Source organism: Paramormyrops kingsleyae, chromosome 4 (assembly GCF_048594095.1).
Source record: "Paramormyrops kingsleyae isolate MSU_618 chromosome 4, PKINGS_0.4, whole genome shotgun sequence".
In the NCBI taxonomy this organism is placed as follows: Eukaryota; Metazoa; Chordata; class Actinopteri; order Osteoglossiformes; family Mormyridae; genus Paramormyrops; species Paramormyrops kingsleyae.
In genome coordinates, this window is record NC_132800.1 from 24,557,110 (window position 1) to 24,629,198 (window position 72,089).

At 43.5% G+C, this 72,089-nt stretch overlaps 2 long non-coding RNA genes across 2 annotated transcripts; both read right to left on the reverse strand.

Moving 5' to 3' along the window:
- Positions 1-12,670: 12,670 nt before the first annotated feature.
- LOC111854330 (uncharacterized) lies at positions 12,671-16,034 on the reverse strand. The gene is made up of 3 exons (XR_002840654.1): positions 15,960-16,034; positions 14,037-14,404; positions 12,671-12,796 (listed from the first exon to the last, which is right to left on the reverse strand). It is a non-coding gene; the product is annotated as an uncharacterized lncRNA (long non-coding RNA).
- A 6,705-nt stretch (positions 16,035-22,739) lies between these two features.
- On the reverse strand, positions 22,740-23,542 carry LOC140589031 (uncharacterized). Its single transcript, XR_011990218.1, has 2 exons — positions 23,297-23,542; positions 22,740-23,180 (listed from the first exon to the last, which is right to left on the reverse strand). It is a non-coding gene; the product is annotated as an uncharacterized lncRNA (long non-coding RNA).
- Between the last annotated feature and the right edge of the window lie 48,547 nt (positions 23,543-72,089).

A 72,089-nucleotide genomic window follows, 5' to 3' on the forward strand; every position in this document is an offset into this window, starting at 1 on the left:
ATTTATATATGTGCGATTGTATCATGCAGGAATACAGTTCAAATATATCGGAAAATTCAGGGGCACTCTCAGATCAATTATGTCACCTTGTTTTGTTGGGATAAGAAATCTATATACAGAAAATTGAAACTTTTCACTGTGTTAATGACGCAGTTCGGCAGTTTAATTGCTTCATCTATTTATTTCGATATCGACTTAAGAGAAAAAAAATGCCCGTTTAATTAAATTTGAGCTGGTATTTAAAAAAATATATATATATATTTTATATGTTAAATTAGCGTTTCAATTTTTTTATATTTGCGAATTTGCTGTACTGATGTATGTTACTAAATTATAGGATTTTAGATCGTCCTATATCAGGATAAAGAACACAGGGAATGTTGTTCCATAACTGACATTAAAATACGTTCTATATCAGATACATGAGATCATTTCAGTCGTTTAAACTCTTGTGCTTTCCATATGCAAAACCTTGCAGCATACTTAAAGCATTATTTTTTCCCCATTATTTTAAATACAGGTTTATGTATATTGATATCATATATAATCATAAATACATATACACACAATGAAAACTATAAGTATATAAACCTCTCTGAAGCGGTCTGTTTTGTTTCTACAACTTATGTAACGGCAAAATCAATGTTTGGCCTCACAGCGGCTCGTGACGTAGGTTACCTTCTCAGACGAGCATTTCAGCATAACCGGCACACTTTCATGACCAAATTAACTGGAAATAATTGCCATGGGCAATGTTTACATACATACATACGTATATATTCACACACACACACACACACACACACACACACACTACAATAACTTAAATGCTGTTAAAAGTGCAAAAGTTAAAGGGTTCTGTGGTATAAACTGGCTATATTTTGTCATAGTAACTGTGATGTAAATTGTTTCTACTTGAAAGAAGAGTATTGTTAACACATCAGTAGAATTATAACGACAGACTACTAACACCATACAGGCCAACGTGTGCGAAAAACCAGCTATCAAAAACGAAATTAGTAATTTGTTATATACTGTCGTTTAATTGTTCTTTTTACTCTTTGTCGTGTGTAAAAAGTGTAATGAACAAATATGCGAATTTACTTTCGACTGAGATACTTATCATTCTAGATGGGGTATGTACCCTTACAAACAGCTGACATCAGACTCATAAAGCCATTAGCTTCCTTCTCCAGCAATAAACAAACGTCGCATTGGTCCGAGATTGATCGGTTCACTCAAGAGCTGGCGAGGTCAGGAAGGAATAAAATTCAATCCTGAGCTCGGACTCATTTTTCATTAGTGGGAAAAGGCAAAGCGGGAGACGGCGCTGCGCAGAGAATATTCGTTTCAGAAACCAGTGCAGCGGCGCAAATTTACATTACATTTATAAATACGTTGCATCAGTTTCCTCTCCTTTAAAAAGTCCGTTACACAACACGTATTTTACTCTGCTAAGAAAAAGGCACTGCATAGTTAAATGCTGGACATTGCTTTTCTATCTCTCGTGAAGTGTCTCTCCAGCAATTCCCCCACATCTGCAATGTCTCTGCGTGTCACTGTATGTCCAGTATTTTACAGTGCTTACAAAAGTTTGCTTCGATTGTGTGGTATTTAAACTCTATCTATGGAATCCTAGAGAATGATAGTTAAAAATAGAGGATTTTACATAGGCCTATATATTCTGCCAGAGCATCTATTCTTTTACTCAGTGATATTCAGATGAACTGCATGAACTTCAGGTTTCACGGTTCACATAGTTTTGTACGTAAGACCGTTTAATTATTTTTTTTCCAGGTGCGTTGGATATGTTTGTTGTTTTGATATTAATCCTACTTTGCATTAAAGCGGGAATCATTCTGAAGTTCCTACAATTAAGTCCCTATTTGGACAAACTTGGTCGCGGCTGTGCATATTCGCATATCCCGTCATGTACTTGACAGTACATGCAAATATGTTACTATCTTGAAATATCTCTAAACTTATCGTAGGCCTAGTGTCAAACACGTGGGTTTAAACATTTTTATCCCAGTAGAATCAAAGCGCATTTCTAATACGTTTATACGCGTATTTAGTTTTAATCAATTATAGCGTGCTTTATCCTTGAAATTTTCAGTTATTACATTTACAACTTAAGAGTTGCACTAGTAACAGACCTACACATACAAATGCACACACGTTTGTGTTTGTATGTTTGTGTGTGTATGTGTGGGCGGAATGTACAATTACATTTCGCGATTTTTTTTTCTCTTTCCACTAAATATACAATATTGGTGAACTGACAATTGGAGCAGACGTTGAAGGGTTTTTATTAAATAAATCTGCGACAGCCTTCAAATGCGGTTTAGACTGGGTTTCAATTTTTTCTAATGGGCATGGAATATAAGAAGTAGCTCTGTACCAGGCATTCGCTTCTCTGTACCAGGCATTCGCTTCGCGTAACGTTAACGTCGCCTAGGTCTACAATAAAATTGGTTTACAGAAAAAGTAAAATAAAGTACATTTTTTAGATGTACTTCGAAAGCGCCACATACATGAAAGATTAATTTATTTGTTTAATATTATTTTCATTGGAATTCTAGAGATACGTTGGCCCAATTAAGACCGGAAGAAATAATTATATCTACGCAAACATATTTAGATGACCCACGCGAACGCAGTTAGTTACTTGATATAATAATAAATTTGCAGGTCACTATATTTACTTTGATCTGTTTGTAACTGTTCATGGATAGTCAAGCGTTTTGATTATCCGTCAATGCGGATCTGCAGGATTGATTCATTGCTTACGGTAAACGAGTGAACAAATAAATGAAACCTATAAATTATAGGTTAATGGTGAAATCCTATATAACAATGTTATAACAAAGAATTTCAAAATAGTATTATTTTAAAATGCATATTTTAGAAAATTCAGTTTCATTCTTTTACAGAAAAGCCTCTTAATCGCAATTAGAACTATTTCATATAAAATGTAGGAAGATAAAAACAGAACAAATGAAATACGTGATTAGTCACAAATCTTTGCATGTAAAGATAGTGTCTTCTGAAATGCTCAAGACTCTATACTGTATTTTAATGGAAACTGATATTTTACTAATTTCTATGTTTAACAGTGTAAATCGGCGAGGGAGTGTCGCGTTTTCATATACATTTAATGATACTTCACACTTAGTTTAAAGAGTTACTCCACAATGGCGAATGAAGCATTGACATAATGTGTACATTTATTGTCAATAATTACTTGGGTCCAAGTATCTATCGAACCATTTTTTTTTAGTTTAAGGATAAAAATAATTTCCTGTTATTTAAGCATTGGATTCGATCAAAAAGTTTGATTCAATGAAAAAAAAGTTACAATTTTCTTGCAAGAATTTTCGTCCGTGCGGCCGTTTCTGTTTCTCTCCTTTGGTCGGCTTGTCCACATTGACGCCGGCTGTACCCTAACCCTGCACCTGCATGCCGTGGGTACACGCACTGTGTCCAGATTGACGCCGGCTGTACCCTAACCCTGCACCTGCATGCCGTGGGTACACGCACTGTGTCCAGATTGACGCCGGCTGTACCCTAACCCTGCACCTGCATGCCGTGGGTACACGCACTGTGTCCAGATTGACGCCGGCTGTACCCTAACCCTGCACCTGCATGCCGTGGGTACACGCACTGTGTCCAGATTGACGCCGGCTGTACCCTAACCCTGCACCTGCATGCCGTGGGTACACGCACTGTGTCCAGATTGACGCCGGCTGTACCCTAACCCTGCACCTGCATGCCGTGGGTACACGCACTCTGGAAACTGCTATGCTTGCGCTCACAATCTTTTCCAGGGCCGACCTCAAAGCGCCATCTGTTTCCAATTATAGACTCAACACAGGCGCGGACTGTGCCTTGACGGTCAAGCTACGGGTTTAATGCATTAGGTGTTGTCTTAAAGGGAAAAAAGCTATCCCACCATGTTCCCTCGTTTTAAGCTTATTTCAAAACCATTTTCCATTTAAGTTGAATGCCAAACGGGTATTCCATAAAAGTTTTTCGGGTGTTTTCCACCGAAATGAAGGAACACCAGCTTTTCTGGTCGGATTCAAGGTAGCCTAATTTCAGACTGCGGCGTTGATTTATTTATATCCATTGCCTGTGTTACATTGTTACCTATTGCTGGAACTGAGTATATCTACTTAGTTACTTCCTTTCATACTTACTTTCCCAGTGGCTCATAGCGCATAATAAAAGAGCTCAATCCGCAAGTTAAGAACTCCACTAGCGTGCTGTGATAAACATTACAAGACTGAACGGTTTTATTAACACGGATTCCTACTTGTTACTCTTTATGGCGACTTAATGAAACCTATATCCAGGCGAATTTGCTTTCTTTTTTTTAAAGTTTTGAGTCCCTCGCCTAGAATAAAGAACCAGTGTGAGTAGTGGATGCCTATAGTAACAGGAAGACGGAGCCCCGCGACCTCTGGATAACCTGAGCATGTTGGCATGAAACAGCGAGACAATACGCCTCCTCTACAATAACCTTTTATAACGTCTGGCCACAGGTAGATTGTCTAAATATAGCAACATGCTTTTACATCATGGTATTGAGAAGCAATATGCTAATTTAATAGTATATATAAATATACATCACCACTTTCTTACAAGGTATTTTCATAATTAAAATTACATAAATATATTCTGATTGTATACGATTCTCCATTTAATATTTTAAAAATTTATATCAGCCTGTATTCGAAGGTAAAACCAGAATATATGCCATGGCAAACATTGTCACAACAGCAATTCACATTCGTCGACAGCAGAGACATGAAGGAGTAGACGACAATTTGACACGGGGGATATATCGGTTCATCCATGTAACTGGTTTTATATCCTCAAGTATCGCTCTACAAGCAAAATTACAGTAACAGGTGCTTCGATTGTGTCTCACTGGACTTTTCCCCGGACAGCTGGATACATATTACAGCATTATTTGCATTTTTGTTTTAATCATTCTTTAACCAACCCAGGTGTACGTCGTATCTCATTTTAAACCGTTAAACACCAACGCAACTGAACCAGTTTATATGAGGGGATTCCCATTCCTCTTCAGCCGGCGGAGCAACTGATTGCAATTAAGGTCGGATCAGCGTTTGGACTTTTCTGATTATAGGAGTTTATCAGTTATGCAAAATATGTAAGTAATATAAAAGCTTGCATTTTTTTAGACATGCATAATTAGCGGAACGTTTCACGTTCTATAAAACTGTTGAACTGTTGTGCCATATTGTACCAATTTGTACTTCTAAGTCTCACCGGGTAAAACCAAATTTACTTATCATGAGAAATGGACGAGCCAACATCTCCAGGAACCCGGTTTGTAATTGTCCGATCATTTAGGTTAAAATCATGAGGTCAGGTAGAATGTACGGCATTTTCAAATTTGAAACATACTTTCTAAAAATTTGAATGTGAATATACTTTTTAAAAATTTGAACTTGAACATACTTTGTAAAATTTTTCATAGCGTGACAAGTTGAAAAACGGTCTTAATGTATCCAGACAGTGCAGAATTTTAGATGTTATTATTAAATGATTTTCTCTGATGTCATAGAAAAGAAAAATATACCAAAGAATTCTAGAAAAATAAAATTAAAGAAAAATAACTTTGAAAAGGGAAGAACGTGGTTAAAGTTATTTTTTATGATTTAAAAAAAGCTATTATATAATGATTTGTATGTTGTATATATATAGCATTGCTTGGTATGTTCCGCCGTTAGTCTAACACGACAAATTTCGTGAGAGCACCTTTACAGTCGCAGTTATGTTCCTGCCATCTTATTACCTACTTGGTTGCATTCTGGCTCCGGAACCCATGATTTATCATATACTTTCAACCAATTATCTGACACATACTTATTGAAGTCACCTGCTCCTTTCACTTCGTTTGGAACCATATTGTTACAGAAAAGTGACAATTGAAAGGATACAGCAACCGTATCGAAGAAATATCAAAACTATAGCATCATTTCCATCCTGCGTGTCTTTATACTACGCAAGGGCGTAACTTTGGCTGGAACATTGGGGGGGTCGAGGTCTCCACCCATTACAGGGGAAACATGATTATTGGGGGGGTTATATTGGCTGGATCTGATTATTGGGGGGGTCATGACCCCCCTAACCCCCCCGGAAATTACGCCCATGATACTACGATTTCTACAAATTGAATTTACACGGGATGCCATATGTCGCTGGGAATATTCACTGAATGCTGTCTTGTGCATATATTTTAAAAGGACATAGAAAATTTAAAAAGAGATACATTTTAAAACAATAAACGAAGTATGCCAAGGTGAACAATCACAAGCGGACGAGAGACAGAATAAGGAATCGACTGATAGTATGCGCTTCCTTCACACGACGTCTAGAAAAGGTGAAGATCGGTTTTGTTTCCTTGGCGCCGCAGGATCACTGTTCACTTGTGGGATGTTTCCTGCTGTTACACGAAGGAAGAACTCAGAGGACCGTGGGGTATGACAGACCCCGAAGGTTTCAGGGAGATTTTTTCCTTCCCATGTTCAGTGAATACTAAATAGCTTAATTTCATTTAGATGAATGTTTTCGTGTTATAATGCGTATTATATGACTAACATAACATTCTGGAAGATATCCATCCATCCCAACGCGAAACTTGGCACCGAAAGTTCGGGGCAAAAGCGCTCGCGACTGCGCTGCCGTCATCCTTCCGTTTCAAAGTGTGTATTTTACTTCTATAACATAACGTTTCTCTAATTTGCCTCTAACAAAAACATTTTCACTAGTATTATCTATTATTATTATTATTATTATTATTATTATTATTATTATTAATAATAATAATCATAATAATAACAATAATGCCAGTTATTAATCATTATTATTCGTTTGTATTATAAATAGTATGTATTATATAAATATCGATAATTTGCGATAGGTTAGTATACTAAAACTATTACTAATCTAATTATAAAAACGAACCACGAAAATCCTTCAATATTTAACAGGTATTTTGACAGTCTAACAACTCTAAATTAATAAGTACAGTACAAAAAAAAATTGCCTCTATATAAAGATTGTTTTTTTGTGTGACTCGGTGGGTTACCGATTATTAAAGCATCCCAGAGCTTTAAATTCAGTCTCGTGCCAGTTCGGTCCTACCAATGAGACTCACACATGTTGCCTTTGGCTTACTCAATGGGGGGTCCTTACGAGGCAGAAATGTAAAGCGCATTGAGACAATGTAATGTTGTGATAATGCGCTATATAAATAAAATTGAATTGAATGTCCAAACGCCTCAAGACTGTCCTCAAACTGGGGAAGCCGCCGCAGCGCAGAGCGCAGAGAATCAACATCTTCAAATCTCACATGGGGTATTTGCACATTGAACGGCTTCTGATGTGGTTTACAAAGCCATTAAAAGTGTTTCTGGAATTTCAATTGGCCAGCAATTGAAGGCATAAGAGGTGGTGATAAATGCCCCAGAGAAGCTCGCCTGTTGAGCCAGCATGCAGAGCTGCCAAAATGGCCAGTCCCATGGATGCTGTATGAAGCTGCACCTGTGCAGAACAGAAACTGGCCACAGCAGTTATTCCCAGAAGTTTCTGCCCCTGTGCTGGGTCAGTCACTATGGAAGTGCTTGTGGACTGGAGCTCTTTGGACCAGATGGCCTGGTATCCTTGTGCACCCCACACATACCCCACATATACCCCGCACATACCTCACATATACCCCACACATACCCCACATATACCCCACATATACTCCACACATACCCCACATAGACCCCGCACATACCCCACATATACCCCACACATACCCCGCACATACCCCACATATACCCCACATATACCCCACACATACCCCACATATACTCCACACATACCCCACATATACCCCACACATACCCCACATATACCCCACACATACCCCATATATACCCCACATATACCCCACACATACCCCACATATACCCCACACATACCCCACACATACCCCACATAGACCCCACACATACCCCACATATACCCCACATAGACCCCACACATACCCCACACATACCCCACATATACCCCACACATACCCCACATATACCGCACATATACCCCACACATACCCCACATAGACCCCACACATACCCCACATATACCCCACACATACCCCACATATACCCCACACATACCCCACATATACCGCACATATACCCCACACCTACCCCACACATACCCCATATATACCCCACATATACCCCACACATACCCCACATAGACCCCACACATACCCCACATATACCCCACACATACCCCACATATACCCCACACATACCCCACATATACCGCACATATACCCCACACATACCCCACACATACCCCATGCATGCCTCTGTACTGGGTGCCCTGGGGCAATTTATGATACTGCACTGGCCTATATAGCCCTGGGCTGCAGAGATGGGAATTTTGGCCTGTATATGGATAAACCAGCCGTCACTGACTGAAAGTAATCTGATTTTGCAATTATTAAATTATAAAGTTTGCACACACACACACACACACACACGCAATTTCATGTCAGTTAAAAATGTAAGTTCAATGTTCATTTAAGTTCAGTGTCAAAAATTCAATGTATTTAATGTGTGAATAAATCTGGAGTTTGTTTTTAATATTTAACATTTCACAAAATGTAACACTTTGCGCTTACCTCTTAAAGTTATTGGTCAGTAAAAACAGTGTAACTAGAATATTCTAAGCTTCAATTCCTTTTACCCCTTTTCTGGGCTTCAATGCAACACCAACATCGGCTGACTTCCTGCATCATTCGGGGGAAAATGCTGTTTTTTGCAGTTTCTTTAGGAAAAATAGTAGCCAGGAGTATCTTTTAATCACTAGTTAACTGAAAGAAGCTGAATCTATCTCAGTCTCTCAACAGGATTAGATATATATCGACACTTTTGAATGAAAGATCACAAGTTTAACTTTCCATTTTCTCATATATGCAGTCATATCGTTTTTGATCTCAGTTGCAACAATGAAATATGTGGCTGCGTGAATAGGTAAAGAATACAAATAATGTTAACTATGTAAGCTATTTGAAAAAAAAATGTCTGCTGAAGTTTGGGAGTTTTTATTTTTTTCGGCTGCCCTGGAATCTTGGAAATGAAACAGTTGTAGGAAGAATCCTGCAGAATAAGATCGTGTTTGCAAACGCTCTGCTGCTCGGCATGTTGTTCATGGGACTTTTTAACGTTAGTCTATCACAAAATACTTATTGCTCATACTTGGCCTCCAGCAGAGCTATCGAGCAAGAACTTACAGAGCAGACGAAGATATTTTCAAAAATTTAACGTTACTTCCACTGTGTCATACGCCTATAAATTTCATTCTTGGTGATCAAAGCTAACTCAAGCAAAGGGTTTTTAAACAACTTTTCCTGTTACGCCACAAGATTCATCTGCAGAACTGAAAGTCTGCAACATCAAAAAGATGGAGAAAGTAATTTCTCCTTATCTTAATCGACGTGCAATTTGAGTAATGGCCTTACACTTTGGGATTACTGACCGCTAGTGTGCTTTTAGCTTGGGGCAGAAACGCAGCCCTTTGTGGGACCCTGCTGATACATCTTCTGGCTGCACAGTGAGATGTTAGGCGATTAATGATGACAAAACATCATATTCAATTTATCTTCATAACAGCGAAGTTCTCCTACTCCAAGGTGCAAGGGTTCGGAAGCAACTGATACTGATGAGAGAAATAAACAAACCTGTATTTTTGCCTCCAATCGCATTGAAAGTTGAGTGTAACTTGTGAAATGACATAACCTGCACTCTATCCTGTGCAATCGGCGTATTGTACAGCACAGATCAAAACAGCATTTTGTTTAGGGATGTGGCGGGATGTGGGGGTACACTGAGGCCTCAATGTATCTATAAAGCTTGCGGAAGGAGCCTTCTCTGACGGGGAAGTTCCCCACCTATCACAGAAGTCACTTTTTTCTCGCTGAAGGACAAAGGTTCAGGAAAAGTCTAAACTTGGCTCGAGCAGGGAGCAGCTGAGCCGTGTTAAGGCCTGTTCATAGTTCTCCACATGCATGCATATAGAGGCATCCACTGGAATGTTTATGCCGCGATTGATGTAAACATGGTTTTCTGAGGTCAAACACTTGCAGCATCAGGATCAGTCCACACCCACCCCCCATGTTCGACAGACCCGCAAAGACACAAACACTGACACATTTGAAGAACATCTATGCAAAGATGGACAGAGTTGTAGACATTTGTATGACACGGCATGTTCACATTATAAAAATTAAAATACTGAAATCCAAAGTAAAATCTAAAATCCATCAAGTAATTGATGAAATACTTGAGCCAGATTCCTTGGTTATACTTATGAAAGCTTTTATTCTTTTGTTGTAGATGGTTCAGATTGTATCACTGTTTCAAGCAGATAGACATTGCAGTTGTAATAAATGTTTAATGTATTTTTGTATCAGACATTTATTACTCATTATTTACCTACTTAGAGGACTGATTGGCTGAAGACTCCTCACACCTGGGTTTGAACACCTGACCTACAGGTTACCCCAAAAACCTGCATACACACCGGCCCTTTGCGGATAAGATTGCCCACCCCTGGTATAGGGTATGGATGGTAGGGACATTTCCGTAGAAAAATTGTGGGAGCACAGTGTGTATTTAGGGGGAGAGGGATCCGGGGCCAATTTGGTCCACGTCAGTGTTGAAACCAAACCTACTCGCTTGCCTGTGGTTCTACTTGAACGCTTCCTCCGGTGGATTTCCCCGGTCTGTACATTGCCCCTACAGTACCCAGTGCTAAACAGCGTCAAGTGACACACAGCCTTTCGATATCTCTGCGAATTTCAGGAGTATGAACAGTTCCGGGCCCAGATTATACGTGCATAGCATGGTCCACGTGCAGAGAAGTATGTCCAGGCCTTTGCTGCTAGCGCTGGGGGGGGGAGGGGGGGCAGCTCTTGTTCTGACCTGGCCCAGGTGAGGCGGTGCTTTCGCTCATCAACTGCAGCCAAAGTCTGTGCTCAGCTATCCAGCACTCTTAGTCAGTGGGGGAAATAAGTTCCACGGAAACTTGTGAAACCGTTTTTGTGGGCTCCAGCATAATCCGGGGCCCCTATGCTGAGGGGAATCGTGGCCCATTTAATCCAGCAGGCAGAACCTGTGCGATTTCATAAGGGCTCTCCAGAGTCAGAAGGCCAGCAAGGGCAGGAATGCAAAGTAATTCAATTCAATTCGATCTCTGTATCATTTTCATGAGGTCCACACTGACCCCTGGAGGAAGGGTGCGACCCAGCACACGGACCCCTGCGTGCACTTACACTTCATGACAAACGGCTTCATAAGGAGAACATTTCAATGAAAATGTCTGCTTTACATTGTTACCTGTTTTAGAAACTCTCATTTAAATACAAAAGAAATTGCAACACTATTATTTCATGAGAGGGCAGCAAAATGACCCAGCAGGTAGCACGTCGCCTGATACCTTCAGGGTGGGGGTGGGGGTGGGGGTGGGGGGGTCGACATGCATAAGGCACTCAAAGTAAGCACTGGCACCCCATCCCAGCTGCACCCTATGCTGCCTGAGATGGAAAACAGGTAGAAGATACATGGAAATCCTATAAAGATTAAACTGAACAGGAGTGATCAGTTCATAATTGCTTTAAATTTTATTTACAGTGGTACAGAGGCAGTCACTCATAAATGAAATTATATATACTCTGGTAAACATAGAAACAAAAGATTAAGACTTGGCAGCGTGTCCAAATGGAATGAAAGAGTCGAGGTCCCATATCGCAGCATAAGGCGACACTTGGAGGGTGTTTCAGGGGTTAATTGAGGGCCACATGGGAGGGAAGGCAACTGATTGGCAGCTGGAAAGAAGCTCTGGGTACCAGGCGAATGAGGGACTGCCAGCAGTTTCTGTGCCTCAGTCGGGAGGGAGCCGCAGAAGCGTGAGCAGACATGCAGCAGGTCCTGGGTCAGTGAGCTTTCTCAGTGCCCCGCCAGTGTTTGCTGGGCGGCCGAGCCCCTCCTGGAAGACGGCAGATGCGTAAACAGTTTCAAAAGAGAAGACGGCAGAAGGGAAGAGAGAAAAAGGAAAGATGGAAGGCCATTGAAAATGTGAGGTGAAAAGCCTATCAGAGGCATTTCCGCTTTCCAGCACTAATCTGCAGAAGTGGCTGCAACATTCTTATCTTATCGCTGGCAACAATCGCAATTTTCGTCATGCCCAAACAGGGAGAGAAAGTCATAATGAAAGTTTGATTTTGGTGCATTCCCCTCCGCAGGCCGTGGTTTTTGGGGGTGGAGGGGGGGGGGAGCGGGGGGCTCTCAATGACAGCTGGCGATAAGAGACAAGAGGAACGCAGCGAGCTGTCTGGTCTGTACAGGAAGTGGCAGGTCAGTGGTATTGTCTGTCGGCGGGGGCCCAGCGGAGTGCCGTCAGTGCAGAAACAATGGCAAAGCCGGGCTTTGGGGAAATCGAGTCAGTCAGCACCCTCTCTCAGAGCTCCACTGACATAGGAGATAATGCGAGGAGGGAAGCTAATGCTTCAGGTTGGGGGGGGGGGAGAGCCCCCCCCCCCCCCCCCCCCCACTCCTCCACAGTCTGCTCCTCAGCTCCCAGATTCATCACGCTGCCCCTTTCTGCGCATGATAATCATTCGGGGAAATTAATGGAGGAGCTGCAGACGGCCAATCTCTGGACACGGCGCCGTCACGCGCAGGAATGCTGAACCTCTCCTTCTCTGCAAGAAGAAAAGACGAAAGAAAAAATATTCCCCCTCTGAACTAGGCCAGTGTGTTCATGCTGCTGTTTGTAGTGAGGTACAAAACCCTCAGACCGCCACGCAAAAAAACTATATTTGAAGTTATTCACCTGTGCAGTAAGTGCAAATTTGCACTTACAAAGTTCCTTAGGATATGATGGTGTGTGTTACGATATTTCGACTTTACGATACGTAAATGTTTTTCACTTTCGGTACATTATGCAATGAATTACTTGACTTATTCAATACTTTATTATAACTTAGACTTTTTGTTAATGATTTTGCCCAACTGTAGGCTAATGTTTGTGGTAGGCTAGGCTAGGCTACGATGCTTATTAGGTTAGGTGTAATGTATTAAAATGCATTTTCACCTCACGATATTTTATTGGAACGTAACCACATTGTGCCCTAAAGGGAAGCTGTATATAGAAATTTACAGTCATATATGTATTTATTAAATTTCACCACCAGCAAACTTAATCATGTAAATTGATAAACTTCATTAATTATTGACGAGCCAATCATGGTGTGACAGTGGTTGAGTTAATGAATTCATGGATGGTCGCTTTAAATACGTGTGACTTGACAAGAGGTTTTGAATTGGCTAAGCTGACACATTTTGACAGATGTGAAACCCAAGTTTTACACCAGAATAAACATAATATAAACATAATTTTCTTTGGCGGCCCAAGACTGCACACTGTATATAATTCGTCCTTTACATGCATATTATATGGCTCTGTGTTTTATGAAATATATGAAAGTAACTGTGTGAGATATTACCGCGTACACGAGGCAGTACGTGAGCTGCTGAACTTTTGCTCAATGTGCTTCCTGTCCTACTTCTGCATGCACGATGAACTGTAAGCTTGGATCGCTTCAGCACGCACTTGCCAAGCAAATCAGTGTAATATAATTATAAATAAAACAGAGAGTGGGATAAATTGAGGCAGCACTATATCAAAACATCCAAGGAAGACCGAAAAGGAATTTCAGGCTGCTCGAGTTCAGGAGGAGTTGACTGAGAGAAGCAAGAGAAGCTGAAATATTAATTATTCAATCAACATGAAGAGAATGCAGGAAAATCCATTAGGGAGGTCATATCACAATTAACCCAGTCCCCTTACTATGAGTACTGCATTCTCAGTCCCCCCCCCCTCCCCACATCCCCCAGCAAACATAGCCATAGCCTTTGAATCCCCCTCCCTTGTCCCCTCACCTTTTCGACGTCGAAACTCACTCCCTCGTTAGAGGGCATCAGTGCATCAGAGCTCTGAAAAGCCCTCGGCCAGCTGGGAATAAGTGTTGGATGCTGGCACTGAAATAAAGGACGGCGTGCTTCACTTGATAGGTATTGCGCGCCTGCCTCTTTCTGCCAATCACACCCTGCGCGTAAGCCCCGCCCCCTGTGAGGCCCCGGCTGCAGCTTCCAGTAAGGTGAGTGTTCTGGCACGGGGCCCAGCATCGGTCAGCCGTATCCCTGCCATGTTCACAATCCGCTGCCAAATTAGTGGCTGCTTGCATGCGCATTCCTCCCACGGATCACGTTTCAAAGCAGGAGATCTGAGCCCAATCGGCCAATCGAAACTGAGGGCGAGACACACATTATAAAAACAAACAATGCATGCAAGCTCGTTGTTTCAATGCGACGGTACGCGCGGTGATGTGGACGCACTGGGAAATGCCTTACCCTGAAACAAGACAGCGTTATTGTGCTCATGCCGTCATGGGTGACAACAGCATTAGGTTCGACTGAATAGCATCCTGTGTATACCAGAGGCGTTTTAGCACTGCGATACTGCAGTTAGCACTGCGATAGATGAGGTTCTCCAGTTTCCTACCACAGCCCAAAAACCAGCTGTGTTTGCCAAGTTGTCCATAGGTGTGAATGGTGTGTGTGTGTGAGCCCTGTGATGGGTTGGTGCCCCATCCTGGGTTATTCCCTGCATAGGACAAGCAGGTATGGAAAATGCATGGATGTGAAAGCTGGTCTCAGTAATGATAATATCCTGGGTGATAAGTAAATGGTTTTACTAGGAAAAGCATCCCGGAATTTTAAACAATTATACTTATGCATGACTAAGGATAAAGAACATGTTTTATTTGCAAGTAAAATTTGCATATTACAAATATGAATGATACCTATAATCACCAAACATGAGCTGGCAGTGATGTCATCGCTCCTCCAAAACAATAAAACCTAAACTAACATACCGCTGAGCATAATTCACATTGTTCTCCTGTATTATTTAGACCTTTATGATTCATTACCACGGATCCTTATGAACTAGCTGAAATGACTGAATGACTGTTCATTAATGAAATAGCTTCCATGCAGTCACTAGATTTATTAATGTATTTCTCATAGCATGACACACAAACAGATATTTGATTGAAATGCACACAAATGTACAAAATCTACAAATGTAAAGGCACATTTTTTTAACTACTATCTTTTTGCTTTGGGGGGAAGGGCGGGTGGATGAAGCTGAGAGGATGCCAGAGTGACAGCATCAGTGATAATTTGAGCGTGATAGTTGGCAGGGCAGGAGGTATGCAGGAGTAAATGCTGAAGGGACGAGTGGGAGAGAGGGATAGGATTTCACTGGGTGACGGAGTGAAAGCGTAGCTGGTTAGTGGTGGGAGATGATGAGAGGATGAGGCAGGGTAACAGTGAGAGACGGTAAGAGGGTGAGGAGGTGACAGGATGATCAGATATGAGGGGGAGCGGATGAAGGCGACAGGGACATTTTACGAGCATCAAAAGCAGCTCTGGCGCTCGCCTGAGTGTGGCAGCTAGATCCTGAAGATCATGCACATCAGCTCACCCCACCCAGCCCCTGCTGCCTCTCCTTTCGACATATACCAATGTCCCTTTACTCCATTGCTCACTTACACTTTATTTTTTTATCTTTAATTCTTTAAATTCCGATTCGATTCAATTCAATTCAATTTTTCATACTAGCATTATGCATGAAATTCTATCATAATATACTATTAGCTGCTAAATTTTACAACCATAATTAATACATTGAACATAACATTAATAATAATAATAACAATAATAATGATAATAATAATTTGGTAATTTTTTTTTTAGTTTATCCATTTACTTATTTATTGAATGATTGTTTCTGATTACCTGGCCAGTCGATTGAGGTAATTGTCCTCTTTTGTAAGGATAAGTCTGAAAAGGCAAGAGCTCCTGTCTTTATTGAACAGAGCTAACAATCAGAGTGGGAGGGTGCATGGTACAGCCATGCCCCATAGGTTCAGCATGTAAAGAGGGCATGCAGCCCCCCCACCCCATCCTGCCTACCCTCTGTGTGGGCAGCGATATGAGTTAACCTTTCACATGACATCATAAAGGGTCCATTTATCACCAGCCACCAAACATCGAGAAAATCATAACATCCTTTCAGGAAAATCTTATGAAAAATAACCAGACGTGTGGAGATGGAAACTCCGGCATCTCGGCTGGCGTCCAGCGCCTGCACGCCCCCCCCCCACCCCACGCCGTGACCCTCTGTGATTACCACCGCAATCGGTGCCAGCTCTTAACTCTCTGTTCCCAGACACTGCGCCGTACACAAGTGGCACTCGTCTGAAGAATGACAGGAAGAGTAGGACTCGGAGGCAGTAAAGCCCTAATGCCGAATCCATGTCTGTATTCCCAGACACTTCCTGCAGGCTTAACTTTGCTTTGTTGGCAGGATCCATATTGATTCATTCAGAAGATATGCATGTTATTTCCCCGTAAAAGAACATATAAACAAATAAGAGTGTCAGAAATCGCAGTTTTGTTTCAGTTATTAAGCTAACAGCCATTCATCTTCTGAAACGCTTATCTTCTTCAGGACCACGGGGGGTCCAGAGCCTATGGGTGCAAGGCAGGGAACAACCCAGAATGGGGCAACTCACACACAATTCAGTAACTACAATCAGCCTCAGCATGTTTTCAGACTGTGGGAGGAAACCAGAGCACCCAGAGGAAATCCCACCACAACACAAGGAGAACATGCAAACGCCACACACACAGAACCCCAGCAGGGACCCAAACCCAAATAGGCGACAGCAGTGCTAAATATTACACCACCATGCCACGTTTTGTTCAACTAATTCTATTTATTAATTGAAGTTATTCATTTACTCTTTCCAGCACAGCTAATGTTGCATGTCAGTTTGCAGAAAATGGTGTCCTTTGCAATATGTCTGTTTTAGGAACGTCTAATGAAGTACTGCCTCCCCATTGGTTCTTCATTTGGACAGCCAAACCTACCTGATCTAACTGGGGCACGATGGAAAACCTGTGGTGGAACAATGGGGCTCCGGCCTGCATGTTTGCCCTCTTCTCATTGTACCTGGAGATGTTTGATCAGACCCTGGGAGTTCTAGGATTCAGGACTTTGGTTGGTCAGCATTTAAAATCGTTAGCAGGCTTTGCAAACACTGTAGCAGAATAAGGTGATTACTTCTTTTCTTACTTGCATCGGAGTTCCCACACATCCATAATCTGTCATTACATGAGCAATCTGTCACCGAAAAACAAAACCCTTCAACAAACAAAAATAATGACAAAAGCGGGATGCCAAACATACTTCGAAGTGGAGTAGGATTCAGTCAGGGGAACGGGTACTGAAATAAACCGTCTGAAAATCCCATTCGAAGAGCAACACCCTTCACGTGCAATACCAATTCTTATCATCCAAAGAAAACAAGTTCTCCTGAAAAGCCATAATTACAGCTGTCTTTCAGCGCTCACTACAGAGAACTGGCTGTGTTCTTACCGTCTTCATACCGACGAAACCTCAGCGCTCACACTGCTATTAGGCTCCTAGCTCACATAAAAGCCGGGACAACAGGTATAACAGGGGCAAGATGAAGCACCGGTACAACATTTAATGTGCTAAAGAACTCCCCGTATGGGAGAATATGAAAATATGTCTCCTTGCATGCTTGGACAACTGGATGGCTCTCATTCGTTCTATAAATTAATAGCTAGGTACACTCTATGCATAATTTATTAGCTTGGGAGAGTACAGGCCTGAGAGTCACAATCTGGGCACATGTTTTGGGGCTGATACCAAAAAATAGAATCCAGTCTTATGTGACAGGTGAGCTAAACGCATGGAGTGGTTACCTGACTTCACCCTGCCCGCACACCCACACACTGCCTCACTGCATGCAGGAGTACCTCAGCAGAGTACTTCAGCAGAGTACTTCAAAGAGTATGCTTTTTTTTCAGTGCCTGCTAGTGAAACAATTCCTGACAGTGTCACGAGTTAACTTACACTAAATATGTCTCTCTTTCTTAAAGCCGTCAAGCTACTCCTCTAATCCATTGTAATTACAGGGCTGACTAACTGTATGTAGGAAGATAGAGTGACATTACTGACCGAGTTCACGATAAAATCTTTTATGGCTCCAGCTGTGTATTACATCCCCGTGAGGCAAATAGTCATTATTTACCCATAGCAATGCTACCTTCAAAGATGTGTGAATCTGTGGCGGTAAATATGTTTTACATGCCAAACACTTAAAGATGGGTAGGTAATTATGTAGTTAAACTTTTCACGCAAAGAACCGTTTGTAACTGAACAAGCTCCACGACTTCAATTTGCATTCAAACCAGAACCACACATTACTGAAAAGGTGTTTAAGTGTTTCCCAAGAGAAAAAATGACATATTTTGGCATTAAAGCCATCATCTCCAATGTTATACTATTCCAAATATGGCAACATTTTCATAGATCATCGTCATCATCATCATCATTATTGTTGTTGTTGTTGAGCAGTTGCACACATAGGCTGGCTTCTGTATTGCGCCCCCTGGCAAACAGGCAGGTACTTCAGCCTGACCTCCCTCACGCGGTCAGCACAGAGCCACAGATACAGCATCCGCTCCGCAGTCGTGAAAATGATTTAGCTTCCTTCCACAGATAAATACAGACCTTTCACTGAGGAATGGAGCCTCCATAAGTGGAGAGGAAGACAAAGTCATTGTCAGGATATCTTCGCAAACACCTCGTTTGTCTTGATGGATGTGGGATGTCATAAATAATACTACTGACTGTGTGTTATCAGGAGGTACTGTATAGGCAGATATGAGGTATAGGCAGATATGTTCTCTTTCAGGGGCCTTAATGACACGTATTGCCTGAGTTCAGACATGACTTTGAGGTAGTCACTCAGTAGGTTGCATATATATGAAATATATGCTCTCTCTCTCTCTCTCTCTCTTTATATATATAAAATATATAAACTAGCTGTGCTCTATAGCCTCTGGGCACAAATTACATTCTAATTTGTTTGCGTTTATATTTGCCTAAAACAGGAACAACAGGGAATATCCAAAATCTCTAAAATCCCTTCTCCTGATGTGCAGAGCAGGGATCCTGAACCAAGGCTTGACTGTAGAGAGAGCCAAGGAACCAAGGTTACAGTCTCCATCTAAATAATGTCAGGCAATGAGAGCAATTAATGGAAAGTTACCATGAATTTTAGTGTAACAGTAGGAGTTTTATTATATGATTTATTATATGTTCCCCTACTGCCTGATCCCACCAATTATGCCAGTACTAAGAAGGCACATACTCTTCCCCCTGAATAAATATTGAAAAATTTCCCGAATATCCAAGGATGAAAACACGATTTATGGCTTTTTATGAAGAAGCAACTAAAAAGGACTATGTGTATAACAAGGGCACGTTCCATAGTACTTATGGGTGTCGTCCAAATTCCTCAGGCTGACCAGCACGCCGCGAAGCTCATTTCCAGCGTAAAAGCTGGAAAATCGCACGTGCCAATATTTTTATTGGAGCAAAACGATTCGGCTCAGGCAGGTGATTAAAAGGGGTCCTGAAAGCGGGGGAAATGGCGGTGACCTTCCTCTGGAGCTGGATATCCAGGCGTGCAGAAACGATTCGAGAAAAGGCATCGCTTACACCTGCTGCTCTGCTGCGAGGAAATGAAAATGGAGCTGTTAAATGTCACATAAATATGCACAAATGGCGATATCAGCCACTCAGGGCTGGGAGAGTCAGCGGTGGAAAATGAAAGATAATACCAAATGGAAAGTTGTCACCAGCAAACCTTAGACTCTTCAACTTATACCTGAACCCACTTCTTCCCAGCTCTGGTCCTGACAGGCTGCAGTGCTGGTTTTCCAGTTCAGCTCATGAGTAGAATGCTTCAATTACTTATTTTTTTTAAAAAAGCTACAGCCAACCAGGACTAGGCCTCAGAATGAGTGCTGCAACTTGTTGCTAGGCAATGCGAGTGCTGTAACTTGTCGCTAGGCAATGCGAGTGCTATGACTTGTTGCTAGGCAATGCGAGTGCTGTAAGTTGTTGCTAGGCAATGCGAGTGGTGTAAGTTGTTGCTAGGCATTGCGAGTGCTGTAAGTTGTTGCTAGGCAATGCGAGTGCTGTAAGTTGTTGCTAGGCAATGCGAGTGCTGTAACTTGTTGCTTGGCAATGCGAATGCTAAGACTTGTTGCTAGGCAATGCGAGTGCTGTAAGTTGTTGCTAGGCAATGCGAGTGCTGTAACTTGTTGCTAGGCAATGCGAGTGCTATAACTTGTTGCTAGGCAATGCGAGTCAGCAGTCAGTTAGCCACCAGGTGTGAAATGAGAACCCAAACATGAGCAATATAAAATGTACGCAAAATACGAGAAAAATATTTCTTCTTTCCTTATATTATCCATCCATCTGTCACCCATGATTTCTTTTCCAATGCAGGATAATGCTGAGCCTGGAGTTAATCCCAAATAGGGTACAAAAAGCCACAGGACACCCTAGATGAGAGGCCAGTCAATTATATTATATGTAAATAAATGTACCTTTAATAAAAAATCCCAATAACGTTTAATTCAGCTTGTAGCAACTAAAGAACTGTAGTCCTGCATTTCTTGCGCTCAGTTATCACTGCAATTCCTCTTGCGTTTATCTTTATCAGTTTTTGGTGGTTTTGCCTTTGCAGGCTAGACTTCTGTGCCTCTGATGGAAAGTCATCACTTGAGACCCATAGTCACCCTTAACCCCCCAAAAGATGCTCTAGGGGCACATTGGGGATCAGTGGCCGACTCTATGCTCTGACCCAATGCTATGTTCTCACTCGTACATGTATGTCTCAAAGCAGAGCATGATGGGATACACGAAAGCTAAAGAACTCCTACATGCATGTGCCATTTCATCTCATTTGCAGGTCTGTAAATGGACTTTTACACATGACACACCTGTAAACGTACCACATGACTAATGTATCAGGGATCCCAACTGAATCTTGCACACTTAACTCAGTTCACTATACTACCAGCACGTTGATTCTGTTTATTTAAGAGGAAGTTTGCACTTTAAATGCTCGCTGATTCAACCTGTAAAGGAACACAAGGAGGCTATTCAGAGCTATTTTTTAAGTGCTTTAAGTTAGTGAATTGAGATCTTGCTCTTGGGCGAGCAAGCCTGGCATTTAAGCATGCAGGTGCATCCCCTGTAGAACATTCCAGGACACACGTTCCTGTCTGTCTCTTGTGCATCAGGAAGCCAGCCACCCCTCTGGCGGTCTGCTCGCCCCACCCCTCACCCCCCACCCCGCATCTAGCAAGCCAGCACCTTTGTATTGTAAGACTCAGATATCTCCATGATGACGCTGTTTGATTGCACAGAAAGTCATCTTGTCACCCAGGCACTTACTGAAACCAGTGATTCACCACGAGCACAAAGACAGACCATCGGAGAGGAATGAGATGTGGAATGAGCATTCTTGAATGTTTTCTCCGAATGGGATCTTCAGCTCCAAAACCAAAATCCAATTCCAAGGGAGGTTAGGGAGCTTCTCCTGTTCACTGACTTTGCGCTGAGCCATACGGCTGCCTGAGCATGACAAGAAAGTTCGGCCCACCCAGCCGGAACCACATGCAGAGGAGGTCCAACTTCCCAGAATCCTTCTGCGCTGACCACAGTCAGCTGACGAAGCCGACGATAGAAACAAAAAGTCGTGCTAAATCGTCTGAAGAAAAGGATGAGCAAGCAACACAAGCAGATATATCATCACATTGACATACACAGCACCATAGTGACACAACACTTTTTGCAGCTGACAATGGTTATAAAACTCACTCGCAAAGCACAAAATGATTTCCCCAGTAACTTTTAAAAAAAGTGCCAGTCTCAGGTCAATGAAAGGACAAGGAATAGGCGTGAGTCATGTTGTACAGCTAGTTGGGCATTAAGTGCGGACAGTAAATCTGAAGACATAAAGGGAAAAGCCTTTGGCACAGCCTTCTGAATAACAGAGATCTTTTAGAAGACTCTCCTTTAAGGGTATAACCTGGACACAACGTTAGTGTGTTGCAACATACCAGAATCTTTCAGGCAAAGCTCTGTACTATTACTGCCACTCAGTAATAGTTAAGAATATGTTTATTATGTTTAATATTCTTGGGCTGCAAGTGTATGTTACTTTATATATACATAAAGCTCATTTTAATATCTGGTTATGTACTTATAAAATTGTGCTTATATCTTGGGCAAACACCGCAATGACAAATCAGCGTCTTTTTTATGACTGTCCACAATTATTGTTTATTATCTTTTTTTCTCTGAGTGGGGCTTCGGAGGCCAAGCTCTTAGGAAAGAATAGCAACAAAAAATGCTCATTGTAGTAGCGTAAGATTATTTGTTTGAACTGGACTGAAGCATCTGGAAGAAGAAGCAGAACAACAGAAATAAATAAGACTGTGAGGAACGCAGAGCTGTACATGAACCTGTTCCAAACCATGTCTTCTCAATACCCCTGGGGGCCAATGCAGGTCTAAACCCGTGCAATTTTGACTAATTGCCTATTGAGTGGTTACAAGCATAGCTGATCATACTGCCTTCATTACAACAAAATGAAGTCAAAATACGGGCATAAAAAGATGTTCTTATTTAGCTTTAGAAGTTTATTTAGCTTAATGCAACAACAAATAAAGCGATTTAAGCTACAAATTGCAAGGGAAAGCGATACTGTCTCAGCAAAACTGTACAGTATTGTGATTATAACTTTAAACTAAATGGTCAGTTTGAGGATAATAAACCAAAGCTCTAATTTCTGAGAATGCGGTGTAATCATGACGTTGAATAGGGTCTGGCTTCGCTTACTGCTTTTGTAAGGAAACACGCAGAGTAGCTGAGCCGAGTGCCTCTGTACATAGCTCTCCCTTGTTCTCTCCTCCTTTACATCGCGGTGGGCCGAGTGGTCGGCCTCCCATCCCACAGCTGCCCCCCGCTCCTGTGGAGCAACGGTGGCCGCACAGCTTGGGGGGGGGAGGGGGGGCGCTCGCTCCTGTCCATGCAGATGTTACACCCCCCCAAACATCTGCCTGTGATTAGAAACAGACAATCAGGCTTTATTGCTTCTCCGCGTATATATTCACAGACGCACAGATAACATCGGACGTCGCGCTGATAAATGGAGGAGTCGGCGGCTGGGACTCACATGGATAAAGTATTAGTAAATCATCTGAGGTTTTTTTTTCTTCCACAGAGCAGCGTGTTCGAAACTGGGAGTTGGGGCACCCGGCCTGCCCTGTATCTCACACACACATCCACAAAATAAGCCCCGTGTCAGTGGCTCCTGCAGGCAAGGAGATGAATCCTTTCTTGTTGAACAGCCAAAACTGACAGGCGTAATGATGGCAGGCGTGACACTTACTAAGAGCCTGGGGAGCTTAGGCACCCTGCCTTAACCCTCTGGTGGCATCCGTAATAAAATATCAATCGGCGGGAGATGACGAGTGAGCGGAAGACGCCTTCGGTGACACGGAGTCGTCGCTGAAGGTGTCACAGTCGTGACACACGGTCATGCAGGGAAGCTATTCTGAGTGCTTATTGGCTGGGTGTGTGTGCATTGGGGGGGGGGGGGGGGGAGGTCAGTGTGGACTATTAAAGTATCGACTGCGAAGAAGTGCAGTGCAGGTGACGATTATTTTCTCAGTGCTCCTCTGATTTCCCTACACAAACATTTTAGTTTATTACTGTTTTTACTTCCTGAGATGAACATCACTGTGCTGTTTTCTTCCTGTATTGGTTAGTGGAGTAGTAAATCAGCATTATTTTCAGCAGTGTTTTCCTCATCGTCATAGCAAATAACAGTACAGTCACTGTAACACGTTGATCGGTTTAACTGTTGACCCAAACAGCGATAGGCATTTTGCATAGTAAACTGCATACATTATATTTCACTTACTGTATCGTCACACCTGCAGATATAATCATGCTGGGCTGAATTACGAAGCACACTAGGATTATTCATAACAGTTTAGTCTGATTATTTTTCCAGGATGCTCATTTTGTGATCGAGGCCAGTGAAATCCTTTTGGCACCGAGAGCTCTCGGCTTCTGTGGTTACGTTAGGAGATGTAAAATCACTCCAGACGAAGTGACGAGGGCCACGGTGGAATGCAACAAATCCTTCGGAGCGCCTCTTAAATAACGAAAGGAATCCGCTTTAATATAAGGACCTTTGCAGCTGCACTGTCCAAAGCCGCCCCCCCCCGCCGGCCAGGCCGTGCCAACTGCCCAGTCACTGGGCCGTCATGTTAACGGCTGGTGCCCCTCTCTCTAAGCCCGGCATTAAGGGTTTACAAAGCACCCCCTTAGCCTCTTAGCCTTGCCATAACACGACCTTCCCTGGCGAGTCCTCGCCAGCACGGTGGGGGGGGCGCGACTCGCACATTCCCAGGGCGTGACGCCGGGCTGGCATCTCCTTCGTTGAAACTTCCCAGGTAGAAACTTCCCTCTCCACCCACCGGAGACAAACAAAGTTGTCGTTTGAGTTGCACGAAGGGGCGTGTCCCGGCACGGAAAGCAGGAGTTTGCGTGCACTGCAGTGTTCCATTACTCATCAATTTTGTTATTTTTCCCAAGGATAAGAACAAAAATCCTGCTTCTGTTCTTCCTCACACATGCCACATGATTGGCATCAGCTCCTTGGCAGCTCTAACACATGTGCAAGGTCACCGTCATCGTCACATAGATCCTCCTCACATGATTGATCATCCACATGATGGAAGTACCTGAACACAAGAAGCCCACGAATTTTCAAATAATTCAGCTGCCATCATCAGCGCTGTGTAAACATTTACTTCTTACTGAGACGAGCGGGTTTTTAAATCTTAGCAAGACTGAATTCCCTACTTCCAGCCGTGTGCAATGTGAACAAGTTTGCTGATAACGGAAGCCTTCGATATCATTGGATAAAACCAGGCTCCTTGTAGGATCAAAGTGAATTAATGAAGGTGGTGAATTAGAGATTTGTACTGGAAACTGGCAGTTGGCTTTGCCCATCACCCGGGATGGTCCTGGGTCATCCCTGCTGGGGTCTCAGTTTGACATGTGCTTGTAAAAATGAAGGATAGCAGTTAAGGCAGTGGACTTAAAAACTTAAAAAGCCCCAGGAAGGTATTTCCTGTTGCATCCTTGAGAATGTCCAACAATAATAGCCACTGGCACACAGGAACTGAGCTGAACCGGACTGCTACTGTGAAAAGACGCTAGTTGCAGTGCGGTTCCAGCTCGCTTGGTTTTCCACTGCAGAAACAGTGACGAAGAAACCAAAGAGATGTTTTTTGTTTTTTTTTAATAAGAAATGCTTATTTACTGTTAAACACGGTGTAAATCATGGTTTACGATGTGCTAATTTCATAATTTTCTAGCACATCTGTGAAAATTGCCATGTTATGCAAACATCAAACGCTAGTGGAATTAGCATTCCATTATGTAAATTTGCATTACAAATCCATTCCGTTTAGCTGTTCTATAGTGATTTTTAAGTAGAATATACCCTTTTACCTTCAGATAATCCAATCGGTGGTGATGCACCCAGCTGAGATTGGTCACACTTTTGGCCTGCTGGTAAGCAGGGGCGTATCAGTGCGATTACGGTTCAGGTACGATTTGGATACTTTACAATAGAAAGCGCCAGTTTGCAGTACGGCTCAGGTACGGCTCGGGTACGGCTCAGGTACGGCTCGGGTACGGCTCGGTTCCTGGAGGTGGTGAAAAAGCACCATGAGGGTCAAATCATCAGCTAAGCAATTAAATTCTCTAAAGTCAATGTAGCATACAACCCTGCCACTCCTATACGTCACTGCAAATAAAAATACGATATTTTTGTTGATTTTTTTCTGCTAGACTATTTAAGACTGATTCATATTATTACGTAAAACAGACTAATTAGAACATTAAATAGAATAGAACTATCATAGTTTTGACATTTTCAGTAAATCGTCTTGTCATAGCTAACAAGAAATAGCAGTAGTTTATAAAAGGACAGGAAAATTGTTGTTATTGCAGCAACTACAACGAAAACAACAACAGCAATAACAACAACAACAACAATAATAATAATAATAATAATGAAGTACACATGCATCTCAAAGTGGATTTGATGAGAAAGAAATAAAACTTTCCCTGTACAATATTTGTCATCCTTAGATAATGAATTTTTATAACTAAAGGAGGCCTAAATTAATCACTTACGTCCAAGTCATTACAACTCTTGAGGACAAAAGATGACACAGGTTACGACATAAAAGCTGCCGCAGTGACGTGAGGTGTTGCTGCCATTTGGGGTCCAGGTGGACCTTGAGGGACAGCTGACAAGGTCGCCTGAAAGGTCATCGCGGGCTGGCAGGAAGCTGAGGCGTCGAGGGCACTTGTGCTATCTGGACCTACAAACATAAATAAACGTATGCTAATGCTAGCAAAAGAAACCTAGACTGCAGGCGCTATTAATGGATATTTAGGGCCTGCAGAGCGTCGCAGGCCTCACCTACAGTAATTAGGAGACACAATGCAGGTCATTGTCTGAAGAAAGCAGTGAATGAGCGCCATCTTATTGAGACGCAAACTTTCTGCGAAGTATCAGATTTGGGCTTTTTCCTCATTAGAAGCACGTAAGCCAGAATAGCAGGAACCTCCTTGCCTTTTTGAGTAAGAGCAGGACTGAGAAGGTATCAGAAATGACTGCCTCACCCAAGTGTTTACGGGTGACTGTCTCGTCTCATGAGGATTATTTAAGGGAATTAGATTTTCGGTTAAGTTTTCGTGGGATGGAAACTTGTGGTCCAGGACTGCTACTGTTGGACAAAGAAACAAGAAACAAATGTGCTTATATTTCGTCATCTGTGAGAGGTGTGCCAATTCCGAGGCATCGTGCACTACAGTTTTCTCACTTATTCCAAATATGATACAGATTATCTGGGAAATGTATATTCCATATGGAGGCAAAGTGTCTTGTGTCCCCTGAGTCAAATAAAGATTCCAATAATTTCATACAGTATCCATTCTCCCATGGTAAATTGATATCAAAATTTTATTAAAATATGAAATTTTCCTCTCATACCTCTTAACTCTTAACACTGTTCTGGAACTAATATACTAATATATCCTGTTCATATGGGACAGAGATGAGATAGACCTCCAGGACATCTTTCCTGCAGGGAAGCTCATCTTTATGCAGTCGCCATGGTTACCCATGTGATCACCCAGCAGCTGACTGGTTGGAGCGGCAGGGGGGAGCCGTGGGTGTTTAATTAGAGCCCTTTCACAAACACAGCGGCCAAATGGGGCAATTAGCCAGGCTGGCAGGCCTGTAATCCACTCATTCACTTCACACAGCCCATGATTGATGTGCCTCTTGAACAGAAGACCGTGTCCCGCCCCCACACCAGCACTAATGACCAATCAGGGCTTCCCACTCTTATCTCTTTGCCGAATAGAAGCAGCACAAGCAGATATTGTTACTCCTGTTTTGGGTAAATCTCTTTACAATCTGTTTACATTCAGTTGATCATTTGAAACTGAAAAACGACAAATATGTTGCATATAATCAACAATGATCACATAATGTTTTTATTATGTATATTAGCTTAACATAAGCTGCACTATTTAATGGTTACAAATATAGTCCTTTATGTAAAATAAAGTATGTTTTTATGCATGCACATTTTTTGCATGATGCATGATTTTGTTTTCGGCTGTTACTCGATAATAAGTAAGTGGTTGTGATTGATACACAAATGTTTATATATTATTATATATCATTTTGATGTGACATAATGAGTTATATGTATGTTATGGCTTTATTCATGTTTTGGCATGAAAGGGCAGGAGTTTTCAATATGTATGTGACGGTCCTGTGCAGGAAAATTGTTTTCACATAAACTAATGTTTTCTCCACTCATTGAAGTAAAATACCTTCATGACAGGGAAGAAATTCCATCTGCACTTGTTACAGCCTCCTCCCCAGAGCATTCATCATTAATGAATCGTGACGCTTCTTTTATCCCAAGCAGTTGCTGCATTTGTTACTATCTGTTAATTCTGTAAATCCTTGTGAACTACTTAAGAAAGTACTTAGGAAACTACTTAAGAAACTACTGAAGGGACAAGTAATGAAAAAGACAAGTGAAATACTGATCTCGTGTTTGTCCATCATTACTGAATCGTGACGCATCTTTTATCTCAAGTAACTACTATATTTGTTCCTAATCTGTAATTCAGTAGTAACTGAGTTACCACTAAGTACTTGTGCTCCCTCAAGTAAAATGTTACAAAATAATTTTACTTCACAAACCATTCCAGCAAAACTTTTAATCCAGAAATATTGAAAAATGCATAAATATAGGCAAAACCATTCAAAAAAATAAATAGTAAACTGGACAGTCATCTTAGTGTGGCAAGAAATACGAAACAGAGACAGAAAAAGCCCACGTTTGCGTGGCTTTTATCTAACCCTAAACTCCTAGGAGTGGTTAGTGTCATTGTTGAGCTCATGCTTGAAAAAAACCTGAAAAGAACATTCAATCATAAAGGAAAGATCAAAAGCATTTGTTTAGTGTGTAATGATAGGATAATATGCTTAAATCCCTGCATTCCTCTTAGGCGTCTTGATTTGAGTAGGTGTGATGCAGAGGTCACAGTGACGCTGGGACTTCCGATTTCGTAAAATGGGCGTGTCTAGCGTGTTTTGTTGAGCACCCTGAGGCCGCAGTTGCTGCCTGTGATGTCACGAACACGGTGCTTTCTGATTGGCCATCGATGACAGTGGCTCAAATGTACAAGTTTCATTGGTGCGCCAGGTTTGTCCCAGCGAAAATTAAGAGGAGACTGACTGAAGATCCCACACGGTCATCCAAACAGCAGGTTATCGGTGAGTCAGGCAGGGTGACTCAGCTCCCCTCTCCATCCTCCTCTGAGTAACTTTGCGGCTCTTCCTGGCTCACACGCCTTCCTGGTTTTCAGCATGAGGAACAGAGCAGGAAGGGAGAGATGGAGAACTGAGACCAAGCATGGAAGATGCTGGCAGCTGAGAGCGTACAGTGCAAGCAGGGGTCACCACTGCTGGGATGGGACTAGAGTCAGACGCCTACCCGCCTGTGAAAGAGAGCCTGCAGACTTTGGGGTTGTGTCTGTTTGGTCACTGTGAACATAACATAACAGTCATGAAGAAACAAATTCAAGCGAGCATTTAAAATCATGCATAGAGGTCATATTGCGGGAGGATATGGTAGCATTAATGCAACAGTTGATTTTAGATTAATTTTATTTTGTGGGGGAAAAAAAATATCATTCATAAATATCCAAGTAAAAGATAATGACTTCATTGGTTTTTAAGCTGCTCCATTCAGCTACCTAGGATTCCAAGCATATATGTGGCTGCAAAGAGAAATGTCCTTACACCTTGCAAACCTTGTTAGTGACTTTGATCTGTGCTGTGAAATGAACCTTGTATAAACATCCACAAATCGATCATTCAATAATTCCAATAATGTCGATCGTGACATAAACATGTGTTTTAAATGCAATTTTATAAAATGAGAGCTGAAACTAAGACCCTGGATTTTTTAAAAACATAAAATCAATCCATTTATCTGCAGTATGACTCATGTTTCTACTCTAACTTGCTAACTTGCCATTTTTGCATGTTCAGATTGACTTGCTTACTGGATGGGTTTTCGGCCGACCTCACGGAGCCCGGCATTCCGGGAAAATTCTGGCCGGACTTCTTATTTTGAAAGTCCACCTTTCCGCACATGACACTAATGGCTTTTGGATATTAATCACATATGTAACTGATATTTTGAAAATGTGTTTGTGAGGCTGGGCTCAGTTGGCCTGCACAGCTGACATGCTTGAGAACAGCATTAGTGGTTGCACCCTTAGCTGCGAAGGGCAGCTTGTGCCAGAGATCTTGAGGAGAGATGGGGTCGCATCCCCTCTACACTCAGATACTGCCTCCTGATAGAAGTGACAGGATTTAGAAAAGATGATATGTTCAAGACAGCAGATTCCCTGGATTAATCGACGCATTAATCATGGAGAATCTGTGGGACATTCCTGCCTTAAACACAATGTAAACACATCAATCCCCCGGATGATTATGGATATGAAGAACAGAGGAACGGCCGTCATTTATTAGATGTATTTTTCAGAAGAATACTGGAAATCAAGATATTGGCTCACATTTTTTTTTACACCAGATCTACTTGATAAACAGTGTCCTTGACTGAGAGTTACATCAACGAGCTGATCAGTCAGCTCGGCGTTTTTAAGATACAAACGCAGAACTTCTGAATCCTTGAACAATAACGTCAATCAAGATTTAATGAAAAATCCATCCACTACGGATATCGTCAATGAAGATCTTTACTCATATCACATTTCAGATCATGTTACTGCCATGTTTAAGGAATGTTTACACATATCATAGTCATGGTTGTAAACATATTACAGTATATTTTCTGTATATATCTGTAGCATAATTAACCAGAGATTTATCATATAATCATATCACATTTGTGTCATATATAGAGGATACTTATGGTAACATCATAATCGCACTATACTCTTAGTATAGCTATAATAATTTCTTACTTACAGTACCTTTATTATGTATTCATGCCTTATATGAGTTATATTTGTTTCTATATATTGAAGGAGCTCTCCTTAGGGCCACTGCATGTCCCCAGTGGGAGTGAGGTTTTCCTGTTTCCTGCTGCACTAAACCATCTCAAAGACTCAAGGCGGCTTCACTCACGTCCGGCCTGCGAGATAGCGTACGCGGGGGGCGAGCAGTGGGCGGCCATAGTTATTATTACATGAACAGAAATTAAAACCTGGCGGGGTGGGGCTGGTGCTCGGACAGTAACCTCTAGCCTCGTGGGCTCCCGTCTCCGCCGGGCCCCTGGGAAAGGCCACTGTGGGAATCGGGGGGGGGGGGGGGTGGTTTGATGCCTGGGGCTGCGCTTAATCACTTATCCACACATACTCAGCCGGGTCGGAAGCAGCAGGGATCACGTAGCGACAGAAAAACAATGCAATGATGGAGTAATATTCTGCTGCGGAGCATCTTGGCGTTGGAGCTCCTCTGTGCCGTGGTCTGATAAGTTTATGTAGAACCATGTGGCTTCTGTCTCTGTGGTGACGGTAGATTTACAGTCTGGAAACTAGGAACATGCAACCTAACATCCATGATTGCTTCACTAATACATTGTACATACTATATACGGTATTCATGGCTCTCCTGGTTCTGTGATTGGTTTCTTTTCAATCATGATTTGGGTGAAAGTTTACTGCAGTTATGCTTGGTGGGTTGGAAGGGGAACTCCTGGTGTTTTGTTAATAAATTCATTCATCTATGCACAGAGGTGAAGTTCACGCTGCCTGACTCACGTTGGCTGGAAGGGTCTCCTTAGAAGACGATGTGTTATGCATGTATTTTTTTGTGAAGACTAGTGTTAGACAGAGCCAGCCTGCAACGTCGAAGGATGTGCAGCTTTTGTGTTTGGGAAGCACAAAATGACCCAAATCGTGGGGAAGGAGACCGTCGCCATCATGCCACCGGACGTGCAGCACATTGTTCTAAAAGGCAAATCGACACATCCTCCCACCTTCACTTTGACAGTAAAAGTGACAGATGAAATGTTCAACAAAAGAAACAAGAATTTCAGGTCAGAAGGAAACAGTCACACAATTCAACAGCCCAAGACAACTGTCTGTTCAAAGAACATTTTATACATTCCATATATATGTGTGTGTATATATATATATATATACACACACACATATTAAACAAATATATGGGACAGATTCCAAAATTCAGAACATTCTGGACAGATGTTTTTTTTTTAAACTTCAGAGCTTTGTGTTTTTTCAGTTGAATGAAATTGTTTTAAAATCATAGATTTAGACTTGTGTCTACTTCAAATATGCGAATATATTTCTTGAAATTTCTTATCATCGTGGTCTGATTGTGAACTTACACCATCTATCTATCTATCTATCTATCTATCTGTCTATCTATCTATCTATCTATCTGTCAAATCATCCATTAATTTTCACAGTGAGCAGCTAGAGGTTGGCTTGCTTCTTCATTCTGAGCAGATTAATTGTCTGTTACCTCTATAAAGCGGCACATCCACTCTCACATCCACTCTCACATCCATTCCTCCGAAACGCGCAGCGCGAAGACTCTGCGCCGTCTAGAAACCGGCCGCACTGAATGCTCGTAGATCTTTAAGCAAGTGTTGGCAAAGCGATTTAGAGCAAAGAGGGGAAAAAAGCAGACAACACAGTATGACAAATGGCTGCCTTGCGAGCCGTCCCAGTTTCTTACTGTAGCAAGCGGTGACCTTTTCACGTCCCCCTGGAATCTAACAGCTTTAGCGGGTCCTGGTGAGTATTATCTGCGATTGTGATTAATAAAGGCTCTGGTGGAGCCAGACTTCAGTAAGAAGCTAAACACGCAGGAGCAGCGTTCGCACGACGCTACCTAACGTCAACATTACTGTGTACGCTCAAGGTGCGAAAACGGCGCCTCCACATAACCGTTCAGCTCCTGTCCATCTCTTCGCGACCACGGCTTGGGGAGGGACGTGGAAACTTCCCCCTGACCTCAGGATGGATGGTGCTCTGGGGAGAGAAACGCATCTGCAGGCTTTGTCCCTCTCTGTAGTGACAAAGTGGTCATATGGAAATCAGCACTGGTACTGCAAGGGCTGCATTCAGAGAATCAGTTCTGTTTAAGATTGTATTCTTCAATCTTGCGCCTTTTTCCAGTTTTCACTGAAGTTGTCATGGTAAAGAAGGATAGCCTCTGACAACCACAAGGGACTCATTTTACATCCGTATATTTTTCACCGGCTAAGACAAACCTCAGCCAAATGGAGCTGATAGTACAGTCTTCCTGTAACTTATCAACCAATGACAAGAACCCTTTATATAAATATGCTATCCTCCTTTAAAACTGTATGGAAGATTAATTATGTGTTTTTGCTTTTTTTTTTTGTTTGGGGTACACCCACAAACTGAGGTCCTACCTGGGTTAGTGTTTGTTAACACAGCTTGATGGCCACGATTCAACCCATTGTCTATAGAGACAGCTTGCGGAGGCTACTGATGTCCCCCCAGGGTGCTTTTGGGAAGTTCATTAACCAAAGCCCAGGCAGGGGGGTCAGGGAGGGGCTTGAGAAGCCACTGGTAGATCAGAAGACCCATGATTTATAACAATAGAGATGTACAGTCTGTATAGCTACAGTCTACAGGTAAATCGAGGAAGTTGGCAAACATCGGCAAAGGTCGGAGGACAGTGAGAAAAAATATATATCTATAGGGACATAGACCTAAAATAATTTTATAGGGCATATAATTTTACTCCCGGCTCAAAAAAAAACGCTGACATCATCCATTCATCGTCACAGACAGCATTGTATTCTATACAGGAGTCCCAGGTGTGGCGTTAGAGGGGATGCTTCTGCAGCTGCTGGACTGCCATGCCATGAAGACATCATGAAGATGCCATGAAGACGTCATGAAGATGCCATGAAGACGTCATGAAGATGCCATGAAGACCTCATGAAGATGCCATGAAGACGTCATGAAGATGCCATGAAGATGCCATGAAGACGTCATGAAGATGCCATGAAGATGCTATGAAGACGTCATGAAGATGCCATGAAGATGCCACAAAGGTGCAGTTCAAAGGAAATAGCCAAGGGTAACTATATTCTTCATTAAATGTCAAAGGCCTCAGTCGTTCAATGGATTGCATGAATGGCATCTTCAGATGTATTAAACAAGCTCAGTATAAAATGTTCGTAGGAAGCACATCTCTAACCCCAAAAAGGTGTTTGTTGAAAAAGTGATGCCATTTCATTACATATATTTACATTGAACTTACAAGGTTCTATATCAGACAGGCTTTGTTGACTTTACAAGCATTGACATAATACAAAAGTAAGTAATACAATATAGAAGTATAGTAATGGGTAATAAATCAACAAAACGTGCTTTGCCAATAAACACAGGCAAAGCACGGAGTGTTAAAATAACTGGTCTTTTCATCTGGTATCAATTCAGAATGTTTTAATAAGTGCTTTTTTATCACAGGTTCGATTCACTCAGTAGTTCATGTAGGTGTTGAGATGTTACCAAAATGAGGCCAATATAGCAATATTCTCTCTGCTTTTTCTTCTCCCTCTGTTCTTTCCTGATGACCTCTCAGACAACTGAAATCTGGCAGGCAATTACTGCTTGTGACTAACCTGCTCCCGGACTTGACTTTTATCTTCAAAGATTCCATACTAAAGCAAATCCTTTGCTCATTTCTCGATATAAACTCATTTCCTCCTCGGTTCCAGAGCTTGTTGATTTGTAACCTGATCAGTGCCTGGTCAGAGGTAGGCCTGAGGGGTACTTAGAGGGAACGGCATTCAACTGTGGCTGAATTAACCCACGAGGGCGGTCGCCTGATTCACCGCCATATATCAGGAAGATTCCATTTTTCTTTTGTAATGAAAGACAAAACTAACACAAAGGTCAAACATTCTCATCCCATTAAAGATATAGAAATGATTGCTCTAGTTCCACTCACTCCTGTTTGGCAAACATCAAGATCATTTATTGATTTGATTTTGAAGGGCAATCCAGACGGGCAATCGCACTAAATCCAGGCTCAGGATTCTGTTGTTGTAGAAGGGCTCAGTGCTCATATTTCAGTTTGCTTTTTCCACAGAAGGATGGACCAGTGAGAGTCCTTGATGGCACCTCCCAAATTGCACCGGGGCTCTAAATCCACCTTATCATGGGATCACCCATGAGGGGAGGAGGAAGAATTCTGGCCCCTTGTCCCTGCAAAGGCCCTGGGAGTGACGGATGCATGGGGGCCTCCCTAGCTTGTGGCTTCCTGCCGAGCTTCCTGGAGGGGGGGGGGGGGGGGAGACAGATGGCTCCAGCCCTTGGTAGGCTTTCCATCAGCCCCTCAGAAAGTTCCAGAGCACTGTGAGGCTCTTGTATCCAGCCCCTGCTGTTCGTTGCAGTGGGAGGGAGGAATTAACATCCTGAGGATGAAAATGTAAAGCGACCTTCAAGGATACTTACTGTAGTGGCTTCGCACTTCCATTGGTGCTGCTATAAGATAATGTAACTCAAAGGAGAAGCTTCCATAGGTGACGTGGATCATGAACAGTGAAATAAGGTTTGAATAGACAGATAAACCCTAATTCTGAGCCTTAATTCTTGTGCAGTGGAGAGTGTTAGCTCTCTTGCATTGTTTCCCAACTGACATCCATCCTTGCATCCATTTTCTAAAACCACGTGTCCTATTGTGGGGGGCTGGAGCCTATCCCAGAGGCTATGGGCTCAAAGCAGGGAACAACCCAGGATGGGGCGCCAACCCATCACAGGGCACAAAGCAGGGAATAACCCAGGATGGGGCGCCAACCCATCACAGGGCACAAAGCAGGGAATAACCCAGGATGGAGCGCTAACCCATCACAGGGCACAAAGCAGGGAATAACCCAGGATGGAGCGCCAACCAATCACAGGGCACAAGGCAGGGAACAACCCAGGATGGGGCGCCAACCCATCACAGGGCACAAAGCAGGAAACAACCCAGGATGGGGCACCAACCCATCACAGGGCACAAAGCAGGGAACAACCCAGGATGGGGCGCCAACCCATCACAGGGCACAAAGCAGGGAACAACCCAGGATGGGGCACCAACCCATCACAGGGCACAAGGCAGGGAACAACCCAGGATGGGGCAACAACCCGTCACAGGGCACAAAGCAGGGAACAACCCAGGATGGGGCACCAACCCATGACAGGGCACAAAGCAGGGAACAACCCAGGATGGGGCGCCAACCAATCACAGGGCACAAGGCAGGGAACAACCCAGGATGGGGCGCCAACCCATCACAGGGCACAAGGCAGGGAACAACCCAGGATGGGGCGCCAACCCATCGCAGGGCACAAGGCAGGGAACAACCCAGGATGGGGCGCCAACCAATCACAGGGCACACTCACACACACCATTCACTCATACATGCACACCTATGGGCAATTTGGTTTCTCAACTTACATGTTGTACATAAAAGAACTGTAAGGTTTTGTTTTATTTTTGCGTTTCCACTGTCATCTTTCTGCAATTGTGACAAACCTTAAGGTTTCAGCTCTACTCCATTGCTGAAATATTTTCAACAGTGACTGCCTATAGTAATGCAGGATTGGCTATGTGGTTAAACGCTAGTTTATCAGGGATGCACCAATATTGGCATCGGGTATCAGGCCGATACTGCACTCATATACTCATACCCATATTCGTAAAAATTGCCCGATACCAAGGACTGATACAAAGTAATTGCAACATTATGTTAAAACTCAAAGCCGTGGCATTTTGTCAGGCTGTAAGGTCTGTTCTGCTAAAGTGTCAAGGGACAGCATGTCACTTAACCCAAGCAATTAGGTCAAACACTAACATGACACACCATAATGCAGAGTACACGGATTTTGCTTATACTAGCAGACAGAGACCGCAACAGCAAACTTCAGCGCAAATTATGGAGAAGTGAGAGAAAATGAAACTGAAGCTTTATTTATATCTAACATTAAATATGATTAGTTATTTAATCTTAGATATAACTAACGGTTCAGGTTCAATCACCGATATAGGTACACCTGGTTGCACGCTTTATTTGCTCCTAAAAATAAACTAATGCTACAACGTGGACCAGTCACAGTTCTATGGAATGCCATCGTGGTCAAAACCCTCTGAATTGACACATCAAATTTGTACATCTTAAGACGTCAAAAATTACCGTTTTAATACATATATTTTCTATGTCTTAAGACGTACAAATTTGGGTACTGCCCCTTCATCAGTTTATGAAGGGAAAATGTACGCACAATCATTACAACAAAGTAAACGATTCCACACACTATACAAAGCAAATACAGTGGAAAGCATTTATAATTATCACAGTTACACTGATCAACCCTTTATACAGATCAAAATGCTTGCGACTGATTTTTCCTGTACAAATTCTGTTTAAATAATTTGCTTATAGTACTCAAGTAGTGCGATATACCAGCCACTGAGATGTCGTGGCAAAACTACAACTAACTATTTTATACGCAGTACTGTATTATAGCGTATTTGAATTATACGCAGTTCAGTAATTTAATTTGTACAGTACTGTAATTTGAGAAGTCTTTGAAACAGCTGTACTGTATTTTGAAAGAGTCAATTTTATTGACTCTTTTATTGTCCATTTTATTACTTTATATTCATGTAATAAATATAGAAATGTCAGTTAGATGGTAATCTGCCTGAGACATAAAAAGGAAAATATTATATAATGTTATAATGATCATAACATTATATTGTGGGCTTTACCCAGATAGTGAGCTTTACCCAGATGTGATCGATTACTGTAAGCAGTTTCCACTGTAGTGTATTTAAAAATGCATGTATTTGACGATATGTGTCACATGCAATTAAATATAAAAAATTGGCCACGTTACATATATTTTTAGTGCATGTGTGAGTGAAGTTTCTGGAAGTCGTTCTGCGCTCAGCTCAGTCACCAGAGTTAAAAATTACCCGCACAAACTGACTGCTCCACATTTGTCCAAATATGTACGTCACATTTACGCATAAGACACATACCCAAATGTACAGCCAGCGTCATCCAGCCATCCAGCATAACCCAAACGTGGAACCTAGAGGACCATAACACAGGAATACGTACAGCCCAAAACGGCTGTTATGTCAGAATGGGGTGAGTATGTGATGCCAACCAATGGTATGGAACCTTTAATGGTCTCTTAACGTGTTCATTTTCGACATCTTGAGATGTAATAAAGGTGTTAACACTGTTATTTTTGACATCTTAAAAGGTAAAAATTTCACGTGTTATTTCAGAGGATTTTGCCTCTGGATGCGTTCCATACAGTTCTCGTAGTCTGCGTCGCCGCGACGTGTAGTCAGATTCCTGGGGAGGTACACGTCAGGCTACGCCGTACTTACACTGTTGAAAAAGTATAAATCGGCCTATACAGTCAAGGTTTGTTTCTCTGTAAAGACCTTTCCAGCTGAGAATTGAGAATCCTGATTTAAATAAACGAGTTGAAAACTCAGGTTTAAAGTAAGCTAAATAAATACATACAGGGGAACCTGCTCACAGTGATACAGTGACCACACGATTATAGTGTATGCCGCCTATATGGATAAAAAAGCTGTTTGTACCTTTGGGGCGTTCCTCAGAGTCAATTTCTGTGCCTTAAAAGGTACAATTACAAGGGTACAGCTCCAGTAAGAAGCAAAGGTACACATTTTTACCCTTTTTTTCTGAAAGTGTATAGTGAAAGGATTACTTCGTCTAAGAGTACTTCAACGTCAAATCATTGTGGCTTAGTTACACTGATAGGGTCATCTCTGATAAACTGAGAGGATTAACTGAATTAGACCAAGAGGGTTCAGTCGTCATGAGAGGAACACCATTTAGAAAGGACAGTTCGCACTGCTAGCAAGCTTTAGGTGGTATCGATTATCGTAGTCTATTAGCAAGAGGCTTGTAGACAAAACATGCTCCGTAAGAAGATATCCCTGCAGCGAAAACAAGCATTTGACAAGGAAAGGGCAGAACGGACTATTGGGGAAAGTGAAGGGACGCCGTAACGCAAAAGTGTGTTTGACAATAACTTTTAAAGTGTCATTCAGCTGACTGCTTGGGGGGGGGGGGGGGGGGGGCTTCACCATTTTCTTTTCGTACAAGTGATCGCTGTAACAGAAAACGTTTGCCTTCCCATGGTCCTCTGGCTCAGCAGCTGAGCTCCACGTGACAAACGCTGTGGCCGCAGCTCTGCGTCCCAGTGACACGCGAGCACACGACCAGCATAGTTTAGTCTCAAAGCAATGAGGCAATGCTCTGAAAATGAGGATGAATGGCTTGACTGTTACAGCAGAGTCCTTGTATTTAGGTTACAAAGAAAATATTTAAATTATGTGACATCATCACCGATCACCATATTTGCACATTAATATGATTTTGTCAGTACTGCATACACAAATCCCATCTTTTCTTGTAAATTACATTAAGTATTTTCTCAAGGTAGACCGCCTGTTGTTGCATATTACAGCGAAGAAAAAGGGTTGTGATTAATATATATCATCAGCTGTCTCCATTGTATAAATAGTCTGCTCTAGCCCTATTTATCAGTTGGCTCTGAAAGAGGAAATGAGCTGAAATATCCTCAGAAATCTGTTTTAATGGCTTGTTGTGGTTATACCAAACTCCCACATGGACTGTGGAGGAAACCAACTATATCAAATTATTTTATATACTGGTTTGCTGGGGAGTCGGGAGGTTTTGCGCTCCAATTTTGCCTTATTTGTAAGAGCCAAGCAAATGGCTAACCTCAATATTTGGGCATGTTTACCTCAGGTAAAATCTTGAGGTAATCTTTTAGAGCAAATGTACATTCGGATCTTTTTGCTTGCTTTGCTTTAGATGACTTGAAGTATACTCTATTGTTTTGTCCACAAGTGTGAATTTTATGAATGTCATACCAATTTCTGCGGATGGATATGCAGTGAGTACTTGTGCAGCCCCTTATAAATGTACACTTGCAGTAAAAATGTGCAGTATAAGGAAATGTTTAAAGCTATTTATCTGGATAGTAAGTGTATATTTGCTCAGTACAAAAATATATTTCGACCTTAGAACAAATTAAAAATGACACAATAGCTGACAGGGATTTCTTCTGTTCTCCAAAAGTCACAGATATCGCAGTTGGATGGCAGTTCCCACACCTCTCCTCAGGGGCACCCCGGCCATTCCGGGTATTCGTTACATTTCATCACTTAATTAATTATTTTGACGAAGTCAATGGTGTATAGATTAGCCATACGAGGTGCTAGTGGACAGGGCATAAAATTCATTAGGGTTTTGGGTGGTTGCTGCAAATACTGGGATGACTTTAGGCAGGAGAGGTGTTGGAAAGACAAAGCTTTGTGTTGGAACGGCAAAGCTAACACACTTTGAAAGACATAATATACAGTTTAACCAACAGGAACACCATTTAAATTTTATTTTCTTTAACTACCTAAGACTTCTGCTCAGTACTGTAGCCATGCGTTTTATAAATGTGTATCCTGGTCTATATTAACTCTAGATTATAGCTTCCCTCGACAGTGTAGATTACCTGGATAGGTAGGATGCTGAATTAAGTGATAGTATGAGTGCAATGTCAGGTCTGACCCCCCCCCACCACCACCGCAGGCACAGTGAGTGTCCGATTTGTTCCATTGACGTTCCAGTACCCACACTAGAGTTCCACGGCATTGCCTGGTTGACCACACAGATGCACAGAACACGCCTGTAGTCACACTGACAGATTCTGAGACGTGCAGGCGAGCGTAAGCATAATTAATGGCCATTAGCTGGCAAATGAAGAACATGTGAGGTCCCTGAATGAGAAGACAGATTGTGCCATTGTGGCGTGCTAATGACGGGGTAATTGCTCCGCGTTGGCGAGCCGCGGTCCCGAGATGCTCTGAGGAGTTGGCCCACCCTGCGAACACAATGGGGCCAGTGTGGGAGGTGTGTGAAATGCCCACCTCACCCCCCCAGCCTTGCCAGCGACGCTCCCTATCAACAGGCAAAGGATCACAAATGACCAAGGGGCAGCTAATTCAGCGCTGGGGGAGCAGTGCTTGGGGGCGGTACCTTGCTCAGGGTACCTAAGCTATCCATCTATCCATTCACACACACCATTCACACTTACAGACAATTCTGCAACTTCAATTAACCTCAGTATGTTTATGGATTGTGGGGGGGAACCGGAGAACCTGGAGGATCGCCGCCCCCCCCCCCCCCCCCGATGACACGGGCAGAGCCAGAGCAGAGACTCGAAACCTGGCCCCAGAAAGCAGGCCCATCTTTCAACAACTTATGCACACATCTGATTTTAATTCAGCATGCCATTGTTTTATTGTCATACTATATCACCGTAAGTCTCTGAGATTGCCACAGTCTAATTGATCAATTGCCTTACTTCCGGAATCAAATAAGCCTAAGCATTCTTTAATGCGTGTCAGCCAATATTGAAAGAAAAGATATGAAAATTGAACATGGGGTAAATATGCACAAAATAAAGTACGAAATGTATATAAATGTTTGCATATGTACATACCTATGCATTTAGGTTAGGAAAAAAACATTACTTTTAGAACCAATGGAGTATGTTATGGTAATTTTCCTATTTTTATGGTAATTTTTATGGCATTTTTTTTACATGATTCCACATGCCCTTTGTTAGTTATTAACCTTGTTGAGGACACTTTGTAGGCTTATCTGTAATTTTGGGGTTAAAATGAAGGTTAATCTACAAATGAGTCCACATATTGCCCTGGCAAAGCTGAAGTCCCATTTAGTGAATAACTGAATAATGAAGACTAGACCCTGACCTTTGACCTTCGCTCCCAAAATGGCCGACATTAACACCTGACTAAAGCACATGCTGGTGACGTTTTTTCCCCTCATAAGAAGCACCTCTGTGTTTCAAGGTATCAGACCTATAACTGTAGAGAGAACCTGCGAGTGCCGAAGTGGGGCTTCAATCTGCAATGCTCATTAACCACTCAGTCTCCCATGAACACCTCTGCTTGTTAGCTGGGCTAATTGTTAGCCAGTTTAACTATAAAAATGACAGCTTCCTTTGCCTGGGGCAACTACTGGGGAAATTCACAGGCCCGGCTCATTCTCACGGTACCTCAGCCTCCTTCTCCATCGGGACTTACTGTAGGAACCACATGTCCTGAGAGGAATAGGGCATTATTGCCTATTCTGATGACCAGTCACGCATAACTAAATATGCGTAGCATGGATCTGTGTGCAAACTTGGTTTTTATTAGGAGATTGGCGATCATGTGCTTTTGAAGCTGTAATATAAAGCAGAAGAACCCAACTCATTGTCACACGTGTCACCACCAGGCTTAATATTTAATGGGAAATTGGCAGAATTAATGTTCTGGGTCAGCAGGCAGAGATTCCTCCGGGAATATCACGGGAATCCATGGTGAAAACAAACGCGTGGTTTTATGCAAGAATCGTAAAGGACTGTACTCTACACATTCTGCATCTTTGTGTAATACTGATTTGAATTATTGCATTTTCAAAATATATCTGATGTGGCACTTGGACAAAAAGCTAATCACAAAGTCCCCACATTTCCATTTTTAACATACTGTATTATATTGGAGGAAGAATGATAGCAGAGAAATAAAGACAAGGTGTGAATTCAGAAGGAGACCAGAACACCGGCCATTTAAGGCCAGATTCATTGTAATATTTCCTTATACACGTTCACCTTGGTGCCAAAGCATTTCAAACAAAGAGCCTTTTATTGCATAGAGAAATAATTCTGTGCTGATTTTTTGTGTCAGTCGGCAGGTGTGGAGACGCCACACCTAAGCAGAGCGTGTGACATTATCTTGTGCGATGCAGCACTTCAGAGTCCACTACCTCATTCTGTTGACGTTACTGACCTGTGTAACTTCAGGTACAACACGTTCGTCATCTAAAGAGGAAATCTGTTGCATATGAGAACGTTTTTTAATTTCAGTTCCACATACTTGCAGGTGAACACCTGCCTAATAAAAACGCTTTTCTCTCAAGACCTTCGGAGAGCGTTTGGATTTGTACCTTCTGCTGAGTATAATGTGTGTTGAAGTTTAGTATTTTCAAGATGAGAGTGTTAACTCCAAAAACCCAAATAAAGTTTCAATTCCATTCTCGCATCCCTGTGCAAGATAGATTTGTTCACCTTTCTGATTGATGCAACTACTCATTAGTTACTCATGACAATAACAATGCTGTACTAATATTTAGCAGATGCTCTTATCCGAAGCAACGTCCAAATGACCAAGTTCCTTGAGCAACTGGGGCTTAAGGAGCTGGCTCAAGGGCCCAGTGATGAAACCACAACCACAAGATTTGAACCGACAAGCTTCTCATCATGGGTTCAGAGCCCAAACCCAATGAGCCACATACCACCCATGAACTACCTGCATTTAGGGTGAAATGAAGTGAATAGCTAGTCAGCGCGAGTACATCTGAAGCGAACCCTATCCATCCATCCATCCATCCAGCTGTAGCAGGATGAAGAGTGGATTGTGTATATTCATGTATGCAAGGTGTCATATAAAGGACAGTGGTGGCTTAATGGTTAATGCTTAATGACCAGCAAGGCACCACTGAGGTACCCTGAGCCAGGTACCGCCCCCAAGCACTGCTCCCCGGGCGCTTAATTAGCTGCCCCCTGCTATGTCACATTGTCACATATGGGTTAAATGCAGAGGACACATTTCGCTGTGGTGTGTCGATAATGATCACTAAATTAAAAAAAAAATTGGTAAATGAGAGAGATTCAATGCATCAGGCAGCCTGGTTTCTCTTCTACAGAATGCTGATTGGTGACCAATAGGAAACCTCCTTATAGAACTTTTGCACAAACTCAGATTCCCAGCCTCCAAGAGTGTCCTTGCCTGCACACGTGGGAAAGACCCCGTATCCTCCGCAGCTTCAGAGCATTTCCATTCACCCCTAAATATTTCAAAGAGCTTCCACAGAGACTCAATTGGTAACACATGTGGCAAAGTTGAGTAATAACAGCAATAGGAGGAATTATGACGAGGAATCTGGTTTGCGCTCAAAGCCGCGTGTTCGAACAGCTGTGCCCTGCTCACTTCCAGTAAATCCCCCCTCCAGGAGGCTTAGTGTCGGGACATGAGCCCTGAGAAAACAATCTGCAGAATCATCACAATGCGCACAGCACAAAGGAAACAGCCCATCGAATGTCATCGCACAGGTAAGTTTACCTGCACCTATGTGTTCGGCTGCATTATAAATACGCAAAGACAAGAATCTGCATAGACGCATTCTCATAGAAGCATGCTCGCAGGAGTTGCAGCAAAGGTTTAGCATACATATACTCTCAGAGATCCTTATAAGTGAGTGAGGGTAGCTGTAGGTGTTAAAATGAAGCCTCAGACAGACATCTGATGTTGCAGTCGGTCTTTCTTCTCCCCTGAAATGCAGAAGTCTCTGAAATGCCTAACCATTCACTGAAACCCAGAGAGTAACACCCCAACTCTAACGCTGCTACTCCATTTAAAAATGGCTTCCTTTTTGCTTTCTATCCACTCAAAACACATTAACACATTAACAGCCTAAAATATGGCCATATCATTAGAAATGGTCGAAAAACAGACCAGCACGAGTTACACATGGAGCTGCGTATGGATTTTAGTGACCTGAAATGTGTCCTTCTTTCCAAATCCCACTCAAGACAAACTGGGCCGGCAGGGGACACAGGGTTGTCTGACCCATGGGTCAGCAAATTTACCAAAGGAGGGCTGACTGACCGCTGCATTCCACAGACCCAGCTAATCCACCCCGCCGCCCCCCCTCGTGCCTCCTCTGGCACCGAGGCCAGTGGCCCCCCACCTAGTGAGACATTTTGCGGCCAGATGGCTCACATGGAGCTGTGATTTTTAGCAGGACGCTTTTGATACTATTTTTAATGCACAGTACAAATGTGCCACCGCCAAACATTAAGCTAGCCGTGTCATTGGTGGACCGAGAAAGCCGGTAAGCCCAGTGATTTCTGGGAGAATCAGACAGTATGAACCTTGATCCAAATCTCAGACCAGTTAGACAAGGATGTGGACTGACTGGCAAGACGGCATTCATTTTTCTGCGTTACGTCATTTGCGGTTGGCAAACGTAAAAGGAAAAGAAAAAAAAACCCTAATGACGAACGATAGGCCTCACGGCACAAACCAGATCATGTACGGTTGCTTCAGTCAAGTGCATTAGTGTCTCTTTCACTTGGTGTCTGTATTATGCTTGGCAGTGATGGTGACATGTGTACTTATCTATTCATTCTGTGTGCTTTTCTCTCGCATTCCTCTACATGGGGGATTTCCACTATGAGTCACTGAAAGACAAGTCGTCGATATGTGACAGGCTACAGTTCTAAACCCAATCAAGGCTGTCAGTTACCCCACGACTTGCAATTTGCAAAAGCACTTCAAGCAACAAACACTCTTCACTAGCACACTTGAAGGTCTTCGGAGGCTTTAAGCATGAACAGGCTTATGTTTCATTCTATTATTGTCTGTTATTCCAGAAAGGCGATACAGTATTTATAATCAGCGTTTTCATTTATCGATGATGATCCCATTGCTGGTGAGTATCTGACTGCAATTCATGATGAATATAATTGCTAGGTTAAACAGAAAATTCAGGTTTTTATACGTGACCATGCTGTCTCAAGATGACCGCAAAGAGAGGAATGTAATTATATTTATGAAAAAACGTAAGAAAACAACGTTCTTGGCTATGAATGTACTGGGGATAAATATACTAAAGATAGGGTACATAACAGGCGTGGTGTTTACACAGAACCTCCTCTGTGTCATTGGCGTTAAATCTGACTAAAGACTGTCTAGTAGTATCTCTGTATACAGCATGTAGGGTCTGGCTCTGTGTACTGGGGCCAAAGCCCTTAGAATCCAGCAGTAATGTGGAATATTAACCTTCTCGCCATCTCCCATCGTACTGGCCGCTGCACCTGCACATTTCGGATAGACTGTCCTGCCGTTTTCATTCAAACAGTCTATTTCTCCAGAGCAGGTTTGCTGACAATAAAATGAATAAAAATGCCCTGCAGCATTTCTGTGATCCTGTAACAATGCTACTGTGTTGCGGTAACATTGTGTGAACGTTGTGCGGACACTTTAGACGAGGTTGGCGTCCTATACTGGGATATTCCCAGGCTTGTATCCATAGCTTCTGGGATAGGCTCCAGACCCTGCATAGGACAAGCTGGTATAGAAAATGGATGGATGGATGGATGGATGGATGGAAAGTAATATAAAAGCAAACCTTGTTGTTGACTGTCATGCTGGATGTGACATATGGGAGTCCCAAGGCAAGGCATTTACTGACAGAGGAGGTGTGCTCATGCATGACTCACACTGTGAAAGTATTTCCATAAATGACACTTTGTTTTCAGGAAAGTCGTGAGCTTTAAGTGAAGGATTGCTATTACCTTTCCTCTTGCTTGACTTCGGCCCCAGGGACCATTACTTCCATCAATGTCTGTCAGATGCTATCACTCACCCTCAGAGGCAACGGCTCAGGTATGCAGCCCTTCCATGGCTGAGCGTCTCCGGGACAGAACATTCAATCACGGCGACTCGGAAAACACATGCTAAGTCTGATTAATCATCTCCTGCCGGTGGTCAAATATTTACGAGTGTTCATCCAAGCCGCGGCTCCTGTCCTGGATAAGTTATGCACATACTGGTAGCGCGAAAGGCCCAAATGTTTGGATAAGTCAAAAAATGCAGGGAAACCTTGACCAGAACAACAGGTTTTATAGAGACGCATCACGCATTTTAACGACTGAGCTCGGTGGGTGAGGGTCGGACAGTTGCTGCATGAAGATGGCTGCGTGTGGGGGTTGCTGCAGTGGGAAAGAGGCCTCTTTTGGCTCCCCCCACTAACAGCATGTCCCATTACTCCCGGGGGTGGGGGTCTGTCTCAGAGTTTCTCAGGAATGCCTCATCCTCCCTGTCACATCCCCAGAGGCGCCCATGCATCGCCCTGTCCCCCCCCCAGGCTATCAGTTAACTGAGTTAGCACCAGATAACATTCACTCCCCCATTCCCTCCTAGAAGGGCAATATTGTCGGGAGGGGGAGGACTTAATTAAAATCAAAGGTGATGCCCTGCCCCCTTAATCCCAGCCCGCAGTGATTCTGGCTCTCAGTTCGCCATTCTCAGCCACACTGGCATATGCCCTCTCCCTATTCAAAGATCAATGTCTATTTCTGCTGTCTACCGTGCTGAAGGTTCAAAGGTCATTCTCTATTTCCTGTTTCCCTTTCATTTCTCGGCTAACATATTTTACCAATTTCATCTGTGGCATTCTGGGCTTTGTCGATCCAATCCGCTGATAACGAACTTAAAGGGCTGTTACTGCACATCGGCGAGCATGCCTTGCATCTCGCTGTTTTTGGTTACCAGATGCCCTTCTCACGTCGCGGTGGAGAAAAGGGTACCGCTGCTTCAGAAGCCATTGATATCAGTGGAAATGAATCAGTGAAGCTGAATGCTGGAACTGTGTCAGGTTCTGACCTAAAAATGGGCACCGTTCTCCGATAGAGAAGCAGAAGCTCATCCACGGCCGAGCAGTTAAGGTTTTGTTTTGTCCCACAAGCTCAGATTTATCGGGCCAGTCATTTCCGCATCTGACAAAAGACTTTTATGAGCCAAGTGAGGGCAGGAACGTGGCTTCGTCTGGACGTGCCGGCGGGTCCGGCGGACATTCTGCCGGTCAGAGGAAGGGGGGAGCCACGCCAGTGGCCGTGGGAGGGTTTCCTGTTCAGGAAAGGCGTGGGGATGTCTGCAGCCACTGCGGCCTGCTCCGCTTTGGTACAGCGCAAATTATAAACGTGCATTTCGCGCAGTGCTCCTTTCCCACAGCAGCCAAACGACCGGGTCCTTTGACAGTAAGCGCCAATTACGAGACCAGCAGAGCCACGCGACGCAGTGTGTAATAACCGTAACGGGTCTGACGACAGCAGTATTTATTGACAGCCATTTAATTTGCCAGTGAACTGGATCGCTGCATCTGGAAATAGATTTGTTTCTACGGTGACACGAGGATCAAAAGGGATTGTTCCCAGCCCACCGTCTGCATGGCTGCCTGCATTAGACACGGCCTGGCATCAGCCGCACATGTCTCATCCAGAGGCCAAAGGTCAGAGGTCAGTGTATAGCTGGTCACTGGAAGGGAACATGGCACAAGCCGACAAGTTTTGGGGGGAGTTGCAAATGAAATGGGAGCCAAGGAAATTACGGAAAAAAGAGATTCCTGTAAGTGAAAGATGAAAATAATAAAAAAAAAAAATACAGAAATGGCCAGATGTCAAAAAAATATGTGAATGGGCAATTGAAATTTCTTTCTGCAAAAAAGTGAAATGTACTGGAATTTATTATTATTATTATTTGTGGTTTTTGCTTTTCATCTTAAAAGGCATGCACTACAAATGTCTTGCTTTAAGTAGATCTTTGCAGGTTTTGGTCGTCCACCAAAAAGAATATATTAGCAGTAATCGTGGCCTTTTTTCCAAATGATAGCTGTGCTTTTGTCGGTGGCAGTAGTCATACTGGGAATTCAGTCGCTTCACTCAAAACAATTCATGTGAATTGTTTTCTGATTGGGAACAACAATAACAACAACAACATCAATAAAAATGATGAGAATAATAATTATTATTATTGAGCAAGCAGTTACAGAAAATGGGTGGATAATAATAACAACAACAATAATAATAATAATAATAATAATGGTGCAGTGGGTGATGCTGTTTCCTTATGCCTTCAAGGATGGGGGGTCCATGTCCCCCCCCGTCCTGGATGTCTGAAGCTTATTCCCCCCCTGCGTTTGTGTGGCTTGTCTCCTGCAGTCCAAAGACATTCTGTGTGTTTGTGCCCTTTGATGGAGCCTTTGATGGAGCCTTTGACAGCCCACTGCCATACGCTGCCTGGGACGGGCTCCAGGGTAGCAGGTTGGAAGACGGATGAAAAAGAGAAATTAGTGCAAACATGCTTTTCAATATCCGGGAAATGACACCTTCTATAGTGCTCTTTTGACAGCAGATTTGCGACTCTTGCTTTAAATCCGCATGACAGCAGTATCTGTTGCACAGCATGATGGCATGAGGTTCAGGGCACAGGCCATGGGTACGGTGTGCCGACCCAGCAGCGGGCTCCGGAAAAGCGGCACGGCGCACCGGCACGCGTGTGTCTCTCCATCCGGAATCCTGTAACCCCAGCAAGAGTGTGCGACACGTTCACGCCTGAAAGGTTATTTGCGAACAGAAAGGTCAGGTTCCCCTCCGAACAAAGAGGAGGAGAATGGAGGCCTGTTCGGTGAGGAAGCAGGAACGGCACACTTTTCCTCTGAAAGGTCAGCGGAGAGAACAGGCCTGAAATACCTCCACCCTCCCCCACCCCCCCACAGGGGAGCGCGGCAGGTGAGGGGGCCACTCAGCGGATTCAGCTGGACTAGGCCTCCCTGACCCAAAGGTCACGGGGTCAAACACAGAAGTGAGAATGTGGATAATTACTTGATAAAGATAATGGATAATGGATAAGTGATAGAGTTTCCCAAAACAAATCCACCCCTAATCATCTCGGGGACAAAAAGAGGAAAAAAGTTCAAAGTCCTGCATGCGGTAGACATAGAAAAATTCAGAAAGGGTCAGTTATCACCAACCATACTCATATCGTAAGTTGTATTCAGATTTCATTGCTTCTTCAAAGACGCTGATTGTTTGGGGATGGCAAATGAAGAGATACCGGGCTGGTTTTGGTGGTTCAGTCCATGTTGCAGACACAGGCTTTTTAATTCAGATTAATTAGGCCACCAACTGACCATTTATGGCTTGGGCTGAAGAGATATATCCATCACTGTGGTCAGGATCGCTGAGGAGGAACCAGACCCAGCGAGGAACAACCAAGACCTTTATATTTTTCACAGGTGCAGAAGTGCTTCATTACACTGGGGTTTTACATCACTAATTTTTGTCCAGGGGAATGAGTTGTTCAAAAAAGGATATCTCTTGTGTGTAACTGCAAAGAAAATATAGGGTATGTTGTATGGTTTCAGCATTAAAACTATTTACCATTTAATTAAAATATAGATATAACCTATAAGTGACTAACCATTCCCATTTAGATATATCCATCTTATTTTATGAACTGAAATGTCAGTCAGTCCAGACTCAGACTGGCCTGTAATAACATGGGAAGGATGTGATTGGCACGACTCACAATGCACAACAGTGCATGTTCATCTGCATTCCGTCAGCCAGCCAGATCTTCCTGCCAAATACTGCAGTCAACTTCACCCAGGGCTTGGGAAAGGAAGTACTGTCCCTGTCAGATTTTCTGCTTGATTTAGGAGAATTTTGTGGTGATGAGAGGGTACATCACCTTTTGTGGAAAATTTATATATAAAAAAATGCTAGCGATGCAGCGATCGTATCGGCCAACTATCAGTATCGGCGGATTCGACAACTATGGGCCATCAGCCGATGATTAAAAATAAGACAACATGTACCGCTGATAATTCCCTTTAAAATGGTGACCCGTATTGCTTTGTACTAAACAGTTAGAGAAATGTCCTGCCGTGTGGAATTTTTGTAATGTTGGCGAAAACGAAATGCAATTTTCAAACAAAGCTCTGCTAAAATTTCACAAGGCAAGGCAGTTGAAAAGCATGAAGAGTTTCTGAGAAACAAATCCGTTCCAGTACAGATGGCTGCACGACTGCCAAATTACCCTAGTCCATCAACAGCAAAAGAAAATTCAGGTCAGACTGCATGAAACCAAAAGATTTTACTCGGAAACCTGCGGAATTTATCACACTTGATGATCAGCCTTTTTTCGGTAGTTGACACTGGCTTTCACCAATTAATAACGCATCTGTAAGTAACAGAACGTATACCTGTGAGCGTTTACAGGATTCTGCTGAGTTTATTTCTATTCCTCGTTTTAGTAGCATGTACTGTATAAACATTACAGTAATCCCATGCAGATGTGTTTCTTTTGTTATTAATTTAAGTAACATAAATTGCCATTTATAATGTGTAATGGTAACTGAAAGCAGTTAAGGTTCTAAATATATAAGATGTATACAGTTATGTATACATGTATACAGATGTATAAAATATAGTACTCTGGGAGCAGTTTTCAAAATATTCCCTATCGGTATTGCTCAGAAATTTCCTTATAGGGACATCAGAAATGAATGCACGGATATTTATATATTTTATGATGGGATGGTTTAACATGTTGCCTTTATAAAATTTTTGTCTATGCAGACAATATTTTTCAGGGTTTCACTGAAAGTCTGACCTTGGACTGATCCTCTTCATAGTCACTTTTGGTTTGTATATAAAATTATACCTATATAAAATGTAGGCATTTTACAAATATTACACACTGCACATCAGCTTTTTGTAAATTGATTTTTATGCTGAGGGCAACTGATATATATGGAAGGGTGTTAGGGCTACGTAAAAGGAAAGAAAAATAAAACATTTCCAGATTAAAGTTGAAATAAACTTTCATGAAACAGTTGAAAGTTAAATGGTAGGAACCTGTCAGTGGCTGTGAATTATGTGTAAGAAGTGAATTGTCTTAAATGATGACATCATACAGATGCCTGACATTCAGCTGCTTTCTGGGTTCGTTCTAAACAAAATAAAGGCTCCTGACTGCTAGGATCTGGGTTCCCAGACGTTTTAGCCCACAGCCCCAAAATAACAGTCCCAGACACTCACGACCGCCACTAGGTTTATATTAATGGTCTCCAACCTTTATTACAGTGCAAGCTACCCAGTCTCGACAGTATATTGTGCCAACTGGGGGAAAACCTTCTGTAGATTTATCTCAATTGACCGGTTGCAGTTATGTTTAAAATGTCATATTTTTGGGTTTATGGAACATGGGATTATTTTCTGCAAATCATCTCGCAGCCCCGTAGTTTGGGAACCTCTGTGTTACCAGAAGCTATCCGTAAAATTCAGCTTTTACCCCAAAACTTCCTACTTTATACATATATATGAACTTTGCCTTATTGATAGAAGGGCGCAAATTATCACAGTACTTAATTTCTGAAAAAACAAGACGTGATCAGTTTGCTTGTGATATTATCGGACAATGGGTCATTCTCCAACAAGCCAGTGAAACCTCGTCTATACACCGGTAGTTCCTTGTGAGAGAGAATGCTGTTTTACAAACAGTATCACATACATAATGCTGAAAGCCTGGAGTGGAAATACAGAAGTAGACAGGAGAGATTTATTAGTATATTTTGCTGCCAGTCAAGGAATTTCTCTTTAATTACTAACACAGGGGTTCTTTATTAAGCTACCCACAAGACACACTCTAGCCAAAACCTGCTTTGTATTAATACATTTATAATAACTGAGCATGTTGTTATAATCTCTGATTAATATTTATTTCTGTGCCATCGGACGCAGGGGTCAACACACTGGTGAATTGTGGCAGATATTTTGATCAAAATGCTAATTTTACCACAAACATGGAATTTATAAATGTTTTTTTTTCCTCAATCAAAACATTTTGTCACGAACAGGTTTGTCTGTGAACGGACAGGTTGACGATTCCTGGTCAGAACATAAAAAGCTTTTAAAGACAGAAAATAAAAATCAATCACCTGTCTGAGTAACATTATCCGTGCTTTTCTCAGGGAAGGAGGAAATGGAAAATGGTTAAATAAATATGTACAAATTCCATACATGCATTAATATTGGGATTTGGTATTTCTAAATAAATAAATGGTCTTTCAAGAGTAAATAACGGTTAAAATCAAATTCACGTTATTCTAGAATTCATCCTGAAGCTTCCCACAATACTAAAAAAATGGAGAAATATGTCGCTATTGTACAATTTAATGGTGACATTAAGTCGATATGAAATGTCAAATCACCAAATATAAATAGGTCTGCAATCCTGAGGTTTGTCTGGAAATATTAAGCTCACACTGGATTTGATATTTTGCCAAGATTTTCAATTTTGTTAATACTAATTATACAAGAATTATGTACAAACAAGGAAAGTGACAGATGAATACACATTTTAAAGCATGGAATGCATGAAACTCAAACATCGAAGAAGTATCTAGTATCAAAAAGTATTAAGTATCACCAGGTTCTTAACTGCTCCATCTTACTGTAAGTGGAGGAGATTGTTACTCGTAGAAAGAATGAGAAACCAAGCGTAATCAAGTTTAATGTACCATATCTGAAAAATAAAAATATGATTGCGTTATTCACGATACATCAAAATCACAGCCGTTTATGTTCAGTTTTGCATTTGAAGGCGTCCTTATCAGAATGTGCGGCTTACAGATTTACTCCAACTCCGTCCAATGATTAATCTTTAAAAAAGAGTGAGGGCACTCGTTCCCACTGTGATTGGTGGATTTTTAATTTTCAGTAGCTACAGTACAAGTCATGGTAGGTGGGCTTGGAACTGAATTCATGTCAACCGTGCCAGAAGGAGGGATGGGCTAAAATAAGAAAAAGTTAATTAACGGAAGCAGATCACATCTGTGCTCCCTGCACCCAGTGTTATGCTGAGAATATATAGGAGGCTGGATATCTACATATGTTAAATGAGCTCATAGATCCCAGAAACAGCTCCCTCTGACACACAGTGAGTCCTGCTCTGGGAGCCCAGCTGTGGGGACCACGGTCCGGCTCCCTAAGGCCTCCCCCATGCCTGCGCATCTGCATTTTCATGGGATTTTCAGCTTATCCTTTGCTGTTCAGTGAGAGAATTCAGTAGAGTAGGGAGGGTAAGATTCACTGATTCGCATCGGTGCACCAGCATGAAAGTTGACGACGCGACTGCCCAGATTCACAAAGTGAGGCGCCGCATACAATTTGGGATGAACACAGGATGCATCGTTAGCCTTTGCATCGGAAATTATATAAATAAATAATTATAAGCAGAGGTCCTATTCCTGTATTACTTAGAAATGTGACCAATAATTTTTCACCAATAATTTTATATTTAGATTGATTCCCCCACTCTAAACTGTTACTGTATTTGTGCCATACACAATCACATAGCATGATATTCTTTTGCATCGCATCATATCGTGTCACATTGTATCGTGTCGAATCGCATTGAATCGCCACAGGGGTGAATCGTATTGAATCGCATTAGCAGTTTCTTCATATGTATCTTTAGTGTATCTGATTGTTGGTGATGTGTATACCTAGATGTGTATACCTAGATGTGTATAGCATCAGCCTCAATGGAGATGGAGATGCACATCGCTAATATAGAATATAGAAGAAACTTTTAAATAGGCATTACCTGAAGTAGATTGCAATTGGCTAATATCTTTTCACCAACACTGCATTAAGCTTAGTCACCAAGTAAGAATATACAGTATGTATAAATATTACACTTTCTGGTGCACATAAGGAAAATAATTCTCACATAAATACAAGCTTGTCATAGACAGATTTCACTGCATTACAGTAGTTTTACCACTGAGAACCATAGACCTTGATTAAAGTAGTGCACCAGAGTAAGAGATAGTTCAGTTCAGAAAAATATTGCGACCTTCATGTTACAACAGCATCATTGTGACATCATAACAACACTGTTAATCAAACTCCATTCCAGCCCAGAGATGCAGCCTAATTTGTCAGCTGTATTCTCTATTGCATGTTTGGCTTTAACAGAGGAATAAATGGCGTTGCCCTGTGATTGCAATTGATGCATGCTGGGCAAATAGAGGCAGCTGGGGGTAACATAGCCCCCTCTGAGGCTCCTGGGCCCTGGAGTAAACAAGATGGATATCTGACATATTTACTTTTTAATTTTGTCCCCAATTGCAAGAAGATTGCTTACAAATTGAAAAATGAAGAGCAGGTGGGCCGTGGCATGGCCAGCATGGAGCGATGCGGCATTGCGCGCTGGCCCGGGAGCGGCCTGCTAGCCTGGGAGCGGCCTGCTAGCCTGGGAGCGGCCTGCTAGCCTGAAAGTCGCGCTGGCTCGGGAGCGGCCTGCTAGCCTGAAAGCCGCGCTGGCCCGGTAGCGGCCTGCTAGCCTGAAAGCCTCGCGGGCCCAGGAGCGGCCTGCTAGCCTGAAAGCCTCGCGGGCCCGGGAGCGGCCTGCTAGCCTGAAAGCCGTGCTGGCCCGGTAGCGGCCTGCTAGCCTGAAAGCCTCGCGGGCCCAGGAGCGGCCTGCTAGCCTGAAAGCCTCGCGGGCCCAGGAGCGGCCTGCTAGCCTGAGAGCCACACGCTAGCCAGAGAGCCACACGCTAACCAGAGAGCCACACGCTAGCCTGAGAGCCACACACTAGCCTGAGAGCCACACGCTAGCCAGAGAGCCACACGCTAGGCTGAGAGCCACACGCTAGCCAGAGAGCCACACGCTAGGCTGAGAGCCACACGCTAGCCAGAGAGCCACACGCTAACCAGAGAGCCACACGCTAGCCTGAGAGCCACACGCTAGGCTGAGAGCCACACGCTAGCCAGAGAGCCACACGCTAACCAGAGAGCCACACGCTAGCCTGAGAGCCACACGCTAGCCTGAGAGCTACCCACTAGCCTGAGAGCCACACGCTAGCCTGAGAGCTACCCACTAGCCTGAGACCCGCCCGCAAGCTTAAGAGCTGTGAGCCACAACCGCCATCTCAGCGCAGGTGGAGCTCCGCTGCCTGACCCCTACTTACAAGGTCCCGCTTACCCCATAAACCTGGGAGACATTCTGTCACATATTTAAGAAAGCTGTTACAGCATTTATTGAGGGGTGAGCGCTGAGGCCCCGGGCTCTGCGGCCTGTTGGAAACAAAACATCTTGATTTCATTATGACTCTGGGAGGCAGAGAAACTCCCCGTCATCTGCTAGATCAATCATGCCATCGGAGCGGCAGGGAAATTGCTCCGCAACTTGGGGAGCCCGGCGACCCGGGTTAAAATGTTTACATGAGGCAAGTAAATAATTCAAATTACAGAATCGGCGAGGCGTGCCATCTTGATAGTCACCATGGTAACAAGTTCAAATGAGAGGTCCCAAGGAAAAACCTGATTATGCAAATTTTTCCCGTTTCCCATCAGCGCTGAAATCATGTCAAAGTGTAATCTCCTTTAGGTAGATCTTAAATAACTAAGTAACTGACTGCCTATACCTGTACCTCCCTCAGGTTCATGCTGTGCTATTACAGTCATGAGTATTCTTGGCAGATGTAAAGTCTGAAACCTATGTAAGTAATGGGTTGTTATTACTGAACAAAACTAACCCAAGCTATATTTTATACTCAGTGCCAATCAGTGCAATCATTCGTCATAGGGCACATTGACCTTTATTGCTTTGCTTGTGAGAGTTGCTGCTGTTATAAAGGGTAGGTTAGCAGAGTGTGGGAGAAAGAGCACAAATACCTCATTGTTCCTGGGAAAACCTTGTATTCGGCCCCAGTGCTACCTCTAGGTTCATAGGAGCCAGCAGCCCTTAGCATAGCACCGGCCCGCTGATCATACCTCTGTCCCTCATCGCTGTCACGCAGGGCTAGCAGCCATTAGCATAGCACCGGCCCGCTGATCATACCTCTGTCCCTCATCGCTGTCACGCAGGGCTAGCAGCCCATAGCATAGCACCGGCCCGCTGATCATACTCCTGTCCCTCATCGCTGTCACGCAGGGCTAGCAGCCCATAGCATAGCACCGGCCCGCTGATCATACTCCTGTCCCTCATCGCTGTCACGCAGGGCTAGCAGCCCATAGCATAGCACCGGCCCGCTGATCATACTCCTGTCCCTCATCGCTGTCTCGCAGGGCTAACAGCCCTTAGCATAGCACCGGCCCAACTCAACAAGTTCTATTGATTATCAAAAACCAACGCATATTCTGGATCATGCATTTTCTTACAGTTAGCAGCTATGTTTGGTATTAAAGTGTCAAATGACTAAACTTTACTCTAAAGTCTTAGCAAAACTGGGAAAGGCAGAAAGGTATTACTAGAGAAAAACTATGAAAATTCAGCTGAAGTATAATGTGTGCAGTAATTCTTTCATTTTTTTTTCATTAGGTAGATTCTCAAGGATGCTGATGATAATTTATCCACGATGTACCTCCCTGCCTAGTGTGTACTGGATAAAAAGGAGAAAAGATATGGACAGTGCTGGTTTGGAGGATTCCAAGTGTCCCTATAGCAGCATCTCATGTGATCTTTGTATCTCTCACTTCTGGTATCTTTTTGTGCTGTTTTTGTGCCCTTAACTATACGGAAATCTGAAATGCTTCGCTTCTCTCATCAAGGGAAGCAAATTTTTTTATGTGGTTCTTTGAGATCACAGGGGGCCTGCGATGTGTGCCATAGTACAGTGCCTGGGTACTGTACATGTACTGTAGTGTAGTGCCTGGGTACTCTACATGTTCTGTAGTGTAGTGCCTGGGTACTCAACATGTACTGTAGTTTAGTGCCTGGGTACTCTACATGTACTGTAGTTTAGTGCCTGGGTACTTCACATGTACTGTAGTTTAGTGCCTGGGTACTCTACATGTTCTGTAGTGTAGTGCCTGGGTACTCAACATGTACTGTAGTTTAGTGCCTGGGTACTCTACATGTACTGTAGTTTAGTGCCTGGGTACTTCACATGTACTGTAGTTTAGTGCCTGGGTACTCATCATGTACTGTAGTTTAGTGTCTGGGTACTCTACATGTACTGTAGTTTAGTGCCTGGGTACTCTACATGTACTGTAGCCTGTAATGTAGTGCCTTGGTACTGAACGTGCACTGCATGTGTTGCAGTGAAGTGCCTTAATATTTGCAGACTAAACGAGTCATCTAGGAAGTGTACTTCTGGAGCATAAGATATCCTGTTATTTTCACTAATCTGATTAAGAGAGAAATTGCAAAACAGAGTTATTCCGTGTTCCTCGAGCACTGGAGCTCGTTTCCTAGCTCTGTTTTATTGCATTGGTTATAGAAGCCAGGCCTCTACTTAGTCACTGGCGTGCTGCTCTGGAATACTTAGATTACAATCGAGACAGCTGGCTTTACATCTGGATATGCAAGCAGCAGGTAGCAAACTAGTTAAGGATATGTAGCCTGAAGGTTCGATTTCCAGGAGGTGCCTTGTTGTTATACCCTTACCCTGAATTCCATCTGTCCAACATATCAAAGCCCTTGTCCTGCTTTTGCTCTCAGTGGTCCTGGAGTCTATCCCTGGCAGCACAAGCCGTGGTAACTGGATGCCCCTCCCCCCCAGCTCTGGAACATTTACACAAACCCTATGGTCAATAAAGAGATGCAAGGTAATATACCTGCAGCACTTCTGCGGACTGCAGAAGAGACAGGGAGACCATGTAACTTTTTGGTGTTCCTCCATGTTGGGCAGATATCCTGTGGGTTCTCAGGATTCCTCTTGCAGTCCTGACATGCTGTGCGACTAACTGCTGTCTTTACATTTCCCAGAGTCTATGCATCTATGTGCCCATCTATGATCTACAACAGACAGGCATCCCATACAGGCCATCTTCTGCCTTGTGACCTGCCCAGCCCCTTGACCAGGAAAAGTGGTAGATACTGTAGATTGTTTAAACAGGGACATTTAAAGAAAAAATAGTTTTAAAAGCATCAGTTTTCATAGAAAATACACGCGCACACACACATACACGCATGCATGTAAAATCCGATAGACTTCCATGCTTATAACATTTTACAAGAGAACTGGAATTTTGACTGGAAGTACAAGAAATTCCAAAAACAGGTGTTCTGAGGATTGTAGCTTCCCGGTCTGAATGCAGGCCATTGATTTCCATGGTGATTTGGAGGATGTAGAAGCCTCAGTGTGACTGTTCAGCAGGAGTAAGCTCAGACCCTACTAGCCGTGTGCCATAACTGGTAACAGAAGAGGAGGACGTGGTCATGTTGGGTAACAGTAGCCACATGGCTGGGTCCTCCTCTCCTGTTACGGCCTGTGGCTACCGTTACCCCACACGGCCACATCCTCCTCTCCCGTTACGGCCTGTGGCTACCGTTACCCCACACGGCCACATCCTCCTCTCCCGTTACCGCCTGTGGCTACCGTTACCCCACACGGCCGCGTCCTCCTCTCCCGTTACGGCCTGTGGCTACCGTTACCCCACAAGGCCACATCCTCCTCTCCCGTTACGGCCTGTGGCTACCGTTACCCCACACGGCCACATCCTCCTCTCCCGTTACCGCCTGTGGCTACCGTTACCCCACACGGCCGCGTCCTCCTCTCCCGTTACCGCCTGTGGCTACCGTTACCCCACACGGCCGCGTCCTCCTCTCCCGTTACCGCCTGTGGCTACCGTTACCCCACACGGCCACATCCTCCTCTCCCGTTACCACCTGTGGCTACCGTTATCCCACACGGCCGCATCCTTCGCTCCTGATACTGACTATGGTTACTCTTACCCCACACGGCCACATCCTCCTGTCCCGTTACCGCCTGTGGCTACCGTTACCCCACACAGCCGCGTCCTCCTCTCCCGTTACCGCCTGTGGCTACCGTTACCCCTCACAGCCGCATTCTACTCTCCCGTTACCGCCTGTGGCTACCGTTACTCCACACGGCCGCATCCTTCGCTCCTGATACTGACTATGGTTACTCTTACCCCACACGGCCACATCCTCCTCTCCCATTACCGCCTGTGGCTACCGTTACCCCTCACAGCCGCATTCTACTCTCCCGTTACCGCCTGTGGCTACCGTTACCCCACACGGCCACGTCCTCCTCTCCCGTTACCTCCTGTGGCTACCGTTACCCCACACGGCCGCGTCCTCCTCTCCCGTTACCTCCTGTGGCTACCGTTACCCCACACGGCCGCGTCCTCCTCTCCCGTTACCTCCTGTGGCTACCGTTACCCCACACGGCCGCGTCCTCCTCTCCCGTTACCGCCTGTGGCTACCGTTACCCCACACGGCCGCGTCCTCCTCTCCCGTTACCGCCTGTGGCTACCGTTACCCCACACGGCCGCGTCCTCCTCTCCCGTTACCGCCTGTGGCTACCGTTACCCCACACGGCCGCGTCCTCCTCTCCCGTTACCGCCTGTGGCTACCGTTACCCCACACGGCCACATCCTCCTCTCCCGTTACCACCTGTGGCTACCGTTATCCCACACGGCCGCATCCTTCGCTCCTGATACTGACTATGGTTACTCTTACCCCACATGGCCACATCCTCCTGTCCCGTTACCGCCTGTGGCTACCGTTACCCCACACAGCCGCGTCCTCCTCTCCCGTTACCGCCTGTGGCTACCGTTACCCCTCACAGCCGCATTCTACTCTCCCGTTACCGCCTGTGGCTACCGTTACTCCACACGGCCGCATCCTTCGCTCCTGATACTGACTATGGTTACTCTTACCCCACACGGCCACATCCTCCTCTCCCGTTACCACCTGTGGCTACCGTTATCCCACACGGCCGCATCCTTCGCTCCTGATACTGACTATGGTTACTCTTACCCCACATGGCCACATCCTCCTGTCCCGTTACCGCCTGTGGCTACCGTTACCCCACACAGCCGCGTCCTCCTCTCCCGTTACCGCCTGTGGCTACCGTTACCCCTCACAGCCGCATTCTACTCTCCCGTTACCGCCTGTGGCTACCGTTACCCCACACGGCCGCGTCCTCCTCTCCCGTTACCGCCTGTGGCTACCGTTACCCCACACGGCCGCGTCCTCCTCTCCCGTTACCGCCTGTGGCTACCGTTACTCCACACGGCCGCATCCTTCGCTCCTGATACTGACTATGGTTACTCTTACCCCACACGGCCACGTCTTCCCCTCGAAGATCAGTTTCAGTCCCAGGAAGCAACCCTTTACTTCCTGTCTGCACTGCGGTATTTACTTTGTTTGCTTTCCCTCCTCTTCCTCTCCCATTTTTCCGGTTGGCTTCCTGGGTGTCAAGTGAGAATGAGAGACACACAATCCACTCACTGATGTTTCACACACTACTGAACGTTATTACTCAGCCGATACGAAACATACCCTGCCAGGTATTCCTATATAAATAACTGTGCTCTTTGACTGAGGACATTGTACACCTATCACAGAATAAGATCCGGGCTGCTCACAGAGTGTGATGAATAATGCATAGTGTCCACTGTGAATTTGAGGAATCGGGTGGAGAGGAAAGTTTCACTTCCCTCTTTCTTCATTCCTTTTTCTTTTGAATCGGTAGTCAGTATGATTTGACGCGAATCAAGTGCACTTATTCTGACATGTCATAAGACGGCATTTAGAACCAGTCAATGTACCATTCACACACACACTCTCTCACACACACACACACACACACACTCACACACGTCTTAAAACTTTCCAGTGTGGTTTCTGCACTATGGTTTTCTCGTATCAATGCCTTCCATCCAGAGCCCCGGGGAACAGCTGAAAAGCTTTCCTTACTTGCGACATAGAATATTAACATTATCAACCTCACTTAAACAGGCCGAAGGGGGGATGATTTGCCATATTTTTCTGGCCTGACATGCAAAAATAATAATAATAAAAATGATTAACTGGAATTATAAAATGCAGTTACATAAGGGAAAGACCTGAAACACATTATTATAAATAACTATGGGCTATTATAGTCAATAGCTGAAGATAACTCAAAACGATAATATCTTGAAGAAGGATTTCCATAGAGTAATACTGACACCTTTTCCCTGTCCGTCCACATAAAGTTGGTTCTATGATGTTTATTGAAATCGTAGCCATAGCTACAATGCTTGGGTTTAGAAAGAACATGGCAAACACTTTCACATAGTAAACTCTTTGAAAGAGAGCATTCCATTTTCTAAGGTTATTTCAGTGCTATTGTTAATCATGTGATTAATTTAAACCTGCTATTTTCACAATAGATTGTTTAATAATAAACTGAAATATGAAACGTACCATCTAAATCCAGCAAACCATGTACAATGGGCTGAAGTATTACAGTAATAATTACACACCTGTAATATTTTAAGAATAGACATTTAGTAGGAATTTTAACCATGTTATCTCATTATGCTATGTGGTTTTATATTAACCTGATATACGAGAAATATGTCACTTTAAATGTTGTTTTCATTACCATCCCTTTTTCATATTTCTACTAAATATAAAATCTGCTTATGATTTACCTTTACCTGTCATTGCCATTTTCAGGAATTGTATAGCGAGCTTTTCTTTCCTAACAAACTCCAACTGATATTCAGGAATTGACTGAATTTAGGTTTGTCCCGTTGCCCAGAACTGAATTTAAAAGTAATTTTCAATGTCAGGATCATTTTATGTACGGGAAAACAAATAGTTATTAGCGTTGAATAGCAGCCACTCGACTGGCAGTGCTCCAGTTCACTGCGGCTTTTGCGAAGGTCTTCGGGACACAACAGGGCGCTCGTGGCAGAAGTGCACATGGCCTACATCCTCTCTGGCATATAAAACAATAAATATTCCAGGAATCTGTTGTTTTGATAAGATAATTGTTAAGATCCAAACTGCTGGTAGTGAAAGTAGCTGGCTTTGGTCCCGGACGTTTTTTTGAATTTTTTTTGCATTGATGTCTGATCATTGTTTACAGTGTGGCGGCTTTCTTCATTTTGTATGCTATGTGGCAGGAGAAGTGCCAGACCTCTCAAGGTAGAGGAGAGGCGTGCCAGTGTCTCTGCGGGAGCCCCTGCGAGTCCAGTGTGATGCTACGCTGGACGCCTTTGATCAGGCTCCCGTCCGGAGTCTTTACAGATAGTTGCTCCATGTTCCGGCTGATTCAAACAGCTTCAGACATTGAGAAAGGCGTAATAAACCTGCCAGATCTGAGCTGAGGTCTGGGGGACGGCGTCTGAGTGTGTGAGAGCAGCATAACTGTAACAGCACTGCAGTTCTCTTTTACAGTGTTCCAGGCTCCCTGGGTCCTGCCATACGGCAAGCTCCGGAGCGTCATGTTGATCTTGGATTTTGCCTCTATTTCTCTTTACTGGGGAGTGAAGGCTTCAGTGGTTTTTACGACACATTCGACTGACGTCTCAATCCTAAACCGCATTCCTCCGTTCAAATGTCAAACTCCCGCAAATTTCCTGATGAGTCGCAGTACGTCGACTGTACAGTATTTCCCGATTTGGCCTTTTTCTGTTTTCAGAGCAAGTTCAAAGCAACTTCAAAGCATGATGGAAATCAAATGGGATGAAGCCTTAACACCAACACAAGAAAGAGGTGGTATTTTTATGAGTTTTATTATACCATGTGTTGGGCTGTAGTGATTCAATTAGTACACATGCAATAAAGCCACAGGTGTCGAGTCCAACAATTACAGCCACCCCATCAGGTCCCGCAGCATAGCCCAGCCTGCTGAGTTCACAGGCTGTTTTTAATTTGATTTGATGCAGTTCTGAAACCGGAATCCAGTGAAGTAACACACACAGCGCTCACAGAACTGTGTTTGATTGCCCACTCTGATTATGCAAAGCATGTGCCTTGCTTAAGCTAAACGGCTCACAAGCACTGCAGGCAATTCTATTTCATAGTATTTACGTAAAACACGAGCACCAAGTTTCATTCACTGCGATGCCAACAATATCAATACAGTACACAGTCAGCCATTATAACTTTAATTACACTGCACGTGCAGCTCTTGAGGTGGAGGAAGTACTTCCAGAGTATTATTATGGGACATTTCTTTACAGTACTATTGTAATTCTGATAATGATGGTCAACATCTTGGGACTTCAATGTTCTCAGCTAAAAGACATAGGTGTCATGAAGATGATTGCTGTGTTTTGTGTCACGTCTAATGTCTTCTTTAAATGAACCATATTTGCAATCCCTTAGTCAGGGGATGAACTACTTTACACAACAAGACTTTAACTTACTTACTTTAACAAGAAGTGAACTATACCCTGCATAGGTCAAATAGGATTAGACAATTGATGGATGGATAGATGGATGGATGGATGGATGGAAGTCAACTACAGCACAAACAGATGAAGGACCTCAATCAAGGTTAACTGAGGATGGATGAAAACAGACTGTATTAGTATTTTTCATACAAAATATCAAAAAAAGCCCTGAAGTACCTTAAAAGAGAAAAATATTAATAAGTATACATTTCATCTTAATGTCTCAATGAACACATTGTTAAAACAATATAAATGTAAAAACTATAAAAGGCAAATTAATTACTTTATATATTATCATTATTAATAATAATAAGGATAATGATTGAAACACTTTTTTCATAGTCCAGCTGCAGAGGGTATACAGAGTTTTGTAACATTTCAGCAACTTCTTAGTCAACTATTCAACTATTAATATAACATCGGTTAAGTGAATAGTCAAGTTAAATCAAATTATTCTGAGAGCATGTTCATGAATCGTTACATATACTCTATATACTGTGTATTACATCTATCAACATCTACAGACACAGCGAAGCAGTGTTGAATCTCAGCCACGTTGAGGAAAATGCTACAAAACCTCTGTAGGCACGCTATGCAAATACAGTGTTACCATAAGAATAATAATAATAATAATAATAATGTCTGATGTACACAACATGGCCCCCCTCACAGTCCACAGGCAGTAAAAGACCACCAAAGGACCTTATCGTCCATGGGGTTTGGTCCCTCGTCAACCTACTGTCATTTTAGCAGAGAAGAGTGCCCTTTTTATACATGCTATATTAAGGTTTGTGAGAAAATGAAAGAGGTAATTGTTCACATTCCGACAGTTTCAATATGTAAACTCTGTAGCTATCAGCCACGGACGGCCCAGATGTTAACAATTTATGCGGCAGATAATAATCAAGCTAAATGCCAAAAAGCGTTCTGCTGACGAGCGCGAGCCTGCACTGCACGACGAACGAGAGCCTGCACTGCACGACGAGCGCGAGCCTGCACTGCACGACGAGCGCGAGCCTGCACTGCACGACGAACGAGAGCCTGCACTGCACGACGAGCGCGAGCCTGCACTGCACGACGAACGAGAGTCTGCACTGCACGACGAGCGCTAGCCTGCACTGCACGACGAGCGCGAGCCTGCACTGCATGTTGCTGGGGATGCAGGAGTTCTCCAACACCACTTCATTCACTTTAAATAACCTTGCGGTGGGAAAAATGAGACATCCTTAAATGAGCTGCGCATGTGTTCCAAAAGCACATTAAAGTTGGCTTGAGCATAATTATTAACATATAAAAGTTAATGATCTGTTCTTCCATGAACATACACACTATGTAATTTGTTGCTGCTGTGTTTATATATCACACACTCACACATACAGATATATACATATATATCGATATCGAATACATGCTTTTTCTTTATTCATACATACCCCCCCCCCCACACACACACACACACATAATATATATATATATAATATTAGATAAGATTTAGTTTGATTCTCATTGTATAAATACTCAGACAACAAACAGTTTGGCATCATGTCTGAGAAGTGTAAAATAATGCAAAAGTGTATTATGCATATACATGTGTGTGTGTGTGTGTGTGGTTGCAATTGTGCCAGCATTTCATTATTCTTTCAGTCCACAAATAGGAAGGACTTTTAAATAAAAGGGAGATGAAGGCATGCAGGACGTTCAGAGGAGTCACATTTTATTGTGGTGACTGAAGAGCTGCTGATGTTCTTGTGGAACATCTAGGAGTAGATAAGGACTGGCAGTAGACAATGGTACCTGCAGTGACTGAGCAGTGACCCTCCATGGTTCGGGGGGGCTTCTCTTCTGCATGACTCCCCTTTTTAGGAGATTTTCCTCAGTGTAGTGGCAGAGGTCTTACTTGTTGTGTGTGTGTGTGTGTGTGTGGGGGGGGGGGGGTTGGGTCTGTAACCTGAGAGGAGCACATGTGCTGGGGGACAAAGCGGGGTGACCCCCCCAATAGGATAAGGGAGTCTCTCTGCCTAGTCAAGGTAAAGAGCTTGTGAAACCTGACTCCTTTAAAGGGGGGATGGACAGCTGAGGAAGAGCTGGGTGTTGGTGACATCGAGATACCGCCACACATTCCAGCTCTCACTGGCAATCCATGACGTGAGGGAACTTGGCAGTCGTGTCTGTGAAGAGTCTTCACTGCTGCTGTGGCCATTGTTCCCACTTAAGCCAGCCTCTGCCGCTAGTCGCAGTGTCATTGATGAATGGGGGCATTAGAACACCCCCGACAAGAAAGAGTTTGGTAGCATCTGGACGAAACCATGCATCTGACTGTTCCCGCTCTGACAGGCAGAGTGAGAAATGTTTTGTTGGCAAAATTTATCACTCTAAGAGTTACCCGGAATGACGCTGAAATAGCCAGAGGGGGAAAAAAATATAGAAAAAAAATAAAAACAGCCTTGTTGCTACTTACACAACATATTGAAAAGTCACTGAATGTTTTTTCATTCTAAATAAAGGTTGCTCTTCTTACAAAATCTGGCAAAAAAAAAAAAAATCTGTTTCCTTAGAATAAGTCTACACTGCATAAACTGTGGAGTGAGAGAAATGGCATTGTGTTCCCACCTCCTGCCCCAACACAGCTGCACTCCTCTGGGCAAGAGATTCATTCATCAGATACCACTGGGAAATATATTAAATCAATGCCATACACTCAGACCTGGAAACACACAGCCTTTATTCCTATCCTTCATCTGCATAGCTCAACCTCTGCAAGAATGTGGCCGGCTGGAAACTTCAATGTGGAGCAAAAAAACTGACTAAAAAATACTAAATTAAAAATACATTATTAACAAGGTCCCCTGGCTACAGCGTGAAAGAAATGCACATTTATCCGAGTGAAAGAGTAGAACACTTTCCATTTGTTAAACAAAATTATTACTGGCATTGAAAAATAAATTGATATAAATGATGATTAATTAATGACCAGATATGAGGTCGTTGATGTCTTCTTCCAGGATACTGGTTGTGTGTTTATTACCGAAACTCATCAATGATGATTGTAAAAACCTAGAGTCCCCCCCCCCCCCCCACAGCACTGTAATACACAAGCCATTGAAAGGGTTAAATCTGAAGCGGAGCAGAATGGCTGGACGCTGTGCTCAGCTTTTTACGGCACACACCTGATGTTTGAGCTCTGTGGATCATGTGTCCTTAAAGGCCCCCCAGAGGGCTCTGGGTAGGTTGTCAAGTGGTGCACATTTGGCCCCGGATGACTGCCCCCCCCCTCATTCCCATCCTGGCCAAACCGAATGCACCGGCTACCCCTCCCTCACTGCATACTCAGCGTCTCCTTCTTTTTTTTCTGAACCGTATAAAATAGGAGATATTAAGTAACTTTTTATAACATTTTTGCACAGATGAACTGTGGCCCAACTGTCTGCTACTGAATTCCACCGTCCTTCTGCCACAGAGTGACAGTCATTTTTAAGTAGCCAATAAAAACAGTTGTGAGATGTCATCAGGTGAAACTGTACCCCCCGATATCCCTGCGCTTGCGATCCCCACTGCTATATTGCCACCAGAGAATGTGATGGTAGAATAAAACTGTTGTTGTTTCAGTCTCTCCTGCAAGGAAATGCCTGGAAATTTTTATGACCTGGCTTAACTAAGGAACCATCTCGGGGCAAAATGAAGTACATATTTCTCTCAGAAAGCAGAATCACGTATTATGGTTTTGGATGCGTGTATCAGAAACGTCAATGCTTTGGAGACATTGTGTCGTTTGCACAAACATCTCGGACGGGGAAGTGCTTCCGATGGCTGTCTTGCATTCCATGCGGATCCGAAGCCGCACCTGTGTCGCATAAACCTGTAACAAACTACCGCGGCAGTTGGTTACATTCTAATAACCATCACGTGGGGGTGCTTGGAAAAGAATGGCTACTGTACAGAGCTGTAATCGGATCCAGCTGCACTGGGGATATGGGGCACGTCTGGAGAGCATGTTACTGGAAGATTTGCACCAGAGAAAAGCTGGCAGACACATCATAAATTCAGCTCGTTGGGTCTGATTTCATTTGCAAGAGGCCAAAACGAGCAAATTACCTTTTGATTAGTGAAAAATCCCGCTCAGGCCGAGTGCACGCATTTTGGGGTCGGGCCCAGTCTGCCCGCGGCCCATTTGACGAGCTGGGAAATATCTCGGCGGTCCGGGGGCCCGTCAAGCCCCTGCTCCCAGATGAGCGCAGCACTTTCCAGAATGTTCACACATCCTCAAACACAGCACATTTTATAATTAGAAAAAAAACAAGCCGAACTTGCAGCTTCAACCATATTGTTTTATTATTTCAGAGATAAACTGGGGGGTGGTGAGGGGGGGTTGCCACAGTTACCGAGAGAGGCTGGCCAGGCAAGGGTGTGTCCCAAATCACAATAGGGAACGTGGCAGTTGTGAGCGACGATCCTCATTCGCTGATCTAGATTGTAATGAGCATCTGAAGTGTTACATAGTGAATGGAACATGAATAAAAAAAAAAAACACAGGAATTCAAGGTGTAAATAGATGAGTTATAGAGCTATAACTGTTCCATAAGGAATCGTGTCTGTTTCTGCTCAAACAATTATAGTATTCAATGAAACACCAATGTCTATTTGTCCTCAGTAACACCAACAGACATAAAGCCATGTTTTTTTTTTTAATCTACCTGTCCAAGCAATCATAGTAAGCAGTAGATCATGTTTATTAAGGCTCTTAAACTACGATGTAAAGGCTAATGCACAGGAACTGTCAGAATGGTTTTGCATGGCTGAGTCTGTACGCACTGGATGGAACCTGACATGGTGGATTTGTGGGGGTGGGGGGGGCGGAGGGGGCAGGAAGGGGTTAAACGTAGCGGCCGCCCCCAGCAGAGCATTCTGGGACCTTCGTGATGGAAGTTTCCCCTGAGAGTGAGTGTGGAGACGGCGGTATTAATAGCCCGACGCGTCTCCTGCTTTCCCACCGGTCTGGCTGGGGTCCCCAACCTGGGGGGGGGGGGGGGGGGGTGGCAGTGAGAAGCTGAAGCAGGGACCCCACACCAAGAGGAAACCATAGGGGCCAAACACCCCCCCTTTGGCACTAATGTTCTCTCTCCAGCTTCCACGGGCCGCTACCCCAGAGCTCCCAGCTCACTGTGTGGCCTCGAGACGGTGCGAGGACCCGCACTGTAAACTTACAGACAGGGCTGTCCGCTTCCTGCCCGCGGCCACGCCGCCGCCTCTGCTCCGAGCGCGGTCACTCATTTCGGGGGTTTAAATTAGACCGGCCAGCTGCTTTTACACACCCCGTCGCGCGCTTTCCTGGAAACGGGATACATTTAACACCGAAAAAAACGCAGCGTGTGTAGAAAACACATCTCGGCGGGTGTTCTGCTTACACGGTCATGATTCTGTAGTTTGTTGCATAAATTTGTGATCTGATGAAGAACAATGAGTGTAACCGCGGCAACGACGACTAACTATCCGGCAAGTGATCAGCAGAAAGTGTTCTGAATTTATTCTCAGATGGGAGTCAAGTTTCTGAACTGGTCTACGTAAACTTAGCGATTTATACGGCAAACGTGTGAACGCAAATGTGCCTGTTATTGTGGATTTAATTGTACCTCTCATCAGAATCCCAGCTGTGTCTTTTTATCCAGATGCTATTTAGTCATATCAGAAAAAAAGACATTTGTTTTAATCTTAAACAATGAAGATTAAAAAAAAAATGCATACAGCATATTGAGGAATAGAGTTTCCTAGATGTCATTTATGTCTGACCCAGTACTGGTTCTTTGGTGTGTCCTGCTGCTTGATTAAGTTGTAGGTTAATTACTGTGCGAATAAGCATAAAAGGAAATCTATTTTAAATACACACAAATAGCGGCATAGCCTGTTTTTACACAAGGTTTACTCAGGGGTAGTATTAAACGCTCAGAAACATAATTTTTTCACTGATATTCTTTCATCTTCATGCTCGGTTGCCTTTTGATGTTGTACTGTGTGTGTGACACCAGCAGTAACAGCTCAGTGAGTATTACAGCCACGTGCAAACACGTGCCGTCAAAGTCACCGGCTCGCCGCACAAGGTCATCACGCAATACGCCGAAGCTCAAATTGCTGCCATGTGTTTCCCAGTCTTCCTTTACGATTGTGACCTCAGCACCGTAAACCACCGTCAGTTACAAGGCTGATCTGAAAGCTCTGAAAGGTGATAATCCGAAATAGGCTGTAAACTGTCAGTCCGACTTCCCCCTGAAATATGTCACCGGCCGATTTATCAGCATCATCCACTGTGGGCTTTTTTTTGTATATGGCCATAGTTAACTGAGGATTACCTGACTTTCAGCTTGTGAACATTGAATACCAACCAACCTCCAGATTCTGTTGTTACAGTCTTCTTTGTCAGGCAAAAGACCCAGATGAATACTGTGATACTGTTAGTATACTGTTAGTAGAAGCATACTTAGAGAGGAAGTTTATCGATTACCTCTAAAAATGGTTATTATTCTGTTTTCATAGCACTACTCCTCCTCTTAAAAAAAAAAACGTTAAATATATCTTGTATATTGTTGTATATGTGATCATGTGTGATTAACTGTAGCTGATTTACAGAGAGAAGCCAATCTTTATTTACTCAAAGATTCAACTTAGCTTGGGATGAAAGATTAGACATGTGCAGAAGGGGGGGGGGCAGGGCAGGAGCAGCTCATGTCGGACATTCTTACGACTCAGGATCCTTAAAAAGGACACGAGGGCAGAGAGGCACAGCCTTGAGGAACTGTTCAAATAAAGAGCTCGACTCTCCTGGGGGGAGATGACAGGCACATATTTGTTGTTGTTAATATTTAATGGCATTGAATGTTGAATCCAATGCCAGTGCACCTGTCAGTAGGGCCCAGAGGCTCAGCAGCATGGATGCTCGAGCTGTGTCCTCCTAGTCCAGCGACTGAGTGAGGCCAGGGGTGTTCGGGAGGGAGTTGGCCTGGTTCTGGGGGGCCCGGCAGTGCGGGGACTCGCGGGGCGAGCAGGGGTCAAGGCGCGAAGCCTCACAGGCTTAAGTGCGCAGCCATCAGAGCTGTTGCTGCTGGCAGGGCAGGAGTTCATGCCGTTCATCTGGCCAATCTGTTCCAGACGTGGTAAATGAAGCGTTATTAGATCCAGATCCCAGGCGGGCTTTTGTGTACGGGGCTCTGGGAGACGCCGGCCCCGTTCTGGCATCAGGCCCGTCCCAGAAGAAGGAGGGATCCATCTCCAAGGTGGGGGCTCCCAGGCTGCGCTCCTGCCCCGGCTCACCCCCACCCCCCCACCCCCCATCCACACCCGCACAGAGGGACACACGGCGAAGAACAGAACACCCAAGTCGTTTCGCTTCAAGGGATTTTAAAGACTGATACTGGAACGCAACAAGAAATCTCCACAGATTACAAAAAGTAAGAGCAGAAAATAGCATAAGTATCCATGCTGAAGGGCTATTAATCATGGGGTAATTAGATAAGGTAGGTTTGAGGGAAATAGACAGAAACAAAACCAGAGAAAAAGGAAGTGAGGAGATGGGAGGTCTGCTGAGATACCGGGGGCCTCTGGACTGAGGAATATTTCCAAAATATCTTGGTCACTTTGTCACAATATGTGACTTTTGCGAAAAGCATCATTAAATCATTAAACGCCTCTAAACTACTTTTACTGTCCCTATGTCACATTTTAATCTTACTTTATGTGCAATGACAGATATCAGAGGTATAACAACATGTCCTCTACTGCTGTACAGCTCCATAAGGAATATTTCATTGAGTTACCTTTCTTCTAACGACCTTCTAAATTGAGATCAAGGAAAGACCTGCTTCATACCCCCCCTCAAAAAAAAAAATGATCAGACTTGGACTTGGGCCCATATTCAACCTAAAGCTTGAGCTAGCCTATAAGTCAGACCCGAATTAAGGTCCCAACCCAACCATAAACTTTTACCATTAGATCTAATCCAACACCTAGACCCTTCCAGCTGCTCCCTCTCTGGGAGCAGGTGTGGCTTGTCACAATGAAAAGGGGACCTTCTAGGACCTTATGTGGGCGTTCTGGGCTAACAGGCATCAAGCTGGAATCTTCACACAATCTTGGACAGTGACGAGTAGCCAGAAGATTATTTTAGCAAGATAACATACTTGATAGTTATGTAGCTTGCGTATCACCGTAAAAATCACTACTGGTGATATACAGGCCCATCAGGTAGTAATATTTGGTAGGTACAGTCTGGTTAGTGGGGGCCATGGTGCCTAATTTGCAGTATAATCAAATTACTAGTACTGCTAAGAAATGTTACTCTACTGGGACCTCGGCTTACTAGTCATACTCGCTATAGCAAGGTCAGAAAGGTGAATTCAAAAACATAATTGGGAAAAACTTTG